This window comes from Parasteatoda tepidariorum, chromosome 2, assembly GCF_982258835.1.
Source record: "Parasteatoda tepidariorum strain Cologne lab strain chromosome 2, Ptep-v5.0, whole genome shotgun sequence".
In the NCBI taxonomy this organism is placed as follows: domain Eukaryota; kingdom Metazoa; phylum Arthropoda; class Arachnida; order Araneae; family Theridiidae; genus Parasteatoda; species Parasteatoda tepidariorum.
In genome coordinates, this window is record NC_141756.1 from 67,425,123 (window position 1) to 67,497,211 (window position 72,089).

At 27.9% G+C, this 72,089-nt stretch overlaps 1 protein-coding gene across 1 annotated transcript; it reads left to right on the top strand.

The window, feature by feature from the left end:
- Nucleotides 1-19,088: 19,088 nt before the first annotated feature.
- Nucleotides 19,089-49,904, top strand: LOC107456668 (protein Tob1). Its single transcript, XM_016074598.4, has 4 exons — nt 19,089-19,535; nt 39,484-40,039; nt 47,086-47,335; nt 47,989-49,904. The coding sequence occupies exons 2-4, from the start codon at nt 39,735-39,737 to the stop codon at nt 48,688-48,690; spliced, it is 1,257 nt and encodes a 418-aa protein (XP_015930084.1). The 5' UTR covers nt 19,089-19,535; nt 39,484-39,734; the 3' UTR covers nt 48,691-49,904.
- The last annotated feature ends 22,185 nt before the right edge of the window (nt 49,905-72,089 follow it).

A 72,089-nucleotide genomic window follows, 5' to 3' on the forward strand; every position in this document is an offset into this window, starting at 1 on the left:
GTTTTAACTCTAATAAGAAGATGCATATTTTTTTCTGTTCTTTTACATGCATATGCATATTCTTTAATATTTTTCAGATGTGTTTTGGATGTTTCTTCTTTAAAAAAGAGATACCATCTTGATTTCGGTTGTATAAGAAAGGATATCAAACATTTTTCTTTTTTAAATTTAATAAGCCACATTAAAGAAGGAACGTTACAATGCTACACGCTACATTAAAGACGTCTCCAGTGTAACTGAATAACGGTTCATATAGAAATCGCAGGTATGCGTCTCATACAAAAACGCCCCCTATAGTTCGTTGCGATCGCGAATAGAGATACTGTTGTCAATTTGTCACGTTTTTAAAATTTTCTTTTTCTTTTTGAAGTTTTACTTCTTATGCGACTTCCAACAAGGTTGCGCTAAACCTTTAACGCTACATTTTTATTGGCCGGGAAATCCCGTGGTAGGATCCAGTTTTCCCGCATTCATTTCCATATTGTTTTGGTTCTCACTAGCATAAAAATAATAAAAGTCATTAAAGTATTGTTTTTCTATATATTTTTTTTTTTAGTTTGTTTTGATACACATATAATTTAATAGGGTGGTATTTTTTATTTTCAAATTTAGTGGATAACAATTGTAAAAAATGAGTGAAAACAATCCCACGGACAATGCGACGGATTTAAGGTTATGTCAAGGTACGTCTCTTGTGAATATCAATTGATTGTTAGGTTTTCTCTTCTGAAATTACATTATGACGCATTCACATACATTATTAATACAAATACATTTTCCAGGGCGTGACGATGAGGCAACCACAAGCACTTCCACTGGTTCAAGAGGTCCACGAAGGAAAAATGCCCAATATTACCGTGATTACAGAGCGCGGAAGCGAGCGGAGCAGGAAAAAGAGTCGTTGAATAGAACTGTGATCCTTCTACGACTGCTGATTCTTCTACAATAAACGTCGCAGGTAGCGAAGTTTAACTTCTTCCGCGCGGAGGGACTCCACGCACTATTTTTTTTTCTTTTTATCCGCGCTAATATTAAATTGGAAACTCTGTATATATTTCGCGGTGATACGTTTTTTTCTAGGATACGAAAACCATTTAACCACTTGGATACAGAAATCAACAGGATATCAAATCAAGGATCACAGGATATCAATAAGGATATCAAATCAAGTTCTGTCATATCACGATGAATGGGTAAACGGCTACAATGGCCTGAGGAACACAGGCCAAACCTTACGACTGACTGACGCTGTTTAAATGCTTATTTAATTGCATGATTAAGTCGAAATAAAATAAAATAAAATAAACTATTTTAAATAATAAAATGAACTATTGCAAAAATGTTTATAAAGTAGACTAAAAAGGAGAACTGAATTTTATTTTTGTTTGACTTAAAATGAAAAACGTAGAGTGCATAAATTTTTCACAGAAGTTTATTACGTAAGTAATCCACATTATGTTTATCGTTCAAGATTTGTCAAAAGCGAAACTATTTCTTTCTTTCTTGTCTATTTGAAAAACACAGTTTTTAATATTTTCATTTTATTTCTTGACTTCAAGTCTGTTAATTTACAACAGAAAAGAGTTAAAATTCAATAAATAATCCATTTTACTTAATACCATTTATAAAAATAATATTCTAACTCAAACTTGTATTAGCTCCAGTTGCAGGTCTTCAATTTAAATTTGGAAAACTCTAGCTGAAATGTTGTATTTTGAAACTGGTCAAAATTCTGATTGACTACGAATTGACGGGTACACAATTTTTTTGTATCTATAAGAAAATTGTATTATCATCCAGCCTGATGCTCCAACTAAAATAGTTCGTTGGAAAGTGATCAGTGTTCTGATTAAAGATAAACTCCCTCCCGTTAAAATATGAAGAAACTCCATTTAAAATTTAAAGTATCTAGTTAGTCAAAAAGTTTTCAGAATTTTGATCCTCGATCAGTTCTTTTACACAAAGAAATCACGGTAAATTCATATTGTTGCATTCGAAAAATGAGTCACGTTTTCATGATTCGAACTTATTCAGGCACAAAGCTTCAGTTACGCGTGGATTTCTCTACCTAGTCAAAAATTGATTGGAATTTTGATTCGAATAAATTTTTAAGGCAAAAATTTGAGAGGCGGTCGTGGGTTTAATTTGGAGCTTAACAAAATATTCGAACAAGATATACGTACGTTTGAAGGTTGAATGGTTGAGTCCTAAAATTCTTCAGAAGACTCGTTGTGTATCTTATAACCCCTCGCACGACCCGGATTATATGCTTGAAATGCTATGCAGATAATATTAGTTACTTTATGAGCTATTTTTCATTTTTAATAAATAAATAAAATTATGGGTTATGAAAGAAACATCTTAGAAAATTCTTTTATAAACAATTAAAATTAATAACTATGAAAACACTAATATGAACAATTCTACAAATAAACGCCAATTAGGCGGCCAAAAAAAAATGTTTGGCCGCCTAATTGGCGTTTATTTGTAGAATTGCTCATATAGTGAACACATCGTTAAGTTAATTACAAACAATGCTTATTTTACCTCCGTGAACTTTGAACATTTTTTATCGATTATGTTGAAAATTTCAGGATACGTCCTTCAGGTAAAACTATTAAATGCGTGTGTTTTTTCACTTTTGGGAAAATATTTTTTTCAAGATTTTGAGTGTCAAAACTAAGGATCCTCTAAAATTTGAAAAAAGCCTGCTTATTTATATAGTGTAATACTTATTTATGAAATGAATGAACCATGGCGCTGACCTTAATTTCATGAATTACGACTTTTATATTAACTATTAAGACATAAATATTTCTAAAGTACCTTTGCATGGAAGGTAAAAAGATATTCAATAATCTTCAAAATAAATAAAGCTGATTTCTTAAATTTGTTATTTTCATAATCTACTGCCAGATATGAGCCATAAAGGTATATCAAATGAATTATCCCAAGAAACTGAAGAGGCTTTGAGAGGATATACTTGATGATTTAAACATTTTTTTAGCTTCAAAAATATCAAAATGGTAATAAAGATAGGATCTCATTTTATTTTACTTTATAACCGGCTTTGAACAGCCGATCCAATTTTAGGATTTACAACTACTGATGTTCAACCCGTAGCCTTGTAATTTTGAACCCAATCCAGAAGACAATGAAACTCCTGGATCAAGTATTGGGAGAAATTTACCTCTATGGAGGACTTTTTTATGGAACTGACCTGCAATTACGTTACATGGATAGGAAAACCACAAAAACCTCCCATAGTTAGACTGACGGCAAGGGGATTCCAACCCATTATCAGTCTACCACTGAGGATATTTCACGTCAGCACTGTGTTCGGTGTGATACAGGTGCGGAATTCGCATAAACCAGCCATTGCTGGGCTTGAACCCGGGTCACTTCATTTGGAGAGCGAGCTCTCTATCTATCTCTCTATCTCCAGTAGGCTCTCATTCTTAAGACTTGCCAGTCGTGACTGAGGAAAAATAAGGAATGTAAAATAGAAGAAATTTTCTGTCTGGGAAGTCTTGAGAATGAGCTCCTATTGAGCGTTCGAAATACATTGACATTTATTACTATTTGCTTGTTTTGAAGCAAATGAAGAATTTAAATTATCAAGTCCATAAAGGTATTTATTTATGTGACTATGTTCATGCTAATTAGTAGTACCATCTGCGTGGTGTACATTTGGCGAGACATTAAATTGAAATAAACCTGGAATTTTGAACAACTTTCAAGAACATTAACTGCCTTTGCCGAATTAGACAAGTATCGAAATTACTGGAAAAGAAGGTTTAAGTATAGCAGAAACAAAATCAATTCAAAGATCTAACTCTTATTATTTATATGGCTCTAAACTTTGAGATTCGCGTTATTCAATGCAGAAATAGTTATGAAAAAGCTGTAGTTTTTTTAAAAATGTGATTTAGAAAAATAATAATATAATTAGTTTTAGAAAAAAAAATTATAAGTCGATTGTATTGAAAGTGTTTAAAAACTAAACAAAGCATATTTAGGTTGGTAAAGAATGTTTTAAATTTCTAATGAATTAAGCAAATAAAGTTAGAGAATAAAGAAATCAATAAAAATTTCGGAAAATTGAATAATATTTTATTCTTTTTAAAGATCCTTATTCAAACCCTTCTTCATTTAATCCAAATGATTTCAAAAACCTCGTACTTAAATACTGATTTTAAAGCTTGGTAAAGGAGAAATTCTTCAATTCCCAAGCACACCTCAGCATTTTTTAAAATAATCCATCGTTTTGAAGCAGTTTGTGACTAAATTAATTTGCACAATTAGGGTAAGCGAAAAATAAATGCATACAATTTGCGAATTTTTCACCGATAAACAAATAAACGAAGCGAACATCAATTTATGTATATTTAAACGACATAAAAGTAGAAATAATCAATGCTACCATATTTTATAAATTATTTTGTCATAAAAAAGGACTTGTGTATAATATATAAGGTAAGGAGTTAAATGCAAATTGGAAAAGTGCAAAATTTCATATGGACATTTATAAGGAATGAAGAAAATATAGGACAAAACTAAGAAAATACATAGAAGCAGAAGCATTTTATCTGAATTTAAAATATAATTAATAAGAAACCATAGCCATAATTATATTAAAGTAAACAGCGTTGTCTGGACATCTTTAGCTACTCAAACTTTTGCTTTAATATAAACTACCCTTTTTAGCCTGTTTATTTCCAGTTTTCTCTCGTTAAGCCACTCAATTTCTTATGAATTCACAAGAGTGTGTTTAAAAAAGAGATTTTATAGTTTTCAGTTAGTGTTACAAATATTCGCGATCGCAACGAACTATAGGGGGCGTTGTTGTATGAGACGCAGACCTGCGATTTCTATATGAACCGTCATTCAGTTACACTGGAGACGTCTTTAATGTAGCGTGTAGCATTGTAACGTTCCTTCTTTAATGCGGCTTATTAAATTTAAAAAAGAAAAATGTTTGATATCCTTTCTTATACAACTGAAAACAAGATGGTATCTCCTTTTTTTTAAAGAAGGAACATCCAAAACACATCTGAAAAATATTTGTAAAAAAACAGAAAAAAATATGCATCTTATTAGAGTTAAAACCTAATGCCTGAGAAATAGTTTTACTAAATTTAATGATATAACCTGAAAGGCCTATTTAAACTTTACATTCCATAGTTTTAAGAATCATATTACTTCAAACATTAAAATAAGCAAAAATTATACATAAGCTTCATAATTTTATGTAATTTAATTTTGTAAATAAAGTTTTTGACAAGTAATTTTATCAAAAAATTTTAAGTTTTAATAAAAATCACTATTTAGGAACTGAAAAACGTAAAGTAAAGAATGCTTACGATACAAAACAAAAAAAAAAACAATTCTAAAAATTCCTTATATTAAAATAAACAACTTTCATGCTTTTTCTTTTTTGATTCATAATCGGACGTAGAAAACCATTCTATAGAAAACTATCATCAAGAAAAAAACTACTTAAAAGTAAAATTTTTTATTTTATAAAAATTAACACTTACCTGCTTTATAAATCAGAAGAATTCCAAAATGATTTGTTCTTCGATTTTTGTTACCATTTTTTAGTGCTACGAAAATGCGTCTTCGGGATTTGCCAAAAATAGAACAAGATGCAATTTTATTTTTTCTGGAGAGAAGTATTTCGCCCATTGTCCACCGAAATCCGATAAACTACTTTGATTTTAAATAAAATGTTTCGTTTTATGATTTGTCACAAAAATTTTAGGTGTAGATTGGCGGCACTTAAAAACAGCCAAATCTGTAGCTGCTGTGGCGTTAATAAATAAGTACTGAATTTTTATTCATACTTTTCTGAATCATATTACTTGAAACACTAGAATATGCAAGAAGTATAAATAAACACATAATGTTATACCATTCATGTTTTCAAAAAAAGTATTTTGATAACAATTTTTATCAAAAAATTATGAACTATAAAACGGAAAATAAAGAATTCTTAGGATAAAAAACGATTTTAAGAATTCTTTACATTGAAATAAAAACTTTCATATAGTTTCTTTTCTTATTATTCTTATAGTTCTTAATCAGACGTAAGAAACCATTCTGTAGAGAACTATCATCAAATAAGAAAAAAAAGTTTTACAAGCTAATTTTTTATTATAAAAATCATAACACTTACCTTCTTTATAAATCCGTAGAGTTCCAAATGAAATGTTCTTCGTTTGAAAGTTTTATTTTCAAATAATATGTGCATAGATTATCCCTTTATTACTTTTAGATAACCTACCACACATCAAAATTTTATAATTGTAAGATCTCGATATGAATTTGAATATGTAGCTTAAAAACAGAACAGCTGAATTCTAGTTGAAATTATCTATTCTTTCAAAACTAAGAAATACTTACCAAGAAAACTATAAAACATTTATTAATCATCAGCAGAAATGACACTATTTCAAGTAATTTGGTTGATTCTTTATTGTTGTTTTCCGAATTATATAGATACAGAAATATATACTGTTCTATAACAAAGAAGAATTCTATAACTATTGCAGTTCTTGACGTTCTGAATTCACATTTATTTATTGGAATGACGAAAGCAATGTTGACTTCATTTTAATTTGTAATGAATTGAAGACAGAAAAAATTATTTTACCGTAATACACACATCTGTAACAGCAAGTGATTATGAAATTGTTAGTTATGTTGTTGGTAATAGAAAGGTAAAAATTATTGAGAAATTGTTCCTCAAATGCTTGGCGTGTTCTGCTTCAATGTTTGGCATGTTCTGGTTAGTTTTTTCAAGTTCTTCAGCTGTTCCTTAGGGAAATTTTGATTTTTATTTGCTGCTAAGAAAATGGCGTCCGACATGGCCGATGTTTTTGATGGAACTAAATGAAAACGTGATAAATTAATGTCTGATATTTACAGGCTCCCGCTAGACGGCGTACTCGAGCGTTGCGATCGCGAATTGATTAGCGAAAAGATAGTTGAGAATAATATTGATATTGCAAGCGATTTTAAAAAGTGGATTTTTTAATTAAATTTAAGGAATAATTTAAGCATAATTTCACAAGTAATATGCGTACTATAAAACTAACTGATAACATTGAAATTCTTAGTTAAGATATACTAATTAATAATCCAGTTAATAAAAAAATCGAAGTTTAAAATATTTTAATAACCTTAAAATCAAACGATTTTTAAAAAAAGAAAATTGATTTCTTAAATGAAACTACTATTCTTCTTTTACAAGTGTAAAAAGAAACCTTATGGCTCATTCATAAAACACTTATGAATGGATCATAAGAGGAAAAATAGTAATTTGCAGAAATTTATTGAACTTCCCTCCCCCCCCCCTAAATCAAAGTAGAAAAATAATCGAATTTGACTATTTACATTGTTCTTTAATAAAACATTCAAGATTTTTTTGCATATTTCTGCTTGTATGTGAATATGAGTGATAGAAATACATTGTTTTAAGTGATCGAGTTTAGCCTAGACTATATTTTTTCTTCAAGTTCTAGTACCAAACGATGGCAATAGTAAGAATAGTACGAACAATAAATGAAGAGAAGAATTGTTGTAGATATTTCTACACAAAATAAAGAACTTTTTTGTGTTTACCTTTTCGAAGTATGAAACTTATCGTAAATAAGATATCCTATCTTATAAAATATTTTGTAAGTATGAAATTAATTTAATATTTTACTTGATCTCTTGCTATTATTTTACTCCCGATTTGCATTTCATATTTTATCATGTGTTTCAGAATATAGATTGCTTACATTGATATTTCGACATTGACACTAGAAATATTTAGAATAGTTTTAATATAATAATTCACAATCAAATTTATCACATTTTATTTACATTAATATTATGTGAATAAGAAGAAAAGAAAGGTTCACTATCAAAGTTATTGCATGCTATTTACTTTAATATTTATGTGAATAAGTAAAAAGGAAAAAATCAAAAAGTATTTTTCCTTAAACCATTAATTTAAAATCATTTTAAATTATGTAAATGTGTTCTAAGTATTTTTGTTTTTAAAAATAAACAAAGAAAAATATTTTTGAATGGATTTTTATAATAAATTAGATTTGTAATGAATTATATTTATAATACTGGGTAGCTTAAAAGCTTTTAAAAAAATTGCATCAATCAATTTCTTGGTGTTTTAGTGGTTTATTTTAAGACATCTTTTTTATTAATTTTGGGTCGAACCTTGCATATTATAAGAGGAAGTAATAAAAATGCTTCACTAATTTAAAAATAAGTATATATCATAGTTGTGCACAAAAGAAATAAAATCGAACATATTAAAAATATTTTGATCATGTAATCGAATTAATATTTTTAAATAACAAGTAGGAAAATTTTAGAAATATGGCAATGATGCTCGAATTAAGAGTGATCGATTTGGAAAAATTGATACAAATAAGGTTCATTTTGCTTTCTACTTGTATCTTCAGATATAATTTCACTAAACAAAATGTTTCCTCCTAAATTAATAAAAACAAATACTATTCACCTAAAGTCAATTTTTAGAAGATATAATTATGAGTTAGTATTTATTATTTATTAAAATTTTTAAAAAATCCTACAAGTTTTTTGTAATAAGACCCATATTCAAAAAATGATTAAATCTGAAAAAAATCATATCAAATCAATGTAAACATTTTCTATCGAAGAAGTACCTTTTTTTAATCATTTTCCTGGAACTAAAAAAAAATGAGTATCATTAATCATTATTGAGTACAATTATTACTGAGTATAATCATTATTGAGTACAATTATTACTGAGTATAATCATTATTGAGTATAATTTGAATGCGTATTTTTGACATCATTAATAATTAGTACGAATTAATTAGCATTTCTTTATATAGCTTTATGGTTTTTGGCGAATAAGGCTAATGGTAAAAAAATTCAAGACTTTTTTGAAACCGTTGAATCTTATTTACTTGAACATATAGGTGAAGAGAAGCACATTTTCAAATTTTAAATTTTCGCATAGGTTGTACTAATTTTTGAAAATAAAAATTGCCATTATTTACTTTTTTTTGTTGAAAAAAATGCGAAAATAAGGAGTTAAAGTAAGAAAAATAATTTTTTTTATTATTGACTCTAAGTGCATTTCGGGACAACACTTTTGGATATTTGAATTATAATATGATGAAACATTGTATTTCAACCATTTATTTAACAAATTATTCTTTTTTCCGCGAAAAAAAAATATTTGTCTCTCTTTTTATTTAGATAATTTTTATTATTGATTACTCAGTTTCATGTAATTTAAAATATTTTGTAAAGCCAGTACGTGTATTGTTCATTTGGCACGTTTTTGTAAATTGTCATTAAAAGTAATTATTTTTAATTTTTATACATTTTAAAAGTGTTTAGTCTTTCTTAATAATAAAAATGGTTTAGTTAAACACCACAGATTATTCATGGTGCAATCAGACATGGGATATTCTCTGGGTAGTGAATGGAACACGAGGAATGTTTCTTTACAATATTTTTGGAGTTAAGTCGTTGCTACCATTTATAGTGTTCTATAACAATAAGATTTCTACATAAGATATGATAACATATGATTGAGAAAGCTATTTTTACCATACAATTTAAAGTAAAAACAGTTTAATGCACTGACACTGATTTATACAATAAAATTAGTTATTATTACAAAAATATTTAATACAAATGACAGTTATGTAAAAATTGAAAGTAAGCTTATATCCTCGATACATATCTAAACACATGCCTACATTGTAAATCGGTGAACTTCTGTAGATAAATACCAGCGTGTATAGCAACATCAACAAGCTTAATCCATTTCGTACTCGATTGTAAGCAATCTACACTCGATATCCAATGCACACTAAAATTGGTGTTTTTAGAAACGAAAATAACTCACGTAAGATAAGAATACGCGTGTTTATGTGACAGTGATAAGTCTTCAAAAAGAAAAACATAAAACATTACAGAAGGAAAATGGCAACAAATTTGGGATAACTGTTATTGGATAATTCTTCGTCTTAACTTTTTTTCTCACAGTTTAGAAATTGTGAATATAAAATTGATTATATTGGACAATTAAAAATTATGAATTTTTTTTAATGTTTTGATTATTGATACGATGATTTCATTTAATTTTAAAGTCTAACGAGAATTACAAATTTTTCTAGATGAATTGTTCAGTTTCTTATTAGTGAAAAAAAATGCTATTCCAAAATTGACAGTTTTAACAAACCAGATTTATTGAGCAGATTATGTTTTTCTTTTTAATAGTTTTGTTTTCATTAGATTTGCTACATAAAACGTAAACAAATTATATTTGAAACTATGAATATTTCCCATTGAAAAAAATATTTTATCAGATATTTTAACGTGGAGAAAGTAAGTTTTACATAACGGTAATCGCTTCAGATATCGTGAAATGTTCTTAAATGATAACAGGAGGGGTAAAACACGTGAATATATGATTTTACATTCCTTTATACAAGTTCTTGGTTTCACCTTTAGAATTTTGATAAGTAAGTTATGGGACATAAATAATGCTGTTAAACAATAGGGAATTTCTCTAAACAATAGTAAAATTTTAGTTTTGAGTCGTAAATTTCTAACATTTCAAAACAGTTTTTACACGTGGTTAAATGATAGTTTGATATCTGTTTTTCAACTTTTGAAATGTTATATAATCACTGTGTGTTCCATAAAACGCACAAAATAATACATAAAATATGACGCAGTATTAACACTGCGCTGAAACTGATTCAATATTTGAACAGATTTCAAGGTTATGTATTTCAATGACACAATATTATTTTTTTAATTTAAATCCTGAAAATTTGCTACCTTTTTATGAGAGTATTTATTCTAAATGTGACAATTAATAAATCTTATTATTTGTGGGCAACTTTATTGGTAAGAGAATAAAAAAAATCAAAGAATATCATTATTCTTATTAAATGTAATCCGAAATGTCAGTGAATGTAAGAATCTTTTAAATGTGTGTCAATATGTGATAAAGCATTATTAATGTTTTCACCTGTTGTAAATGTGAACACCTGCTCAAAGTTAATGAGTTTGTAAAAATGAGAATCCTGGTACGTTATATGTTTTGCAATGACGTCGTGCAAGTATGAGAATTGCTTCACAATGTCGTTTGTCTATGACGTCTTATTATTACTATCTCAGCACTCTTGATAATGCGATAGGTGAAATAATTCGTATGCCAAAATGCTGTGGTGTTGCAACAAAGCGCATATTTCGAAAAGATATTGCAACATATCTGATTTTTGTTCCTTTAAATTCATTTTTTGAAAAAAAAAGCAACTTTGGAATGAAAGAAATTTAATTATGACCACAGATTAATAAAAAAATAAGCAATATTATTTTCGTATGTTTAATTATGAACATTATTAAAATTGTTCTGATACTTTACTATAAGGCTTTCATAAAATTTTAGTTTTATAGACACACCTTTTTAAAGCATAATGATGAAGAAAATAAACATGTGGTTACAGATAATTTTGGGAATACTATTTTGATAACGTATACCGCCTATGCTATCATGTTTACTTTGTTCATTGTGTTTATCTGTCCTATCAAATGGAAAATATTTAAATGTTAAAAACTTGCAATTAACTCATTTTTTTAATGAGAACTATAAGCAAAAAGCATTTGCTATCCTTAAAATATTTGTAAAAAAAAGACAAAATTGTCTGCAACCTTATTTATTTTAATGGGAAGCTCTAAACAAACAAACAAAAATTCCTTTTGTGATACGTCTCTCCCGAACAATCAAATAGAAATTTTTGGGCGATTGTACGAATCGGGGGCTAAAGTTACCCCTTTCGCAGTCTGTCTAAATTTTAGAACGTTAGCAGAAACGGTTCTAAATGTTATAAGAGACACACAAACAAACTCACACTGAAAAACTTTCCATAGACACCCTCGTTATTTTATTATTATAGATTATGGTAATAATAACAGTAAGAGTAAAAAAAAGAACAGAAAAAATGATTAATAACTTTTTTAAAAATTCATACGGAGAACTCAATAAAATTTTTTTGAAAATCATGCCTAGGTTTTAGTAAGATTTTCTGTAAGCACTATTGATGTTTAAAAAAATAATTTATTGTTTATTGAGCATTTCAATGACTCTTAGCAGAGCTGTATTATTAGAAAATGTTAATTTCTGTATTCAAAGGGGAAAAAAGTTATTTTTTTCCAGGTCGATTTCTTACAATCAATTTCTTATTTATTACATTTTTCAAATTAATTAATTTTATAATAATCATTACGGAATTCAGACTTTAATTAAGTCCTAAAAAGATTAATAATGAAGCTAATATGAACTACGTTACATTGCTACAATACTGTATGAAATATAAGTTATTTAGTTTATTTCTTAAGTGTTGTGGTTTTAAATGTATTTTATAATTTTATAGTTTGTGCTTCTTAATTAAGTTATCATTTCTCAATATTTCTGCTCATATATTGTCTAAATTAAGTTTAAAGTAGGAAATTTTGATTTATTTTTTATTGGATTTCCTCAAAAGAATGTTCATGTACGTATGAATTTATTGATCTTTCATGTGTAATTAATTACAGTAATTGTCGTCAATTAATATTTTAATGTTTTTGCTGTTCTTTAAGATCATTTTAATTGCTTTTAAGAACTTCTAAGTTAAAATAAACACAGTTTTTGGGTAAGAAAAAGGAATAAAAATATAATTATTGTAATTAGTAAAATTGATATGTTTATTTTTTTTCTAAAAAAAGTTAACAGAATTTAAACTTTTTAAAATTTTTTTACTGGAAAATAAAATATTTCAATCATTTTTAGATTGATGTGTTAGGAAAATACAATATCCGGATATATTTTCATAAAAACTCATGTTTCATGAGCTCTTTTTATGAAGAACTTCTTGATTTTCATACTAAAAAATTGCGCTGTTATCTTGTGAGAATTCAGTATTAATGTTACTATCTGGAAAGACAATTATAAGATACCGATAGTTGATAAAACACCACATACAGAAAAAAAACTGCCTGCTTTAGAAATACTGTTCCAAGAATTTTAACTAGAAAATTTAAATTTTATCGTGCACTATTTTGTTTTGTTTAACAATGTGCAAGATTTGACATAACTATTTCTATTAATTGTAAGAAACAATTGTACTATTATAAATAATTTCAGCATTTTTCTGCTCATGGACATCTAACGCATGCTTTCAGATATTACAATACTACATCATGCTATATTACATCCATTTTTCGAAGTTTGAGTATATTTGCAAGCAGGGTGAAAAAATGTAATTTGATGGAAGCAAATATAAAGACGAAACTAACATAAATAACTTAAAACGAAATGCGAGACTTCAATTCAGAAAGTGGTTTTGTTATTTTCTGTTTTTAGTGAGATTTTTCAGCATTTTTGTTGTAATTTCGGTATTTTCCTAAGCTTGGAGTAAAATTTCCTGGAATAAAACAAGTTTTAACTCGTTTTATCTCTTTCTTTGTTTTTACAAAAAAAATGAAAATTTTGTTCGAAAAGACCTCCAGACTGATCCCCTTAAAGCTGATCGGCTAAACAAGGGTAGACAATCAGCTTGAAAATGTTAAGATTAATTCTATATTATTTCTGATTGTGTGTTAACAATTCTATATACAAATATTTCGCTTGCTTAGAAGATTTAGCAAGAAGTTTTCATTTTGTCTCCGTATTTTTCATGCGCATAAATTTAGTGCGTACTAAATATTCTATCAAAATCAAACCAAATCTATCGAAATTGAAATATTCAATCAAAATCAATTATATAAATAATGAACTGTTATTTAAATGTTATATTTTCTTAAAATGTTTAGTATTTGCTTTCCTATAAAATTTGAAAAGTTTTTTTCGTTCAACAACACAAATTTTCAAAAATTGATACATAAAATGATTAAATCAAATATTAAATGATTTTCTTGTTTCAAAAATTCATTTGTGATGTTACTGGCATAAAATATGTACATCATAAATAGCACAAAGTTCTTTAAAAATTCAATACTTAAGTATTTAAAGTTAAATTCTACTTCAATAAGTTTTTCTTTTAGTTCGAAGCATTTGTAAGTAGTCAGAATTAAATTATCTATTTTGACATTGAGATCGAACTTATGTGCAATAAATTTGCCTATCGTGGTTTTTATTTCAAATAAAATTTTCATTTTCAGTGTCAAAGCATTTCAAATTACAGTGTCAAAGTTTCAAATTGAACTTACATTTAAACTGAATGGAAGGATTTTTTATTTGATTACAAATTAAGGTCTAATTATCTGACTAGTTCAAAAATATGATTTTAGGCAAAATTTTCAAAATTGAGTTTTTTATAAATTTAGAACTCCTGTACTCTTAGCTTTCTAAAAATACTTTTGTTTGTACTACATTTATTTGAAAAGTTATAGTAATTTTTGTGCAAGGTGATAACAGGGGAAAGACTAATTTTAACTCCTTAAAAGTGCTTATCTCAAAATCAGATTTTTTAACATTTTACACCACCTTAAATACATGTTGTTTTTAAAATATTTGTCAAAAATTTTCATGTGTGTTTATGATTACGGCACACATGTTTTGAACAACAGACTAAAAGAGGAAAGTAATATTTTTATTGGTATAGAAAATATTTCATTTTTATGCATCTTTTTTCACAAAAACACGCTTGGAATTGTTTAAAAAATTACTTTCTTAATTACATTGATTCTTAACTTAGTAGTAGTATATGCACTTGCTTTTAAAATAATAGCTCAAAGCATAGTTGGAAAATCTTTTGATGAATTAAATCATCAAAAGATTTTCTTTGTATTTAATGGAATTTATTTTACAGTGTTTACCGGATATACATAAAAATGCCTTATCGAAGAATGTTCACTTAAAATAATAATAATTTTCTATAAGACTCGCTTTATGAGTTTTATGAGCTTTTAAGCATAATAAAATAAAAAAAAACTGGTTTTTTGAAACTTTATATTAATATTTAAAAAAATGGTGTCGAAACTTGTCCGATACTTTAAACTAAATGTTTTTTTTATTTTTTATATGATTTGAAATCAATTATTAATTGCAATTTTGCCTGAATGCATTACAAGAGTGTTGCTATTCACTACAACCTATTAGTAATTTAATTAATCTTTGCTGGCGCGCAGTACAGTTGCTTCCCTGCTTTTAAAATCTTCCAATGTCACATTCTTTGTCAAACGGATAGCAGAATAGACGGAATAGATGGGAAAACTCTCAACAGGTTTGAGAGAGCATTTAGACATAACATATAGTGATATTTGAATTTCAAAAATTAATTTAATGAGACAACAAAGTTCGAGATTCATTTTTAATAATCGGTAAAAGAGTAAAAAAAAAATTAAAATTATTTTAATAAAGGATTTTTTTTAATTTTTTAAAGTTATATCTATTCCACGTTTTTATAATTATAAAATTACATGGCAGAATATCATCCCATTTAATATTTACAATTTCACAAACCACTTGAAATTAATTCAAAGTAACTTTATATAAAGACTGAATAATTATCGTAAATCCATTTAAAATATTTTTTGATTTATTTAGCTTATCAGCTGCATCCAAATCAAGCATTTTAAGCACTTTATACATTTCCGAAATTACATTTTTTACAAGACTATTCTCATTGCATGCGTTTGTAAACGAGCCCGAAATTTTTACCTATCAGGTTAGAAAGTTCACTTGCTTTTTCAAAACCGTTTGGTATAATTTGCGCATCGGTAAATGTAAATTAAAATTTCCGGAACCGGACAGAAATTTCAGTTTTACTTGGTAAAAAATAAATAAATAAACAAAGAACGTGAGAATGAAAAAAAAAACTGGTATGAAAACTTTTTTTAAATATTTTAATTTTTTTTTCACTACAGCAAACTAAATATTTCGGGCAACGGTATTTCCCCGGGTACCCTTCCCAACTACAGCACTGGTTAACCATGGAAAACTTAAAGAATGAATTTTATTGAAAAGAACTAAAATCTAATAATCCTTGTAAAAAAGTAAAAATATCTAATAAACAGCAAAATCTAATGCGCAGTTTAATCAATCACTTTCAAATGTACTAGATTATAATTTTGGTAAGGATTTTCAAAGTTTGTACATGTTTTAATGAACTATTTCATGTACATCATACATTTCATCCACTCATCGCTTTTAGTTGTGGTACTGCATTCTTCTCCACAGCTAGCACACTGACATTCATCAAACTCTGAGTGAGTAGAATCGGATGATATGCAGGATTCTATCGAGTATGTTATAGGGCAGGGTGGCCAAGCTCCTTGATAGTCGAGCCATTTTTCCAAATTTGAAACTTTTCGAAAGCCGCAATTAAATACGTATTTAAAAGGTATGCAAGAAAGGTATTATAGTTTTTTTTTACAGAAATTATATTTATTGAAAACATATAAATAAAAGTAAAAAAATATGTGCATTGAATTTTAAAATTAAACACATTTATTTTACTTCTCTTGATAATTCTTTAAAATTTGATGAATAATTAGTGACAGTACTTCGCAGTAATTATTTGAGATGCTGGTTAGTTAAGACTGATTCGGTGTTTGGATTTCACGAATTTTAAAGTGGAATAAAATGATTCACATAAGTACGCTGTTCCGAATATTGAGATAATTCGACAAGCACCCTTTTTTAGTTCAGGATACTTCGATTCTGGTACAAATTTCCAAAATTCGGAACATACGGAACGATAATAATTTTTTAAAATATAATGGCACAAAAATGAAAAGGGAACTAGGGTACATTTATCGAGAGCCACAAATAATCCTTCAAAGAGCCGCAGGTTGGCCACCCCTGTTATAGAGTTTCATTGGATAATATGTTTAATATGTAAAACCGTAGTGCAATATGCAAGATTCGTACGGTCATCAAAAACTTTTTAAAAAAAAAGGTAGTTTCAATATTGCTAGTGATTTCTTTTTATTAGTTAAGAAAACCATTAAGGAACCCTAATATTTTTTAACTAGATTTATTTATTTGCAAACACTATTTTACTAAACTGCATCCAATTTTAAATTTTTATAGGAACTCCAAGATCAATGATGTTAATGAAAAGTGGTCATCTCTCGTTAAATAGATGGTGAGAAGGCGAGCGAATTTGGAGAGTCACGGTACTATAATATTCCTCTGCTGTTTCACTAAGGAACAAAAAAATGGACTATATGTGTGCTTTAAAGGTTCAGCTAGTTGAAAAAAAAGCCGTACGCATTAAAAAACAGCAAAATACATAAGTCACGAAAACTATTTGACCTATTAAATAGAAGAAACATTAAAATTTTGCATTCGTATTGTCACGAAAATTAATGCTTAGTGCTAAGTAATAAACAAAATTAAAATGCTTTCACAAAATTTGCATCTGCTGCATCATATAAAAAATAGAGAAAATATTTTAAAAAAAGTCACCTCTCTTCTATAAACATCTGATTTAGACTCGTCCGATATATTATTCTGAAATTCAGTTGTAAATATATAACATGAATTTAGCACCCCTCTCTATTCCCTTCTTTGCTACGAACTGTTCATGTTTCCAAATTATGTAAAAAGAATCTTGTTTAGAATTTAGTTTCTTGTTATTTAATATAAGAGAGAAACAAATTATTCGTAAAAAAGTATTCTCGTAAAAATAAACATTCTTTTATATCTTAAAAAAATTGAATGTACAGAATAAAATATTTTTAGTTATGCATCGCTTGCATGATAGTTATATCTTTTATCAATTGTGATCATATATGGCAACGTTACTTTTAAAAAGTAACGAGTAAAAGTACAAGTATTTTTAAAAAAAGTAACGAGTAAAAAGTAAAAAGTTCTTATTTTAAAAAGTAACGAGTAAAAAGTACAAGTAAAAGTACAAGTACTAAACAAAAAAAGTAACGATTTTAAAGTACATTTTTAGGAAATCGAAAATTCAAAGTAACTTAAAATTTTATTGAATAATATTCTTATGTTCTTTAATGTTTTTGCAAAATTGTTGTTATTTATTTAATTATTTTTAATGTTGAAAGTTATGGAAATTAATTTATTTTTAAATTCGGAGGAATATTATAATATAGTTTTATAATATAATCGTATAATATAATTTTAAAATCAAATATAATTTTAATATCAAACTTTTTATGGATTTGCACGAAAAAGAAATTTTATCTATTGACTTTAATTTTTAGTTTATTATTTTTGTTTAATTAAATTACCATTGATTTAAAATTGTTTTACCCTTTAGAAACGCGTTTTAAAACCACAAACATAAAGAAAGCAAACACGGAGTTTCAGATAGCTTTGTGATCTTTGAGCTAGTAAAAAATAATTGAATGTGCAGTATAAGCTGAAACAGAAGGTATTTAAAAACGAAGTTAGCTGTGAATGCATATATATTGCATTCACAGCTTTTCTTTTTTTATTTATTTATTTATTTTTTTTAAGAAAGCTTACCGAGTTTTAGAAAAAAGTAACGATTTCATTCGATATTTCCGTTACAAATACTTTTACTTTTTCCCTAAAAAAGTAACGAAAGTACAAGTAAAAGTACTAAATTAAAAAAGTAACGAAGTACAAGTAAAAGTACGTACTTTTTACTTGTACCGGCGGTACAAGTAACGAAAGTAAAAGTACTGCCATGTATGATTGTGATCCACATGAAATTTGGTGCACCTGTTAATATATATATATATATATATATATATATATATATATATATATATATATGAAATTTTAGATAAGCTTGACAAAATAAATAAACTTCATGAAAAATCACTTATTCTATTTATTAATGTTAAAACAGCTGCACACGGCAATTATCATAGATGTAAACTTTGACTTTAGCGTACTTGTACGTCTACAACCACGAAAATCGAATTCAGCCGAAAGAATACCGAATTCTAATATCCCTGAGGATTATATACTTTATATTTCTGAGCTTTAAATAAAAACATTAGATCACGTCTGATTACGTTCTCATATCATTGCGTAACACCGCAAAAAACTGCAAATAAATAAAGGACTCTTTATCAGAAGCGGAAGGTTTCAGAGACCGAACTCCCAGCTGATGAACAGCTGTGCTCCGGCGGAGTCACACATCGGAAAGCGATCAGGTTTGGTATATCAGGAAGAGCTTCGCGATCCGCGAGCGCTCTTGCTTTGAGAAGTGCTCGTGTCACTGAGAGATTCTCAAGATCCGATATTGTGGGGGATAATATCTATTTTTGAAGAATTTAAGAGACGGAACCTTCCCATCTGGAAACTAAATAAAAAATCGGACTTATTTCTTCCCCTTTTCTTTGTTTTTTAATTTTTATACTTTTATAAAACGACGATTTTAGAAGAATCGACTTCATGCTAATATTTATATCTATCATCATTTGAAACATAAATATCTCGAAATATCTGCTTTAAAAGGAAATCTGGGATTTATTGGAAGAAGTGATAACTATTAAATCGATCAAATCGCACTGAATAATTACAGGTAAGCATTTGTTTATAAATAGATTATTTGTTGTAGTCTTAAGTTTGTAAACAGCTGTTCCACTCCTGAGAAGGGGGATGCGCAACTTTGACCTTGTGCATTAGAATATTAGATTACTGTCTAAAAATATTTTAAGATTTATCTTAAATATATTTTATTGTTTTATTCCATGGTTTATGGTTAGTGTTTTTTCCCTATGAAATAAATCTTTGATGAGAATTTTATATATTTGAATTATCTATTGGAGTTTTCGTTAATGATATTGATGTTCGACGATACACGATATTTTAAAATTATTTTTGGAAATAATAATAATTAAAACAGAGGTTTAATGAATTTTATTTAATTATTAATTAATTTATTTTTTTAAATAATTTCTAACAGTCTTAAGGATTTTTTATCATTTTTATTACCTATACTTGCATCTTAATTTTATATTGTACATTTGAAAATTACGTTCCTAAATGTATAATTGATTATTTATTAAGCAATTATGGAAATATTTTGAAATTTGAGGTTCCATGTTTTGCTAGTTTCAGTTTTTCGATCGGCATATTAAGGAAAACTTTTGCAGACATTATGTTTTGAAATATTTATTTATATTTTCGTAAATAAAATTTAAAATGAGTAACATTTAACGAATGCAATAGTTCATATTTGTTCTTTTTAATATAAGTATTTAATATGATACTCTTAACGTTTAATGTCGTAAGTATTTAATAAATATTTTTGCCAGAATTGGGTATTTTTAGATGCGTTTTAAATAAATTGAAGCATTTTAAATAAATGGAGGCATTTTAAAAAAATGGACGTATTTTATAAAAATGGATGCGTTTTATTTAAGTTTGACACAAGCAACGTATTAATTTAGAAGACCTTTTTAAGAAAGTCCATCTTTTCTTCATTTTTAACACAGTATGATTCTTTCAATTAATCATCTGTGTCACAATTCAACTAATTACCTATAGTAGAAATGCTTTGAACACATATTATACGCTAATTTAATAAAATTACAGTCTAATAACAAACACAATCATCAAAATAACTACTTTGTAATAATTTCGTTTTATTAAATTAAAAAGTTAAGATTACCTTTGTGATTTTTAAAATGCTTTTTTGAGTACACTGACGTGTTTTAATTGTATTAATTTCATTTGTATTAATTTTTTAAGCAAAATATTATCACAAAAATGTTCGCAAAATAAACATGCGTTACTCCACCTGAGGCTCGTGGTGAAATATAAGTTTGATTATCCGATTGCTTATCCGTAATTTTACAAACAATTAAAATATTTAACGTATTAATTTCGAAAAATATGATGTTTTTAAAAATCGTCATTTATAAATTATGTATTAATATGCTGAACATTTTTTTGTGAATAATTTTTATTTTCAACGCATATATCTATTGAAATATCTGTGAGAAAAGAAGTGGTTCATGTTGTCGATATTCTTTTATTAAAATTTCTATTTATTTATATTATTATTACAAATAGTTATTCATTCCGTCATTTTGGCGTTCAAGCCATTTTAATAATCAAATTATAAATATTTGAAAACTAGTGCCTTTTAAAAATGTTCGTTATATACTGGGTTACACAGATTAAAAATTATCGCATTTATTATTTGATATAAATAGTTAATTTATAATTAAACATTTTTACTTGACGAATTTTCTTTGGTAAAAACAGAAGAGTTATATTATGATAAAAGTTATATTCATGCTATGCTTATTTTTGCGCGGTACCTTTAACTTACATTTTAATAATTTCAATTAGGTATTTGAGCTTTTTAAAACAAGAATTTTTTTTAGAAAAATATGAATTTTATTGTGCTATAGGCATCCTTACGTCTTAAATAATTAAGTACCAGCTTGTAATAATCTTGTATATTGAAAAGTAATGTGGTGAATTTAGTTGATTAAATTGAAAACATTTATTATTTCTTAATTCCTAAGCGTTTCGTTCATTGAAAAATATAGTTCAACTATCTTTATATTTCTTTTTTATATTTCAAAATCTAAATATTTATTGTAGGTTGTATGTTACTTTTAAAAATACTTATTATAGTGTTTCATAAGTTTTAAATTTTGCCCAATTATATTTTGACTAGTTATGTTCCGATATATGTAACTGAAAAAAATCATTCTTATATGGTTAAAAAATTTGATATCTATCCAATGCAATAAAAATATTGAAATTTATTATTTTTTTCCAAATTATTTTCTGCATAATAATTGTTAATATGAACATGCAAGTTAATCAGAGCAAAATGAAATATGAAATTTAAATAATTGCAAGTATTTTAATTCAAAACAAATTTAATACTATAAATTAATCTCATTTATAAAAATGCTTTCTGTTATCTTTAACAGAAAAAAAAGTATAATAAATTTAATTTTTGTACTTCGCCTTTTATTAATAAAATAAAGTTATTAAAAAGAACAAAATTAAAGTAAAAGTATGCGACAGATAACAAATCTAAACATTTAATTCGATATTCGGAATTATTAGATTTTCATCACTTTCTGTTCTTAAAAGATGTATGTTTATTTTGAGTTCTGATTTAATATAGCTCAGACATTTCCGTTTTTTAGGTATTAAGATAAGAATACGGAAATGGGTATTATTGCCTCTTATCTTTTATAGTGTGTCTAAACAGGCTGTTAATTGACACTGATAAGGTGATTTGCACATCTTAAATGTATCTTTCAACATTTGGAATTTAATGCATAGTTTTTTCAACATCAAAAATTACTTCATCATCATTGTAGAGATTGAAAAATGAAGACAGATCAGCTGAATAAAATTTGATCGAATTATCACACACTGAATAAAATTTTGATCGAATTATCACACTCTGAATAATATGTAATACACGTTGAATAATATACACTAAATAATATATGATCGCATTGAATAATATGTGTTCTCGGTGGTTCGAAGAGATAATATCAAATATGCTAGTTAATTAATACAGACAATATTACAATATTACCAAGTTACGAAATCAGACACAAAAACGTATTTTCTCTGAATATTTTCTGAGCATTACTTTTTCAACCGATTTAGGTTTTTAGCCCTCATGAAGGATAACTACATTTTGAAAAATATGGATCCAATAACTTAGTTAGGGGAGAAATTGAATGTTCGTTCTCTTAAAGGTTAATTTTAATTTTACCTACTTCATCCTATCTATAAAATTATTTAAGTAAATAAAACATGCCCTACACGCAACTATGAAACTTAACACTGATTATAATTATTTAAAATTGTTATTTTTTGCGATTTAAATGAATAATTAATGACAAAAATTTTGAATTATAACACATAAAAAATTTAGATATGCAAGTTTGAAGGGCAAAATCCAAAATCTAAGAATTATCAGTTGAGTAATTTGTGAGAAATGAAAATTTAAAAAATAATAAAAATATCATTCATCAACCTTTTGGTTAATTCTTGCATTCAGAAAAAAACTATGACCAAAATATGATAAAATTTGTCGTGTTTTTGGCTCTATAAGAATACCTGAAAGCTCAGTAATTTGATATTTTCCGAAAAGCATTGGCAGTGATTTTGAAAAAACTAACAATAGTTTCATAATATGTGATAAAATTTTTCAAATTAGGTCAAATTTAATTAGTTGGTATGGCATAAACACCATTTAATCGGAGAAATTTACTTTCACATTTGTTTTTTGTTACTAAATGTGTCATTATATAAGCGATCTTATTTTTACGAAACGTGTGATAATAATTTTAAAAATCAGTATTTCCTATTAACCGTTACTACATAAATGAAAAAAATTATCAAAAACAGGTTCAAATACGGTATATTTTGCTTTTTTACACTCGAATTTTGATGGTTTTTTTTTTAGAATAACCATTACTTTTACGTTACTTTTTGCTAAATGGTATGGTAATTTTACCAGACTAATTTTCACCGTGTAAAGCGAGAAGATCCGTTAATAAAAATCAAAAAATGACGTATGTTCATTGTTTTTATTTTGTGCATTTTACTAACAGGTATGAAATTGAAAACAGCAAATGCAATGTTTCTTTCAATTTTATAATAATTAAAAAACTTGCATAGATAATTAACAATTATTTATTTATTTAAAAAAAACTGTAGACATTAATAAAAAAATGTGTATAGTAAAGACAGCTTTTTTTTAGTATCATTGTCTATTATTTTGAGTGCAAGGAACATACGTATTTTACTATTTACAAAACTTATTTATTTACTTCAAGTTGACTATTTGTTGAAAAATGTTAATTGATAAAATTATTGATTGTTTGTTAACTATATATCAAACTTAAATCTCTTAATTCCTTGTTTTAGTGCATTCATATTTATGAGTTATTTTTTATCATACTTAAAAGCTAAATATTTTATTTATTCATATTTATTTAAGGTGACAAAAGCAATTCACAATGATTGTTAATTGAACATCTTAATTCATACATGTACCTACGTATCTGGTAAAAATAGAATATTAACGAAAAAGGATTGGTGTACATATGTGAATGATATGAAAAGTATTGCATATAATTTTTAAAATTATGTTAAAAATGTAAGTAAATAATAAGTATAAATTAATAACCCTTAAAATCAATACTTCTTACGAAATAAATTTGTGTGCATATATTTAGGGAAAATTAAACTAAATAATTGCAGCCATTTCCTTTAATAAAAGAAAGGTATAATGTTTTTTAAATCAAAAAGTAAACAAACGGAGAAGATAAGAAGATGAACGAATGCCAAACTAAACTGGAGTTGACCCACATATGCCCTTGACTGGGTCGGTGAAGTAAAGGGTGGCTCTTGGTTCCGCCTTCTATGTAGATGATGGCTATTTTCGCCATCATCATCAGAGAAACATCAATAATGGGTAGAAAGATAGATTGAAGAGCCTTATGGAATATTTTTTTTTCTCTTTTTCGTTCCTTCTTTCAAGTTATACGTTTTTATTTATTCTTCTATTGTGTTATATTTCCTTATTAGCTTTCGCGATGTATTGTTTTATATTTTTAACAACGAACTGCAATCAACGAATACAATAGGTGAAAAGAAAAGTATAATGATTTTTTTCATTAACGTATTGATTTTGTTTTAAAAGAATAGTTAATAGTATATTTGAGGCCCGCCAGGTGATGAGTACTTTCTTTGATATGACGTAGAAAAGGAATTATTATTTTTTTCAATGGCATTATAATGCCGTTAAAAACAATAAGAAATATAGGTACAGTTTTAATAGGTATAATTAGTTCAATAAGCATAATTTTGATTTTGATTTTATTGATTCATCAAAGTTATTTTTGAGGGGGAAGATATAAATATTAACGTGGTAATAATTACTGTATTTCCTGAATTTCCAGAAAATTTCGGATAACTTTATTGTTTAAGATATAAATGAAACAATATTTAGTAAAGACGAATGAGATCTAAATAAATATTTTGGGATTTGTTATGCTTTCGGAATAAGTACTATGTGTAATGAATAATGTTTGAGTTTTTATTAAAAGAGTAATTAAAAAATCGATATTAAAATAATTTTTATTGTTGTGTTTTGTAATTTTTATGTGATTTTTGTTCTTGTTAAACTGTGTTATCGTTTGCGATTATATGTTTCTTACATGTAGAACAATCCAAGAACACAATAAGTGAGAAAATACGTCAACGATAGTAACCCACTACATATTAACGTTAATTTCAAAGAAATATTTATGGACGCGTCCCAGTTATGACAACATATGATTTTTTGTTAGAAGTGCGGTGTTGTTAAGTGTAGCTGAAGACCTTTTTTTCAAAAATTCTGCTAATATTATAAGCATTAAGATATTTTATTTTATTAACTATGTGTTTGCGAACCACTGGAGCCGGTAATACTCGATGCAAACTACTTTCGGAGACATTAATGGCCTACATCAGGCTGTAGAGCTAAAGAAGACGAAAAAGAATTTGCGATGCAGAGAAAACAGGTACCACTACAGAATAGGCTGAAGTAATTTGTAAATTACACAGTTTGGCTTTTGAATTTGTTAAGCTTTCTTCATTTATACCATAACAGAGATTGGTTGCAATGAAAAAGAAGTGTCTTGGCATTTTTTGAAACTTTATTTTAAACAAAATTAATCATAAACAGAGTTAGATAAAATATAAAACTTTCTGCTAACACGAAATCACAATTAAAAAACACGGCGCGCATTGATTGACTCTTGTAAAGATTCAATCCTTTCGTCAGAACATCATTTTGGCGAAATTCGTTTCGAAATCTTTGATTTTTTAAAATTGTTTTGCTCTTATACAACTCTGTATTGATTCACAGAACAAGGATGAGTTCCGTAAAAAACCAAAAAGGCTGAAAATAGAAATCCGAAATTGAAGTGTGCAAAACACTTTTTAACTAATTAAAAAAATATCAGAATTTAAGCGAAAAAGTGTACATAGTAAATATTTATCCATAGAATGTTATCAACGTTTTAATAAAAATAATGATGCGAAATTTTATTTGTTTATTTAAATTGTATGAATCTGAAGGTGTGATTTTTTAAATCATGTAAATACGAATCATCTAATTTAATTTTAAAATTGCGTAATTACGAACATCAATGTTTAATTTCAAAATTGCTTTAATACGAATCTCAATGGTCGATTTTAAAATTGCGTGTATAAGAATCTCGATGTTTCATTTTAAAATCGCTTGAATACTAGTTCCGTTGTATAATTCTTAAGTCATCTGAATCATTTTAAAGCCATCATAATAGTGGCTTTTAAATCACGTGAATACGACTAGCGATATTTGATATAAAATCGTGAAAATACGATGTGCGAAAAGTCTCATAAATACAGATCGCGATGTGTTATTTTAAATCACGTGAAGGTAATTTTAAATAGCGTTTGCATCGGTAGGAAAAAGTATAAAAACGAAACTTTTTTTCCCTCGGTAATTCTAAAAAGACAAAATTTCTTTGAAGAGGCAGATGATTATTTTTTTCTTTTTTATCACGATGAGGATCAATTTTCTCAGAACGGCATTCACGCGTTAGTATATATCATATTATACAGACCTGGTTATAATACATACATTTGATAAAACCAACATATTAGCAAAAGATCTCATAATTTTACGGATATATAAGTTCTTATTAGGATTTTTTAATTCTTGCAAGCCTAAAAGTGGAATTTAAGTTTGATGTGATATGTATATTAAGTGAAAGGGGGAAAAAAACCTGGTAAAATTACTTAATTATATGACAATGACATTTTCGGTAAAAAGAACTACGATTGTGGCTGATTAAAACAAAATGTAGTGTATTTAAACTATTCATTTAATATTTTTTCCATTCATAAGGTAACGGTTTACTGGAAATACAGATTTTCAAAATTATAGCTCTTATTACTGCGCTTTTACAAAAAAACACAAAACTGAAAAGAAAATTTAACCGAAATGAAATATAATGATAAAATTAGCAAATATTACCTCTGGTACCAAATTTTAGCACAAATTATAAAATCAAATTTTTTATTTAATTTTATAAAGTCTTTACCAAAGCTCTTCAAGAAAAATTGTCGAGCTTTTTGGTGTTCCCACACAGTCAGAAACAGAATTTTATTTTTAGGTAAAACAATTCCTTTAGGCTATATTTCATCTTTGAAAACTTTTTTCTCGGTGAGATGACTTCTTTTTTTCAGGACAAAAAGATTTTATATGCTTCAGAAATAGCTTAATATAACAAAAATAATATCAGTATTTACCCCGATCCATTATTTTTGAATCGGATTAAATGTTTTATGCATGCCTGTTAGCAATATGCAATAAATTGTTTTTATCTTTACACTGCTCTGCATATATGATAAAAGTTTATCTATGATAAAAGTTTATAAATGATAAACGTATGTGAATACTTGTATGTTTATCTATGATAAACTTCTAAATTTAAATATGAGCATTAAATTTACGATTTAGAATATTTGACTTACATAAAACTCTTCTAATAGTTTGAAATTATTTTCCTGACTAAGCTTTTCGTTTCATAATCTCTAACTTTTCAATGAATACTTTTCGATATCAATAAATAAATTAAATTCATAAGTTACTCTGTTAAAAATTCAGGATCAAATTACAGTATAAAGTACGATAACTTGGGGTGCATTATCCGTAGAAACCGTTTATTTTAAAACCATTTTTACCATAAAATATTATACCATAATTTTTAAAGTAATAATTAGTTAATTAAAATGATTCAGTGATTTTTAGACAATTATTACTATAAAAATTATAGTATATCAGATGTTTTGTTAATAAATTGTTCCGGTAAATATTACCGGAAAGTTTTTTAGCTAAAAAAAGTAAACTTTTTTCTCCCATTGCATAAATGTTAAGGCTTCGTTTCGAAGCACATTTTATTTTGCATCTTTAACTTTCAAGGGTATAACCGGTGCCAAATAATGTCTAGTTGGATGTGATGAAGGACGCATTATAAAACAAAGTAAAACGTGAATTGAATGGAGTGTATTTTAAGGATCTGCGTCTTTCTTGAGTTGTAAGGACAATATAAAGGACATCTTACTTTGTATCTCTAAATAGCGGATTCAGTTTCTATGTCAGAGCAGTAAGATTAGTCACTAGCATTATTGAGAGTTAAAAGGCATACGAAATTTTAAAATAATTGATTTATTATGCAAATATAAATTCGAAATGAGAAATTTGAAGAATTTTTATTCTACGTTGTCTTGAATATCTATCTTGTTTAAATAACAGTTAAATCTAAGTGCAATTAAAATTATTTGTTACTTAGATAAATAATAGTTTCCAAAGTAATTTTGCATTTCAAACTATTTTCTTTTTGTTGAATTTTCTTCTCTCTTTACTCTTGCTTAGTTTTGGATTTGGTAAATTTTTTAAATGCGAGTGCGTTTAAGAGAAAAATATGACTCAAGTTAACTCTTTTTCACCACCACTAAATACCAAAAATGTTTCTTCATCACGTGTGTGAATGTTTCTAGATGATTCTCTCTAGAGCTAATTTTGTTTTTGATATTAGTAAGCAATTCCATTAAAATCTATTTAAATCGTATGTTTCAAAGCTGATACTGCAAAGAATTTAAGTATCAGTAGATATTTGGTTATGTTATCCAACATATATTGTTTTGTGATAGAAGAAAATTATAAAATAGTTGACCGTTATTTCCGTTTGGGAAATCTATAATTTTTAATGGGTATTTTTAAAGTAAAATAAATGTTTTCATAGCTTCGGTGTTTTAAAAGGCCGCGTATTGTTTTTTTTATTTTATTCATAAATATAAAAAGTCACGAAGGTTTTTATATGTATTCAAGCTTTTCTTCTTACACGCAATGATTTACAAAGAGAAAAATACAATGACATTTTTTTGTCCTTGTCAAGTCAATAAATGTCTCCATAAAATAAATTGTAAACAAATTTTACGTTTACATTGTGTTTGGTCTGACCTTTTACTGCCTAGTACCGTATATTTTCTCTGATGTTAAAAATGAGATATGCATATCTAAATCATGTGTTATGACTATTCCCTTTCATAAGTATTTTAATTTAAATATTTGTAACGTGAAGATAAATATATAACCGATTTTTATATGATGTGACAAACATTGATATTGATTAGTATTTGTATTTAAGGGTAGTTATATTACTTTAATGATCACATTAAAAAAATTAAGCAAAGAAGATAAATTTGTCAAAAAACCTTAAATGATTGCAAAATTCTACTAATACTATTCTATTGTTAACAAGGAAATACTTCGACCAACTTGTCTGGTATTGTAACACCAACTAGACTGTAAAAATTTTTTACTTTTTGTAGACTATCTTTGTATATTCGACTGTTTAAAGGTGTCTTATTGACGAAAAGGTTTTTCTCTGCTTATCATAGAAATCATAAACAGATTAAAACCATAGCTCAAATTCTAGTTTTTGCCATGCAATTTTGCTTAACGAACGATAACTCTACCTTTTATCAAATCATGTTGCGAGTTTTCTCTATATTTGATCTTTTTTAGCAATTATTTTAAGGTTTTGAACATACACAATAACAACACAAAACTGTGATTCGCTTTTATTTCTTTAGATATAATTTTTTCGTAAATTATGTAGACAGGTATTTTTATAAAGGTTATGCATTTTCACCCTTAAATAATATTTGAATAAGTAAGATTTTTGGGATAAAAACAGTTAAAGTTTTTTTCTTCCTTTTTTGAGACAGTAGAGCTGCTCAGTGGATAGAGCGCTCGCCTCCCAATATGGTGATTCTAGCATCAACAGGTCGCACGGCTCGCACTGATCAAAATACTGACTTATTTATTTTATAGATTTTTTTTAAATTAAAATAACAGTTTGTTTGTTAAAATAACAACATCTGTCTGTTTAATCAAAGAACAAGCGTCTGTTATTAAATAACAAGAGGTTTTTTTTTTTTTTTTTTTTTTTTTTTGTAAAATAAATGGTTTTATGCTGACCTACCAATTGACAAGTTTCCCCCCCAAGTTTAACATATTGTTTTAAAGTGTAATTTATTCTGTTGAGGTTCACATTCACTCAATTTTTTCTTCTATTTTTTATTTTAACTCATAAAAAATACATGAAAATCTTGCTTTCTTAAAGTAACTTAGTCAAATTCAGTTAAAAAGAAGTTGAAAATTTTTGAAATTAATAATTTTACGATTTAAAAAAAGTTTAAGAACCAAACGGAAATAAAAATCTTTTTAATAAATTGATAAGCAAGGTTATATTTTTCAATAGGTTATTGATCAAATATATGCAATTTAATTTTCAGTTGGTTTTCATCATAAGGATGTAAGCTACTATGGATTTTCCGTAATTTTTTGAAATTTAAGTTCTGCACAGCGGAGTTACGGAAAGTATTTTCAAACAAAAAAAATAGTATTATCTTCTGATTTTATAATTGCTTCATATTTTTATAATTTATGAACAATCCTTTTTCTTTTTAAACTTTTTGCTGATGATTGGGGATGATTCTCATGTTTATCATATGAGCGAACTAATTTATTTTTTCATCGTGTGTAAAATTATTAATTTTGTTCCGTAATTATTTTCCATTTCATTTAAAACATTTATGAGATATATATTTAAAATAAGACCATTGCTATTCTGAAACTGTTACGATCATTACAGACATACGTAACTGTTACGATGATTGTTACGATCATTACAGACATAAACGTGGCTTTTATGAAACATTATAATAAAATATTGATTATTAAGCTAGGTTAGACAGGCGTGGGCTATGTACTAATGCCCACCAATGTGGGCCACATATGGTATATTCTTTAAAAATACCTTTTTGTCATTTTGTCTCTGTATTTGTTAGCACTAGAAGGACTGAAACTTAGTATATACCTATATTGCCCAAAAGCAGTCAAAATGACTGGATTTCAAAAGAATAAATAATGTGTAAAAAATTTGTATAAAATTAATTTTTAATATTTTTTATATTATTTACAGTTGTATAACAAGTTATTAGTGAATATTAACAATAAAACAATTATATGTCGTACAAAATTCTAACAAATTGTGTCATTATGTACATCATTGTTTTTCTAATTGAAATTAAAAGCAGTCAAAATGACTTCCTTTGGCAATCTAGTGTTAAATATATAGCTAATTTCTATCCTTGTGGATGTTATTAGCTTATCAAAAGCTCTAGAGCATGATCCGCTTCTAATTATTATATTCTAAAATTTAACTCTCCATTTTATCTTTGATGATAAAAAATAGATAATTATAAGTAAAAATCGACGAATTATTTTCTAAATATTTTGTTTATATTTTTGTAAAATGACAAATATATTTTAAATATTTTTATTATCTGATATAGATTGTTATATTGTGGGGTGCAAAATGTTTTTGTGCTTCTATACACTTGTTAAATATTTTAAAGGAAAGCACCTCTCAAGTATTAAAAAAAGAGATTTTGTTATTTAATTATTCATATATGTAACAAGAGCATTCGATTGTTTTCTTTAAAATGTGAAAATTAATGACCATAGTAATGAAACAGCTGTCATGAGCAATATTGCGGAAATAAATTCAACTAACCGCGTTTGGTGATTAGATCGAAGCTGCAAACTAACGTTAAAAAAGTTAAATGGAATTTTCCTGATAGTGTTTCATGCTTTCCCGTTTAATCGTATTTTTATAACTAAAAGTACGCAACGTCTAGCTTTTATTCATACACCATGTATGCTCTTATATTTCTATTTCAGTTTTTATTTCTATTTAATTAACCTAAAAATTAATTCTTATAACTATTACAAGATCTCTAAATGAGACTGATTTTCTTTGTTCTAGAAATTAGTTATGTAATTAAAGAATTATTAATTTATTTAGAATTTTTGTCATTTATTTTAGAAACATTAAACACTGCAATTTTTATTATATTTATTAAGCTTTTTAGCTTGTGAAAATACTAGTAATTTTATTTCCCTTTACTTATGAATTTCCATTATTCATTTCTATTGCGTCTTATTAATGTTAGTAATTTTTAAAAAAAGGAATTAAAAGGAATGATTCAGCGTTGTTCCAATCCACTGTATCATTTAATCTCGTTTGGCATTCAAAGAGTAAAAAGTTCTTGTTTAAAAAAAGAAAACAAAAAGTTGATTACGTCATTGAAACTAAGTTTTGTGTACTTACCTAACTTCCTCGCATGCCCGTGGAGCGTTGCCAAAATAGCTTACTCTATTTTGTTTTAGTTCTGTATTAAAAAAAGCGCCCTTCCACCATACAAGGAGTCGTACGAGGGATGTACGATCTTGTTTACAGACCATGCTTGAGAAGTCACAGGAGTATTTTTGGATGAAAAAATGATCACTTAAGAAAGAAAACGAATTCAAGTGTTGTTAAATAAAAATGCTGACACATAGCATTTTATGATTGCGTGAACAAATACGCCATATTGCGAGATTGTAGTTTTAGATTTTTTTTTAACCTGCCGAAACAGAATAGAATTGGAATTAGAAAAAAGCATTAGAATAGTGCTGCAATCGAGAAAAATAAGCTTTTTGAAATATCTGTAATTCATTTAACTTTGTCATACAAAATTGGATTTATGATGAACCTCTAACTTCTAAGTTTATGTAAATTGTATAAACTTCTGAGCGCATTTTTAGAATTTTTAGATCATGCAATCACATTTTGTTTTCAAAAATTCTCAGTCTGTTTTTAACGCTACTTTTCGAAACTCTGTCACAAGGAAAGTAAAAAAGGCATAGTTTAAGTGCCTTACACTTGGAGCGATGATTTTAAATATATGTAGAATTTTGAATTGAAAAACTATCTGGTCTCTAGGACAGATAAACTTAACTTATAAATTTTAAGAGTTATTTATAATTTTTAAAAATTGCCAATTTGACGACATTTTTCCACCTAGATAAAAATTATCAAAATCACTCTGTTTTATTTGCAGTTTTTGCAAATTTTTATGAGCCCAAGTAATGCAGCATTGGAATAAGCTTTTCAATATTAAAAAAATTAGACCGCAAACGCTTCCTTACAAAACTGTGACTTTTCTCTATATTGATGTTTTGCGCCATTTTTAAAATAAGCGTAGACATCACTGGCTTTAGATAGGCTAAACTTGACCTAACAGTTCGAAGAAACAGTGGCAAACTCACAGCAGTTATATAAATAGCATATTATTCGCAACAAATGATCATTTCATATTACGACGGAGCCTTCAAAAACGTGCCTTAACTGAGCAACAGGAGCTAAAAGAAAATTACGTTTTTATTATTGTTTAAGTTCTTTTCCAAGCTGATAATTGCTTGACTACTACACTAGTAATAGAAAAAAGCAGATTGAATCTTTAAAAATTTTGAAACTTTTACAAAAAAGGGATTTTTCCTTAGTTTTATTTCAGTTAAAAATATAGTTCGGGAAATTTCATGGTTAAATAAATTAAAGCAAGAAAAATTAAGGACATTAAAAATTTGAGAAGAACTATTTATTATATTTAAGAAGAAAATTGTGCTTTTTTTTCTTTTATATTTTTAATGACATGAAAATTAAATATAAGGAAATAAATAAAATAAAAAACTGAAGAAAAGTTGAATTTCTTTTCTCTCGACAAATCGAACAGTGCTGAAAAAACTTTAACGTGATAAAAAAAAATTCATGTTGTGAAAAGGTAGATAATCTCTTATTTTTTTCGCAACCATTTTTTCACAACCAATAACTTGGTGACTGAGCGAATTATTACTGTTCAAGAAAACTTTAATGCGTGGCACTGCCTTTAATATTGTTTGAAAAGCCAATATAGTTTAAAAATATAGTTCGTGATAGTTTTAATATGTGGTAATAATATTTTTATTTCTACTTTGTGAATTCATCATAGATAAAAACAAAACAAAAATGGTAATGTTTGCAAACATTAAATTATGTAGTTTACTTCCTCGGTCATTTTAGAATTATTATTATGCCTATAGCATTGTATGTTAACAACTTCAATGCTTTGAGCATAGAGCATTTATTGTAACAATTATAATTCAATTTAGAATTTTTCTTTTTGATTATGACATTAAATAATTGTGAATTAAGTAAATTTAATGTAGATTGTTTGTAAAAATATTGAAGAGCAAAATATGTGATATTTTCAATGATAGAATCTCTGAAATTTGATAAATATATCTTGGGAAATATTAGACGATATACACGAGGTTAATTGTGCAAGTGAACAAATATTTTTCTACATTTTAGTTTAGCATGATTTATAAGTGAAAGTTGCTTTTATATCAAATTGGGTATGATATATATTGCTCTAATAAATGATATTTTCTCTTAAGCTAAAATGGGTTATATGTGTCATACTTTACTGATATCTTCTTATAGAAATGAAATATGATTCATATTTGCATAACTTTTCTTATCTCATAAATGAGTTTAGTTTTTTTTTTTTGAACATCCGTCTCTTAGTGGATGAATACAAATATAATTCCTTTATTTTCGATTAACGATTTTATAAGCTTTATAACGATTTTTGTTTGTTTTATAAGTTACTTATAAAACTTATAAAATTTTACAGTAGCTTATAAAATTTTGTTAATCTACCTTTTTTTGTTTCGTGCTCTTTATTTTAATATACACAACTTGCAGGTGTGAGAAAATCAGTTTTTGAAGTCTTAAGGATTTATTCGGCTATTTGTTTTGTCTATAGGAATAAATTATGATGAACCTAAAAGTACCCAAAATATATTTTTTTCGCTAGTCTTAAATAAAATGCGGGTAAAAATATGATTTAAAAATAAAAGAAATATATAACCATTTAAGATTTCTTAGATTCAATATTAATATTTTTCAATACATATTTTGTACTGATTTTAAAATAATAGAATCGCCATATACGTGAAATGCAAATAATCATAACGGACGTATAATATATGTTCTATATTGCAATACCCATTATAATAGTTGCGCAGAATAGGCAAATTTTCATTTTTATGCTCATGAACAGTCAATAAATTTCACCAAGTTTTACTTTTATATGGCAGTTATGTTCACATTATATTGTCTGCTTTAAGCTTAAGTGTATTTCTGTATGTTCTCTTTTTTTTTGTTCTGGAATAATGCTTTGAGGTGTGACGCAATTGCTTTTTATTCCTTTCAGTAGTCTTCAGATTTCATGTTGGCTTGATTTACGAATTTTTCTCAAACACAATGAGAATGGTAAAAAAATCATAGACTTGGTTTTGATTGCGTCACTCATTGTTTCGTTTGAATAATGAATAATGAAGGTTCTTTTCCTATCCTTTTTTCTGAAATTCGCTTTTTTTTCTTCTTCATGTATGTATATGTATGTATATGCCTCTTGTTAAGCTTATTTTCATTCATTTAATTTTTCTGATAAGTTTGAAAATTTAATGTTGAAATAGATATTGGTTTTGTAATATCCTTACACTTTAAACTCAGATTTCAGCAAAGTTTAAAAATGTTAAATAATTCCATTAGTAATTAAGTTTTCCTCATACAAAAACTATTGTGAAATTAATTGGTAAGAACTCATTTTGAGCTTTTGAAATAAAATATTACACTTTTATTTTTATTGGGTGTATTAATCTAATATCTACTAACAAAAAATGTGCGTAGAATTATCTAAAGTAAAGGGATGTCATTGCTGCCTGTTGTTGGCTAAGGTGGTTTATGAAGATTAAAGTTCCATAATTTATTAGTAGGTTAATAAATGTAATCAACTGCTTAAATAAAAAAAATAATCATAAATGACTTTTACTCATTTAAACTGATGAAAAACTGATTTTTACTGTTAATGCCAATGACAATTATAATTCATTATCAAATTATTCAAAAAAGAACATTAATACATTATCATAGAGTCTTATAGATGGTACCTATATATTTATTATACACATATATACATTTAAATATTTATATTAGCGTTGCTCCAAGTAAATTATTTTATATAATACTGCATAGTATTTTTAATTTATATCTTATGGTTTTATGAATGATTCTACTCTAAACTAAGGGGTAACTATAAATTTATCATAAATTTAAATGTTTTCTTACCAATGATACAAAGTGTAATTTTTTTAACGGAATTACTCTTAACTCAAAAAATTTAAATATTTTTTTCCTTTATCATATTTTTTAAAATTAAAATTAAACTTCTTTTTTTCGCGTAATTCCAGTGTTTCGTGGTTTTTAAATGTTAGTGAAAGTTTCTTTTTTACTTGATTAACCTCAATGCAGAATAGAAAATTGTAAAATCTAAATTACATATCGAAGTAATTTACTAAAGTTCTCACTTGTTAAAATACTAAGCTTGTTTTGCTATTAGATGATTTTCAATTTCGTACTTCAGTGATACATTTTATGTGTTTCGGTTTCTTTTTTCTTTCATTTTATTATAAAGTTTGAAGCCTTGAATATGCATCTTGAGATATGGATTTTATAAAAATCATTCAAAAAATTCCAATCTACAACGAAAGCTTTAGTATTATGAACAGATGAAACAGTGAAAAACTAATTAAACTAGTATTATGCTAAAAAAGTGTAAGTCATCAGATATAATGTCAAAAAAAGATTTTCTCTTAAAATTTTCGAATTTAAAAATTAAATTTCTGTATTTAAATTTCATCAAAAATGAATAATTAAATTTCCGAAAGATTTTTATGATGATTTTGTGAATAATTTTTTTTTACGCGTCGTCCTACAAAAATATGTACTCCAACTTTTTTTATAAATAATATTTTAAAAACAGCAAAGAAAAAAGTAAATATTTTATCGTGATTGTTCTTGCATATTAAAATACCCAACTGACAATTATCATAACTTATAATAAACAAACAACAAAGTTCAAGCACGTGTAACGAATTATGTCCCATTAAATAAATAAAGCATAACCTACTTGGAGATTGTTAGAAATTTTTTAGTTCCTGAATTATAACACCAATTTAAGGAAGCTCGTAAAGAAATATTTTGGAAACCTGCCAAGCAATCTCGCGTGCCTTGATATCTCTTACTTTTCTTCCGACAAGTCTATTTTTCTAGAATATTATAAAAATAAACCATTTGTTTTTACCAGCTGTTTCTCTTTGTAACAGTTTAAAATTCCATTTCTGAAAGAAGATTTCCGTCATCAAATTTCTCTCTTTTTTGTAAAACAAAGTCAAAATTTGTTTTTAAGATTAGAAATTTACAATTCTTCAAGAACGGTATTTATTATATTATGTGCTATTTATATTATCTGGTATTAATATCATAAAGGTAATGCCCAGTTTACCAGATGTTTCTCTTTGTAACAGTTTAAAATTCCATTTCTGAAAGGAGATTTCCGTCATCAAATTTCTCTCTCGCTTTTTGTTTGTAAAACAAAGTCAAAATTTGTTTTTAAGATTAGAAATTTACAATTCCTCAAGATTAGTATTTATTATATTATATGGTATTTATATTATCTGGTATTAATACCATAAAGGTAATGCCCGAACCAATCCCATAAGTAAAGAACAGAGGTTGTTCTGTAGTAACTGTGTCTGGCAGAAATGATATACGTGAGCATACAAAATTCTAAGTGAAATTACATAATCTTTCGAAATATACAGATAATGAAAGAGGCAGAAATTACGGTAGGAATGCCGCATTCTTCATTTAAAAATAGAAATGTTTTCTAAATGAGTTTTAACATTCTATCACAAATGAATTCAACAAATGTCACAAACAATTGTAAGTAGTTTTAAAGCAATGTTTTCTGCTGCATCTCAGACTGGAATATTTTGCAAAAGAGAGAGTAAATTTCATACTCAGGCTGCGTCGTATTGTTATTGGAAATTATGATTATATTTAAAACTTAGATTTAAATAGTTAGAATTCGAAAAAAATTTTTTTTTGACAAATTTTGTGACTGATTTTTAAATTCTGCATGAAAAACAACTGATATTCTACGCACAACGTAACAAACCATATATTTCTAATTCCTGGTACTTCTATTAATACAACACTAAGGAAAAATGTAGGATCAAAATAACCTAAACATGGTAAAATTTACAGTATTTCTGTCTCTATTGGAACACAAGAGGGCTTGCTAATTTTGACTGAAGTGTTTTAGTATTGATTTTTCAAAAAATCATCCTCAAATAAATTAACTATAAAATTTGATTTTAAAATGTTTGATAAAATTTGTTCAATGTGGCATAATTTAGTGATTTTATCATGAAACCTTAGATCAGGACACAAAAACCATTTATTCGGTTAAATTTACTTTTCAGTCTTGTATGTTTTATTAATTGTGTGGCAAATATGAACCAGAATTTATTAAACTAGAATTACCGTTAAAGTGTGACTACACGAGCATGAAAATTACCAAATGAATGGTTTAAATACCGTACAATTTGGTTTTATTACCAGAATTATGTTGTTTGTTTTTTACCAGAAATGTCATTACCATACACTGTATGATGTGACGATCAGTTTATAATATGAATGAAAATATTTTACATAAAAAATTTTACACATTGTTTTTATGAAAAAAAATAAGTTAGTTTTCTTCGAGAACTAAGATTATTGTTAAGTCCTTTTCAATTTTCTACAAACTTACTTTTAAAAATTCTCAGCTCCCCTTTGTGCAAGCATTTACCTGCCGTTAATTTGTCAAATATAGTACATTTAAAAGAGTTGTTTTCAATTGTTCCTGTATTCTTACTCTTAACTGTTTGAGCATCCTTGTGTGAAATTGTTGTAAACATATCTTCTACTTAATAAATATTCAATCATTATTTATTTTGTCGCTTTTTAATGAATACTTTTGAAATTCGAACATGTATTCAAATTGTCATTTGCAAAGTTGTTCCATATTTATTAATGATCCATCTTTAGCAGAATACTTTCATTATTCTGGTAGAATCAATCTTCTATTAATAGATATTAAACCTTCTTATCGATCCAATCGGTCTTCGCCGTCTATTCACAGAGGACAAACTGCTTTTCCTCTTTTATCTTATATTTTCCTTTACCTAATGGATTTGGTCCAGTATTGATTTTGCAGCGGCACAGCATATTATTTGAAGATGATTACACTTCTATTTATCGAGCAGTACTTAAAACATATTTTCTGTTTTGTGGAAAAAATACTTATTTAGATATTTTCTTCCTTTATTTTATTTCAAATTAAAATGGAAGAGAAAAACGAAAAACTAAAATGAATTATTGATTAAATAAAATAGTAAATATATTCCATTTCATATTTTTTTTAAACTTTGGTTTCATAATTTAAATTTTTTGGTTATTTAAGTTTTAACTTATGACTCATTAACATTTCTTTCAATTCCAGTTTATCATATTAAGATATCATATAAAGAATTCTAAAAATAAAAATTAACATTGATTTGCTTATTTACTTATTTTTAGTGCAAGCTTTGTCAACATTTTCTTCTTTTTTTGCAGATTACCATCCTTTCTTCACTGGGAAAGCTCATTCAGGAGCAGTTACTGAAACAGCTTATTGTTTCTCAACTTCTGCATTTCCCTTCGGAATTTACTTTCCATGTTGAAATCTACCATTGTTTTATACAACTGATTTTGTAACGACATAAATGTGGCAGTTTCTGAATACGTTGTCATCGCGACACACAATCTTTCTTTAGCAAAGACACTCTGCATATTTAATTTGGATACATAGCTTCCTTCAGCAAATCATGCACGTGGAAATACAGGTGGCTTTGAACTTTTTCATATCTTTTCTTTACAACAAACTGCCAAGGCGTCGAGTGAACCAGTTCGGTGAAGAACTAGATAAGGCCTTGAAAAGGAAATTCCAAGGACATTGGTATCCAGAGAAGCCTTTCAAAGGATCAGCGTTCAGATGTTTGAAAACAGCACTTCCTCTGGATCCAGTGTTCGGTATTGCGGCCCATGAAAGTGGGATGGCAATGGAGGATCTCCAAAGAAATTTGCCAGAAGAACTTAGCATTTGGATAGATCCTGGAGAAGTTTCCTACAGGTAAATTACCACTCTTTTCATCAATTATAAAATTATTTAAAAAAATATTGTAAAATAGATATAATATTATTAGATTTACTTAAAAAATTGATCGGTTATTTATTTGGCGCCTTAATTTGGAGCATACTGAGAGGCATCGTATATCGTTCTATATTATCATATTTAGGGCATGATAATGTATTTAGTTTGAAAGAACTTTAACACATACAACACATATTAAGAAGACCAACTATGAAAATTAGACTTCAATTGACGTGCAAAGTAATATAAAAACTGTATCAAACTGGCTTGGAGACAGCAGAAAATAAAGAGAGTTATCCTTATTATGCGTAATAATATTAAAATGTAATGGTGTATTTAATTTGGTACTGTAAATTTATGCATTTAGGGCATATATTAACCGATACTGCGTAGAGGAGCGATCTGATCTGGCCACATAATACTGTGCAAATCGTGCAAAAATGCCAATCTAAACATTTATATACCTATAAACCAGTCTAAAATTGCTGCGATCAGACTTGGACCGGTTATAGTCCAGGGAAAAAAAGGCGATGTTTAAAATTGTTATGAAGATGAATGAAGATGAAACACTTCTAGTTTATTTTCTAATCATGTTCTCTACGCTGAGCCAGTTAAGTAAGACTAATGATAGATCCCACTAGAGTTCCTTTAGCCAAGACAAACAAAGAAAAGAAAAGGATCTGTCCATAACTAATTTGGTGACATATGGTGACAAGTAGGCATCTTTTTGAATGACCCAGGAAATGACACTCAAGTGTGATACTTGACTGAAGGAGGTGGCATGTCAAACAGGTCAATTTAAACTGAAGATTATGTCTTTAAGTACGTCTTCTCATTTTCAGTCAGAAAATTTGCATGTCATAGCAGTTAGTCGAGTAATTTGAATTAACCCATTAGTCTGTTAAGACTGTTCATTTAAATTAAAGCATGCGTCCAATGAAGAAAAACGCAATTGGTATTTTTTATTTTAGCATATTTACGAGTATCATACTGTGGCGTATTTAGTCACTTATTGTCCCTGAAAGCTGATACTCGAAGATACGAACACTAGTTTTTCTTCTGTACCGAATGCGTTAATTAAATTTTACTACTTTTTTCAGCATTTAATGTTAAACAAAACGAAATAAATTTTTTTAATAAGTTTTTAAATACCAGCTGTTAGTTCTGAAACTTATGTTCTATTCAATTGAGTGATGATTTTCGATGAAATTTGTGACTCATTTTTATTTCGAAAATCATATTGTTCCCACTTCATTTGTCGGTATTTATCATTCGATAACAAGAGAAAGCTGCCTTGATTTTAGTAGGGTAGAAACATATTTATGATAATTATTTATAACAGTTTTCTAAACGGCAATTAATATGGAATTGTATATATATATATATATATATATATATATATATATACTGTAAAAATTTTCGTGTATCTGGTCAACGAAAAATGATGAGAACTACTTCATAACAAAATGGTGTTTTCCTAAGTGTTTCCACTACACCAAAACCAACAATAGTTCCTGGTTTAAAAAAACAGCTTAGATCTTGTAGAGGAAATTTTTTCGTTAAAGGAAATACACATATAATTAGAATTGTCGTCTGAACAGGAGAAAAATTTTGCCAATTTACAGTGTCACTTCTTCATCATGACATTTATCGTTTGCACTTCAAAATAGAAACTAAACATTCTATGTATAGGTGAAAGAGAAAAAGAATGCCATATTTTAGTATAGTATTCATGTGAATGCGTTTGGAGAAGACAGTATAGATCTATGAAGTAGTGTTTTGCACGTCACATAACCCCTAATTCATAAAATTCAGTCTCTGAAATAAAAGGAAAATGCCTTTTACCATTGCAAGAAACATATTAAAGCCTCTGATAGCTATGAGTTATGTTAGAAACCAATTAAGTGATATTTTGTTGTCACTTTCACGTCACATGGATGTACTCTTCTATGCTTACTCTAATGTTTAACTAATGCTGGAACTTCCACATTTTAAAACATGTATGCTAATGCGTAGTGTTTATATTCGTGTATTTCATTTATTTTCATATAACTTGTGCTCTAGCCAAAAAATTAGCACCGTTATATTGTCATTGTGAAAATAAAAACATTTAAAAATGTTCTTAATCGCAGAAAACCCTTATTTATAGCATTTTAAGCAATATCCATTAATTAAAAAATCATTTACTTTGAAATAACATCAATTTCTCATGATTGTCAAATTGACTCCAAACGGCGTTTTTAGGTAAGTCCTGTTGTTCTAGTGTTAAATTTAATAGAAACTACTTGGTTTATGTTTTCAAAAACTCTAGTTCCATTCAATTGTTTGATAGCCGTGTAAATCTAAAAAAAAAAAGAAAATGTCTACGCAATAAATATTTCGCATTTCTACACTCTGTCACTATATTCTATACTAAAATATATTTATCTTTATTTGTTTGATTTCGCTTAACAAATTGCTATAGTTTTGCTCCACTCAAATTTTAAGAAAAATGAAGGCAGCTTATAGTCTCTATGTTGGAAATTGAATTTTGATTTGCGAGACAATTGAAGACCTTTAGAATATACTTACTTTTCTAAAGAATTCGTTGATTAAATTGAAGATAAAAAGGAGTTGTTTAAATTGAATTCGGATATTGAGATCTTTTAACTTCTGTTTTGAAATATATATCGTACTTTAGAATATGATTACTTATATATTAAAATCATGGAATTCTTAAAACTAAATTCAAGTATTAAGATCCTTTTTCTTATTTTTTGAAATAAAATATGTTAACAAAGTAGTTCATTTTTGTATACATAGTTCTTGTATTAAAAAAAAACTAGTTTAATGAGTTTTTTACACCAAAGACAACCTTTTCCGCCTAACTAATTGTTACGACATTTGCATTACAGATGTCAGTATTTCGTACATCTATAATACAGTTTTATATTAATTAATGGCACATGTGTTTTTCATATTTCTTTTCGCAATCATTATATGTTTCGATTCATCATCTGAATGGACATGCAATATTAATAAAAGGTAGACCAGTGGTTCGCAATTTTTTTTTCGGCTATGGAACCCTAAAAAATCGATATTATTTTGACGGTACATTGAAACTTATTAAATAAACTTCATTAACATTTGTGAACTTGCTAATCAATGAAATATTTAATGATTGAAATTCAATTATTATTTTGAAAATATTTAATGATCATGGGCATTAATATAAATCACAGGTCTGGACCGTTCTTAATTTGATTTAAATGCAGTCATAAAATGAAAATCAATGGGCTGAATACGGTTTTCATAGAAGTAAAAACAAAAATTAGTGTGTAGATCAGAAAAAACATTTAACTTAGGTAATTTGTTTTGATGGAATTATTTTGATGGAATAAATGCTTATCCTTCTCATTATTGTTACATAGCTTGTTACTGAAAAAAAACGTGTGTTTTTTAAAATTTTGCTTTTCTATCCTCAAAAGCATTTAACTTGAAGTGCTTCATAAAAATGACAGAAATATATTGATTGTAACTTTCATATTTATTGTGCATACGTGGGTGAAAAGCACGTTTAATAATTGACCATAACTTTTAACTTTTATTGATTTTTTACCATGCTTTGCAAACCATGATTAAGATTTGCTATGCTTTAATAAAATCTACGCACCATAACATGCTTTCAAAAAAAAAACGTAAGATTAATGGTCACAGATAATGGACACATGTTTCTATGCGTGGCTGTGAAATTGGCATGTGCGAAATCGATTCAAAAAACCAAATCTTCAGGCTGTTATATCTCTACGTGAGTGATGCTCGATGTTAAATATATTGCTAGGGAATAAATTGTTTGTGTACAAATGTAAATTCGAGGAATCATTAACATAACATGATGTCGACGTTGAACGTCGCCACATGACTACCACTAATAATATTAAATACCAATTCAGTGATATAAAAGACATGTTTGCTCAATTCTATAACTTCTGATAGATGAATGTTGATATGGTCGTAAGTATATTTTGTTCCTTAAAGGCACCGCCATTGCATCACGGGATAATCGTATAACGTTTCCTTATAGACTAAATTAATGTCGATACATAATTAGGAGTATGATTTTGGCACTTTTCTATCTACGATCGCTGCGTCAAAGCGTGAATACAAGCTTTAATTTTTCTTTCTAGTGTATAAGTGGTACGATTCGCAATTATTACCAATTGTGGACTGAGTGTCAAAACTTGGAATGAATAAGTAAGACAATGTGCTATAAAAGTTTTACGGTAATAAGTCACTGAGCTATTTGAGACATAATTAAGATCAATTTTTGCTGTGTGTGTTGTTAAATCCATAAAGTTTGCTTTTATGTTCTTTAATACTTTGTATGTCTAATTTACGCATAATTTTATTTGTGAGTAATAGAACTTTATTTCGACAAAACAGTGCTAAAAATAAAATGTTATAACAAATTTATAGTAATCATTTTTATCATTTAGATCCCTAATATACAAAATAAATTTAATTAAGATGTAATCGAAAAACTATTTTTTGCCTGCTTCAAAAAATAAGTACTTTAAATAGGGTTGATTTTATTAAAAACAGTTACTTTCTGACTGATAAAGCCACGACTTTGCTCAATCAATTGCCACATTCTTTAAAAACTGCAGTTAAGACATTCATATTATGATTTGGTATTTGCTAATTTTAGTTTTAATCTTGTGAATTCTATACTTTACGTTAAACATATTCGATAAAATCCAATATCATAATTTCAAATCCTTTTTCGCTTCATTTCTTAAGTTAAATGACTGAGGCTATGCGTGTTAAATTGGTAATGACCTAGTGCTCTTGGCAGTGAAACTAGGGCAAGTTTTAACAGTACTCTTTCAGGTAATTAAAGTGTGTAGTGCGTGATAAGTAGTAGAACTGAGTTTTGTTGGCATGGAGATAGAGTTAATGGAAATGACACAATGGCTGATTACTCTAAAATAGTTTTACTATGTTTTACACCAGCTGAAGGCTCGTTATTCATACAATGGGAAAAAAAGTAAATGATAAATACAATCATTATTAATCAGCACTACGAAATAATGCATAGAACTGGAAGATGCATACCAACACAATTAATTGAACTAAAAAACTATTTCATTTTTTTCTTTTTAATATTTTTTGCCCTTCCCGGTTGTTTTATGTTAACAGATTTAGCAAAACATGCTTATCGAAGCTCGTCGATTCAAAATAAAGATTAATTTTATTCAGTATCATTTGGCATAATGCTGTTGCTAAAATCAACTCCCCCTAGCGATAAATTACCAAAATCTACAACTTACTGATTTACGATTTTCTTTTTCACATACTTATGCCCTACCAGGAGGCCTTTTTCAAGTTAAATAAATCACGTGTGGCGTAACTACCACTATAAATATTAAATATCGAATTACTAGTATATAAGACATGTTAACTTGATTCTATCTTGAGGTACCTTTTGATAGATGAAGGTTGACATAGCCGATAATTAAATCCCCACACAAGTTTTTATAATTTCAAAAATGTTATTTTCTTAGCTGTTTCAACCCGCAATTAAACAGTATCAATATAAGAAATACGTGGTTGCATATGCTTTTAGATTAGAGCCCTTGAATTAGAGTGGTCGACTCATCCTCCATTTTGGAACAAAAACGTTCAGCTAAGCGGAAGAGCTACAAGATTTGGAAAACTTGTCGCTACAAGCGACACAGACATCAACTAGGATAGTTCAAACTCTCATGCAAATGTTAACACTACGTAACTAGCGAACTTGTTTGCTCCATAATAGCTGATAGTTCAGCACCCACTGAAGAGGAGCCTTAACTATAGATACATGATTGCTGTGATGTCATTCTCATAAGTTACCAAATTATTAAGTTGATTTTACTTGTTATTATAACCTAAGTTATTATCAAGTTACTAAGTGAAGTTACTAAGTTATTATAACCTAATATAGAAAACCTAAGATAAATAATTCATTAGAACGTGTGATAAAACTAAATATTGAAAGCTAGTAAATCACTCATATATATTATAATATATATATAATTCTAATGAAAATTATTTCTTCCGAATGCAAAACGTGTATCGGTAATTTGGGTAAGCGGAAAGAGTTTTAATGTAAATAGTTAGGTCAGCTGTGTCTTTAAACGTATACCTATATACCAAATTTGGTGCGGATTGATTCAGAATCGCTGTTTTCTTTAAGGTACATGTATACACACATACATCTATAAACATTCTGATTTTTTTTATATGAATAGACAGCCCCATTTAACTGTTTTTAAAACATTACCATTTCTTACATATAGTACCATTTGAAATTTACGAATGGATTTTAAATTATTCAGGTAGTAAAATTTTATTAGATAATAAAACTAAAAAAAAAATAAGTAAGAAGAAAAAAGGTTAAGGTTAAGTTATAGAACATTTGGAGTAACTTAAGACGAATAACTCCTGAATTCAAAAGTTTGATTCGTCCTTGACATTTAAATGCACATTTTAATCCAACCCTTCCACACTATAATAAAGAAATATTTTTTATTTTAAATTTTAAAAAAAATCATTAAAATGCCTATTTTTTTTCTATTTTCTATATGACATACGCAGTTACTTGCAACTAATCATGCTCATACTCATACACATATTGCTAATATTTAATATACTTTGCAAGAAATTTTAACATTGGTAATTTGGGGAAGGCTCATTAAAGTAATATAAGTTCTTCAATTATAGAAAATTTGTATTTCTAGCATTACTTTATGACATAGGTGAGTATTATTGTTAATAGTAGATATAGTTAATATAGATAACTAAACTGCAATTTCATAATGACCGCTGAAAAATGCAATTTAAAAATGAGAAGAATGGGATTATCTAACCATATGTTTGCTCGATTATACGAGAATATATCTCTAAACTTTTCCTTTTAGAAATTCCCGTGTCATATATTGTTTATGTGAAAGTTAAAATATTCTGAAATATATTTGAGATTTGATGACTATTTTTTACTTACGCAGGTTAGGCGAAAAGGGATGCGTCAAGATTTTGTACTCTGAATCAGAAAGTTCCGAAGACCGCGCTGATCGTGAAATCTATCGTACTTTCAATCCAGAAGCCCAATGTTTCAAACCCATCGACTCTGTTGCATCTCAGCTGGGATCGATGTCTCTTTCATCCGGCTCTTCCTCTTCCAGCAGTCCTTTCGGGAATTCACCCTCACCAACATACAAGTCATCATCCAGCCCCATCACTGGCTTCCTGCCAAAGGTACAATACTCAAATCATAAACATCACTTAAATACATTTTCTATAAAAATATACAATGCAAATTGAAAAGTTTGGTTTGAAAAGTAACTTGATTTGATATTAACTTTAAGGCCAATTTGTAAAAGAAATAGTTTTAGCCCTATATCTATTGTTGGTTCTATGTGAAACAGTTCCCTAGAAACGATTTTATTTTATCAAATCCATTTTTTTGGGGTGGATATTTAAACCAATTAAACTATTTGATCAAATAAATGTAAATTCAAAAGAGAAAAAAAAATACAATTCTAGAAAAGGAATTTTTTATGGTTTTTTATTGAAAAAATACTACAGAATTAAAATATTAAAAGCTTCAGAAATTGCAAAAAAAGAAACTGATCAATCATTTCAAAATCAACTAGTATGAAAAAAAAGTTTACTTTTAGAATTAAAATATTTTATAGCAATCAGGGACTGCTGTTTCGTCCAAAAATATTTATACCCATGTCTGGAAGAATTTTATTTTATCTCGTGCAACTTATAAAGACTATCAAACTTCAATAAGAAATATATCATATGAGATTAAACTATTGCTATACTGTTATTACAGTAAATCAGAATATTTATTAAAGAAGTTATAACTGAATTGTATTTCAACATGCACTTTTGCTTTACAGGTTACTACTCCGCTCACTTTCACAACAGCGACATTCGCTCAGACAAAATTTGGTTCCACAAAGCTAAAGAGCAACGGCAAGAGGTCTCAACGCATGTCACCCACAGAATTCAGTAGCTACATCAAGCAACGTGCCATCATTCAGCAACAGCAGACACAGCTTTCTCAAATGTTTGCTCCCATTACCTCTCAGCAAAGGCCGAGATCCTTATCTCCTAGCCCACCCAACAGTGGGAGTCAACAGTCGCCACAGATAGATGCTAACAGCTTTTTGCTTTTGGCTAATCTCCAACAGCAGTCACCATTCCAACCAACACCACTAATGTCACCCAATCAGAGACACAGTCTCTATGATGGTAATTATCTAAACGATATATTTACCAATGCGTCGTCCACTGGATTGGGAAGCCAACAGAGCTGCAATTCTGGTCTTCTGACTCCAAACAGCAACCCCAGCACGGCCACAAAATCAACATCAAATCCACGAATGGGTCAAGCTGTTTCAAATGCCAATGCCCTGTCCTTGTTTTTGGACAAGGGTTCATTCAGCAATGCTACTTCTCCTGTGAATGGGCTGCCAAGTGGCTCGGTCAATTTCAAAAGCACCGCTGAGAGCGGCAACAAGAGCTATGGTGGAAATATTGATAATTTCAACGTTGGTGGAATGTCCTATCCAAACCAACATCTCCTGATGGCCAACTAAATTATTTTTAAAATTTTTCTCGATTACTATGAAAATCCTCTGATGGTATAAATTCAGCCTGGTTCTAAATCACGCGCTTATCCAATTAAATTGTTCGATAATTATAATTAAACTCAAATCAGAGGTTATTCAGAGTTTATTATTCAATATCGAGTTTATTCCAAGCTCTATTAAAATTTAGCATTACTTTTTTTAAGCTTCATTTAACTTATATTTTTAAATACTATCTGCGAGAGCAATTTTTACTTTTAAAATTTAATTTTAAACTATTGTTTAAGTATCTAAATTCTGCATACATTTTCATTTTAAAACAATTTAAATTCAAGCTTTTTAAATAGATTTAAATTAAGAAGGTTATACTTTCTAAGACAAATGTAACAGAAATAAATAAATATTACAAGTAACGCCACAACTTTCAATCTTAAATTATATATCCCGAAAAATCAGTGTTACTCCAAAACTAAAATATCTTAAATAATTCTCTGACTTGTTCATGAGGAAGATTTTTTTTCAGTGAGTCAGCAAAACTTTCATAATAAGTTCAAAGTAAAACTAGTTTACTTGGATGCTTTTTCATGCCATTTTCAAATAAAATTAAAATGAAATAGTAATTTTTCTCAAATAAAAAACAAGATTTATTTTCTTAATTGTACTGATAAATTACTGAAATTTAAAATTATATTTTTACCTCAATGCTCGATTATTTTAGAACAAATTTATTTCAGATCTTAATGTTGCGTATAAAAAAAGTTAATTTCGCAAAAACAAGAAAAGTTATCTAGTGAATGTTTTTATGAGAAGAGTTATTACGTTAAAATTACGTTAACTTGCGATAAGTGTAAAGTTGACTTAAAACCAGACTGTTTGCGATCAATTCGATGATCAGTCTCCCTTGCTATGTTGAGATATTTCTTTGGCCTTGAGTGGAACGTTAGTCTGTGATTGAAAAAAAAAATTCTTTTTTAACGCTTATTAAAGACACAAAGTCTTTCAAGAATTTGTTCGGGTAGGTAAATGGATCAGAAAGCAAATGAAGTCCCTCCTAGGGAAATTTTAATTGTCTGCAATCATTCTACACTTATGATAAATAATCATCAGGCTGCACAAATCATCGATCACTTCCTCAAAATAATAGCTTTCTTTCTCTGGGTAGGCAACCACATAATTTATTACAAATGTCGCACACAGTGGACGATGGACTCGCAAAAACAAAATTGGTGCACTCCATGCATTAAGACAAAGTTTCAAGGAAAGAACTTTTCAAATCTTCATGTGATCCACCTTAACTAAAAAAAAAAACGCCATGCCCTCAAGCATTTGGCAGCTAACAATACTTTTATCATAATGTTAAAGGAATAATTATTTTCTGAAAAAAATGATATGTGGGAACTTTTTTAAGTTTTTAAAAAAAATAATCGCTCAGAACTCTGTATAAACTGAAATGTTTGATACGGTTATGGATTGAAATGTTGCTGCGGTTTAAGTTATTTGTGATTTCAATGTTGGCAACACACCGATTCATCGTTGTCTAGTGAGATTAGAGAAAGTAAGTTGTGTGAATTAGTACAAAAGTGCATTTTTGTTGAATAGTGATCTTTTCCTTGTTAAAATGTAGGTCCGTTTTTATTGATATCTCTTGTGTTATTTTATTACTATTATGTTCATGAGGAAAGGAAGACTATTTTCTGTGACAAATAATTATCTGATTGTTGTTAAATTTCTTTTTTTATTTTTATAGTTTGTTGATATGTGTGTAAAGAATATTTTAAATTATTTATGTTTCGTATTAAGTTTTAACATTTTGCTCATTTTGTTTCTTTTTTTTTGTGAAATGTGATTTATAAAGGTTTGTGGAAAAAAATATTTTTCTGTACTTTTACTACATAATTTAGAGCTATTTAAATATCAGCTTTTCAATTGGAAGTTAAAGTTTGTGAGTGGTGCTAAATTGCTCGAGTTTTCACCTTGTTCCAAAATTGTTATAACTGCATTAAGACATAACAGACAATAATATTACATAAAATTGATTGTTCACATATTATAAAATATTAAAAAAATACTCAAGCTTCTAATAGAAATCTCTATATATACTTCAATTTTCTGACAATAATGGCTATTACTGAAACTTTTTTTAAATTTTTAAGCATTTAAAAAAGTTGACTGCAACATTTTTGACCACTGCCTTTAAGCTTTTATTAATTGCAATTCACACTTGTTGAGATAAAAAAGTCGTCATCATTTTATTTCCCATGTTATGTTTGCCGTCTGAAATGTGAACTATTTTTTTTAATTAATGATTTTAAAATATTAAGAATGTAAGCAATATGCAGAATCCTATATGTTTTTATAAATATCTAAATTATTATATGTTTAATGATCACTTAAAGTAATGAATAAGTTTCATAAAATACAATGATTTTATATATACTGGTCAAACTGAAAAAAATTATAGATAGTGTAATTTCAATGAAAACGGCTTTCTATTTTTTTAGCAAATAAGCAGCTAGTAAAATTCATTTATTTAAAAATTTAAACAAACAAAATTAAATATTAGTTTTGAATAAAGGTAAGTAAATTTTTTTCAAGAGAAATACTAGTTACTTATAGCGTTGTGGATTTGTTTTTAAGCAAGGGTTAAGTTCTTGAATCCCTAATTTATATAGTGAACTGTGTAATTTTCAATCAATTATTTTATTTACTTATAACTAAGTAAAAATGACTCACTTCGTCTAAAGATGAATTTTCTTACTCAATTAAAATTCTTTAAATAAATAAAAAAACAACCGAATCATTAAGAAGAAACATCATTTAGTTATTTATATTCTTGCGCCTTTTTATAAATTTTAATAGCCTTTGTGACTTAAGATAATTCTCATATGATTCAAGACATTTTCCAGAGCTCAAATCGAGTTTCTTGAATGTTAGATAACTGATAATTTTTCATAATAGTTTTTTTTTACATTTAAAGAAAAATGTTTCAGCTTGATTGTGCTCATTGTGTGTAAAAACAACTGCTCAGATGTAAACTTTGTCCAATTATCTTTCAACGATTTTGATGTTCATATGCATGTACAATTCTTTGCATTGCTTGCTATTTTGAATATACTTTAACAAATCAAAACTGAATTCAAGTTCTTCCTATAAATATTTTTAAATAAACCGTAGTCAAAGTTGAATTTAAATTCTTTTAAGCCTAGAAAATTGTTCTCCAATCCTGTGTCAATTAGCTGCCTTTGAGTTGGAAGTTTTAGAGCTTCCAATATCTACATTACGCAATAAAAAAAAACTACCGAACAATTATAGTTGTTAATGAGAATATTAGAGAACCTGTGTGCAAAAATATGTTAAATAGTAAATGCAACCGGCGTCTTAGTGTGAGTATTTCCCAATGTGAAAATTATTCTAACTATACGGCATAATACGAGCACGACTAATAAATTACAATTAATCTTCGAAAATTTTACATTCATAATTTAATGAGTGAACGGCCCCTTATTTTTTTCAGAAATAAATGGGGTCGTTAACATATTAAAAATTACAGTTTTTCCCCCTTTTTTTCCAACTTTCGGACAATGTTTTTTTTTCTTTCTTTTTTTTCTTCAGAAAAGTGGAAAATTAAATTAAGTACGTTCATTTGCTAAATAATTAAATCCCAATTCTTGCTTAACTTTAATTTTTGATCATTAAAACTTATATATTAACTTATAGTTTGATCATTAAACTTATCTTTTATTGTCAATAAAAATAATTCTTGAAAATTTTGTTCATGATTTCGTAGATTTTACTCTAAAAATAGCTCCGTGACTGTGAGAAAACCTTTTAGCAGGCTACTTTATAGGAACAAAGATGTCAACTTCTACAGACTCTAGTTACAACTGAAGAATTAAGTACATTTTCTGAAAACTCTGCAACATTCAATTTTTTTAAGTGTTTTTCTGGTAAATTTGTATAGTTTATGAACTTTTTTTGTCGATTCAATCTTAAAAAATATTCGATGAACTCTGATTCTTATCTCTACCAGTTTAATGTATTAAAACTTATTTAATTATTTAGGGAGAATTAACGTTTAAAATATCAAATATGTTTATTTTGATTTCGGGATTACAGTAAAGCATTTCTAGAGATCGGAATTCCTCAAAACAACTGAATGATAGAAATTGAATTGATATTGATTGAGAAGCTCACAATATTTGAAGGTGGAAGCCATTAAAAAGCGAAGTAATCGATTGATTGCTCATTGCAATGAAGAATATCGCTTTCAAAAGATTTTAAGTTTGAAAATTTTTATCACCATGTTGGTTGCATTCGTTATTTATCATATAGTTGTTGTTGTTTATCATAAATTTTAATACAGTTGGCTATAAATTATTTTATCTATAAATTATTTTAAATCCCATTTTCTATAATGCGGTGTTATGAGAAATCCATAAAACTGAAAGCGACATTTTAAATTTTAATCATTTTGCACTCAAACTCGAATAGTAAAGCCGAAAGTTTTACAATTCTGAATCATAAAATGGGTTAATAAGGCCAATCTAAGAAGAAAAAAGAAAAAAAAAACGTTTTGAGAGAACATAAGCAACATCAATTTGAATTGGTAATGCACGGACAGTTTAAAACTGTGATAGAAAATGATCTCCAAATCTTAAATGTTACAGTGTGCTGTGAGAGAACACACATTCGATTTTAAGATAGCTGCAAAAAAATATTTTTATTATGTACTTACTATAGGAAAAAAAAAGTCGCACGGTTAAACTAACTTTGCAACCTGCTCTTTAAACTTTGAAAGGCCAACTCTGTTATTCTGTAGATTAATTATAGATACAGTCTCTTCTATAGATAAATATTTATCTGGTTAAGTACTTAATAATATAAATGCACGTTTAAATTCGTGTGTTTAATGTATTTATCGATTTTCTCATATTGTAAACTTGCGGCGGGTATATTTTCTTACTCAATCTGGATGTATGTTGTGTTAGTATATATAAATATATATATTATATATCATTGTATGTAAAAAAAAATGGTTGAAAAATGTTACCATAAATAAATAAATAAAATTATATATTTGAATATTCTTTCTAAGTAATATAAATCTGTGAGAAATTTGGAGAGAAAAGATGGAGTTTTATATTTTCTACTTGCAAGTTGTGCTGTAATTAGCTTACTTTTATATGTAAAGGTACAAAAACTGAAGTACAATGGAAGAAATGAATGGTATGAAGTACTCATGACGAAAGAGGTTTTAAACTCAAAATGATTTGTATGTAAAATAGATATTTCATTCAATGTAATCGTATTTTTTCGAAAACGTGTGATACTACTTTGTCCGAAAAAATCCGGATTAGATAACTTAGATGTGAAAGAAATAAATGCTTTTCAAAGAGATTAGAAATACTGACGAATCTCTTGATAAATTATGAACTGATATTTATATATCCCTACGCAAGCTATGCAGTCCTAAATATTTGGTTGTTTTTATATATTTTTTCAGTGTTATGTGTTATTGTTTTGTGAAATTTTTTTCATTACAAGTAAACAATAAAAACATTTTAAAATTGTTTAAACAATAGGATGGATGCTAAATATTAGGTGATCATTTGCTTTCGTAGTAATTTAAAGTAGAAATATGTGTGCTTCGAATTATTTGTATAATTAAAATAAAGAATACAAGTAAAGTATTGAAATTATTTCTGATATTCGGGTGTGGAGTTTCTAAACCATATCGTTCCAATGATTTTTTTTTCGAAACTTGTTTTTTTAATTTCTTTTAGCAAAAAAATTTTCATTATTTATTTTAACACTCACTTTAATATTTTTGAACTATTAAAAAAAGCATATCTTTACGTTTTTTTTATTTAATGGTTTTACCATTATAAAATTTTTCTATTTCTAACCGAAAAAAATTTTTGTTGCATTTTTTTAAATGGAATTCAAAGCATTTTATTAATTTCCTAATTAAATTTTTTATACTTTATAGATTTTTTAAAAAAGAAAGACAGCTTTATTACTATCAATGCTATTTACAGTGAAAATTATTGTGAGCAAGTAAAGAATTGAAATTAGCTTTATTGGTATTTTTTTAAATAACTAAATAATTTTTAACTATAAAAATAACGATATTTTTGCAATGAAATTATCGAGGCCAATAATTTTCTATTCTGCAAAATTCTAAAATTAAATCGATATGGTTTTTAAACAAAACTCCTTATTAAATAAAAGCATTTAAAGACAATTTCCAATATTATTTATCTCATTTAGTTTTCGATAGTAAGTGGTAGTTTTCCTCTTTAAAAAGCCTGTAATGGGTATTTACTGTTAAATATTAATATAATTCAACTTTTGGGTATGTACTTACCTTTAATTTTGAATGTTTTTGCTGTTCTTGTATGACATACATTTGAGTCTTAGTATTTTTCACTATAATGTTCTACTTTTCATGCAAATACTAAATGTAATTGCTCGTAAAAGGAAAAAAAAACATTTTTCGATAATTTGTTACTTTCTAATTTTATAGAATTGTTCATTCGTGAAAAAAAACATTTTCTAGGTATTTTTACTAGACATTTAAATATATTTTTAATTTTTGTAAGACGGATGAAATAAACCTCTCTCTAAATACTTGGAATTTTTTAAACTCTTCATATTCTTCTGATGTTGTGATCATGGACTCGATTTAGTTTTTAAGTTAAGCAAATATCACTTTCATCCGTGTCTTTTGTAGCAATTTGTTGTTGCTGCTATATACAGATGAGTATGATAATCTTTGTAGCATTTTTGCCAATGCAGATTTATAATTCTTGTTCCACGTGTGTTCGTTCCTCTAATGTGATGTGCACATATAATATCTTATAGTTGTCAGATTTTTCATACGTTCTTATATTTTTAAGTTTGTAATAAACGTTTGAGCATTATTTCTATAAAAAAAATGATGTCTGTGTTTATTTCACATTTTACAACACTCACTGCCACACCTATACAAATCAAATGAATGCTGGATAATAAGTAATTTTAGTAAGTATTTGGAATGTGTGGTTAGACCTATACGATTATTTCTAAGACTTGTGATAAATATATTGGAATGATATATGACTTCTAAGACGGTTAATATTTTTTGTAAACATATAAATGTTAAAATATTATTAAAGTGCAATGTAAATTGAAATGATGTTTTTTCAGAGCAAAAAGAAAGTTTTCCTAATTTTTTTTCTCGCAATTTTTAGTTTTTTTAATATTTCAGAAAAATTAATCCATTATTTAATTATTTTTATTTTACTAAACATATATGAAAATTATTATTATTAGATGTATTATGAATATTCCACTTTATTTTAAATCACTTTAAATTTAAATTGTAATTTTCTTAAAATGTTGCCCTTCCTTAATCGAGAAACTGCGAAATTCTTTTACTCTCGAAAGTAATTTTCTTTTAGACAATCATTTCTTTTGGAAGTGTGGTTTTTAAAATTTTTTAATAATTAAAATGGGTTTTTACCATTTTAATTATTAAAAAATTAAAGTGGAAAAAATAATTAAATAATGGATTAATTTTTTTAAGTTAATCCACTAATCTTAAATTTTTTTGTTTACCCCTGCAAATGTTTAGCTATTAATCGAGTCTAATGTAAAAAATAACTGATAAAATGTAAGTCTCGTCTTACATCGCAAAAAGAACCAAAGAATGAGATTCAAGAATATTAATACGGAGGAAAAGAATATTTCCATTTTCTACGCTTTTTTCTTCTGTTATCAATATTAGGAAAAAAGAATTAAAACTTAAATGCTTAAAGAATAATTATCCTTATTTTCCAATGAAGCGGCAATTAATGTAATTCACGTGATAAAATAGGGAAATACAAGGAAACACATGAACATTACACACTTCTTATTTCTAACACTCAATTCGTAACTGATTTTTGAGTTTCAGAAAATAAACTTAAATGAAAATATTTGAACCCAATAACGTAAAATATGAATAAGTCTATAAATTTAACGCGTAAAGTTCACAAAAATATTCTAACGTCGTAATTCACAAAAAGACCAAACGTCGTAAGTACCGATCACCAATGTCAAATTGCTATTTTCCCATTCATTGACATCCATATTCATTTCTTTTTTTTTCATCGCACTAAAGCTACACCGTGTAATATTGGCGATGGTCAGGGAAACATCACTGAGGATGATCCGGAGACAACATACATACGATATAGTATCTCAGGCCTTTCATGCACCATCTATCCTTAGGCAGATGGTAAGTTCGACCCGAAGCAGAGGGTGATCAATCTCCGATCTAGTACCTCCAAAGGTATTGATTTATTATGGGAACTTGGAGGAGTTTGTGACCCCGACAGATTTAGAGTGCACCTGTCACCATTTTGCAGACAGAGATCGTATTAACGACCTCTGGGACACGGGCCCAACGTTCCATCAGCCTGGTTATCCAAGCCAAATTTTATTTCCCAAAATTTATCGAGACGTCGTGAGTTGGATAAATGGGAACCATCAGTATTATGCTATTTTCAGTTGTTGTAAGCTTTCTTTAAAATGAATTCAATTTGAAAAAAATATTTTTTTTATTTGATGATTTCAGAATATATTTCATGAAAAATATATTTTTTTTACTATATCTATTGTTCGCAAACTACTGCTTTCAACTGTTTATAACTTATAAGATTACACATTGCTTAAACACGAATACTTTGTATGAAATACTATCGGTTGAGCAAGATAAGACACGAATCGATCTTAGAAGAAGTGCGAAAGTTGTTATGGGGCAAGGCGAATGATAAACCGCTTGTTGTTCGATTACTTTTATACGTAGATGCTAACAAAGTAATAGAAAGGTTAAACACAATTAAATGTTCTAAATATTAATTAATATTTAAAATCATTTTCTACGTAACTAATATTACTATTCACTCCATATTATATTATATCATATTCTATATATTGCAGTTGTTATTATTATGCAATAAATAAATAAATGTATTATTATTATATATTTGCAAAAACTAATTAAACGTATATTATTATATAAATAAACGTATTATTATTATTACAATTTAAACAACACAAGTGCAACAATTAAATTAACATTGATGGACTATCTAGTTTGATAGCGTAAGAAAGTATGATAAACAAATTTATTTTTAATTGTAAACAATATTTTTAACTTTCCTTTAAAAAAAAGGTAATTTCAATCCATTTATTTTTCAACAACAATTTTATAGGGGAAACCCGGGCAAGATGAACAGCTTAAGGAAACTTGGTTTAAGAAATAGTAAACTAGAGCAATTTTATATCTTTTATATTGTAAACATATAGTGGGAACATTGCTCTTACATATCTCATACGGAAAATAAATAAATAATAAAGTTCAATAATAATAACTTAACATAAACAAAAATAGAACATTGTCCCATCTTGCCCGGGCTACCAGGGCAAGATGGAACACATAATTATGTTTCAAAAATCACAGAAATTAATGTCAGAATAAAAGAATAATTGACAAAAAAACGTTCCTAAACATCACAGTTACTGCATAAGAAGCAGCCAAAATCGGAATAAGCATTGCACGCTTCATGAGCCCATTCTAAGTAATCTGAACATTGAATCCAGTCTTCAGTAACAGGTTCAACGTATTTTTCATCAGTTAAGTTATATTTGCTAGTTTATATTTTTTGTTGTTAATATTACCTTATTTTTTATGCACTTTGCCAAATCCGGAGAGTTTAATTTTTATTTTACACTTTACGTGATAGAATATTACATTATATTGTAATATTGTCATTGGTTGATCTCCAAAAATTCGTGCATATTGTATTTTCAACAATATTCATCATTTAAAAAATCATTTACTTTGAAAAACATCAATTTCTTATGAGGGTCAATGTTAAGAGCTCCAAGAATTGCAAAATATACAGATTTGCGAAATTATACACAATAAGTAGATATACAAAATGTACAGATTACCGATTCTAACCACTCTAGGATATCAAGAAAAAAATTGACAATACATGATTGTTTCACAAGTCTCACGAAATGTAATTTAAGTACATCATCATCAAAAAGTGAATAAAAAAATGGAAATGAATTGATGTTTATCGAAAACGCATAATTGATGAAAAATAAATTAACAAATTAAAAATAAAATACAAATTTCAAAACGGGAAAAGCATTTGTATTCGTTGCTTAAAATAAAATAAAGAAGTTAATATGTTTCACCAACTGTTACATGTAAGAAAAAGATTTAACGTACTCTAAAATCCTATCTATCACTTTTTATTAATAAAAATTTTAAATTACATTGTATCTTTAAATGAATCCACATTATTATTATAAATTATATTTCTAAGAAAAAATGCAATACTGCTATTACAAAGTGAAAAAAATTTACTCTTTCTTTTTAATAAAGATGTTTTCATAAAGAGGTTTTAAAAAATTTGAATTAAACTAAATCTTTAATAAATAGAAGGAGAAACAATTTGCATTTTCTTTTCCAAAACAGCAGCACATTTTTTCATATTCTAATTTAAATACTAAAAAGAAACAAATTACATTCAAGATAAGTAATAAACACATTCATAGAAAAACGAAGCGTATAATCTAAATTAATAAAACTTCGTGAAAATGTTAACGAAATATAATGACACTAATAAAATGCATTAGATAATTCCTCTTAAAAATATACATTGTCACAAATTTCATTTCAACATTTAATACTGATGAATTAATAAATGTAATAAAACTTTCCCTTTTGAAGGATCATGCACCATTAGTGAAATATATTTTCTTTATTTTGATTTCAGAAAAATTAGACTAATGGTTTCTCACTTAATGTGAAGGTTTTATAAGAATAAAAGCGATTCAACTCAGAAGTTAAAATAAAAATAACAAAGAAACTATTATTTTTACTAAGCCGTTGAGACATCATTCCTCTATTACTTATAGCAATTCTGAATTAATAAAAACGCTACTTAAAAAAAAATTATCAAAAATTATTTTAAGGATAAGAAATCAATAAACGTTTCGAAAAAACATTCTAAAATAAAGAAAAAAAGTATGCACAAACTACTAGAATATGGTAAAATTTACCGTGCTTCTGGCTGAATGGTAACACTAAAATGCCCAGTATTTTTAACAAAGTGCTTTGGTAATGATTTTGGTAAAAAAATATAATTTTACTAGCTGACCCGTTGCCATATGAATGTTTTGCCATATGAATTATTTCTAGAGTATGAAAATATATCTTATTTATTGTAAATGTGTGCGTATGTGGTATATGAGTGGAAGAGGCATGGAGCGCTGTGAACGATGACGGAATGTGAAAGTAACAACACACCAAATAATATTTTTTTTTTAATTTATTGCAACTTTTTCTTATAAATTATATATACAACGAATTCTGAAAATATTAGTCAACAATATTAATCTCTTAGTGCAATGGAGTGTACAATATTTTTTGTCATTCCATCTTCAGCTAACACAAATAAACTGGATGGTTTGCCCACTCGAGAGTATGCCACGTATCTGCGCGAAAAACATGGTGTGTTCAAATCTAAGACGCAAACAGACATTGTTTGGCCTTATCATTGCGAATGCCAATCGAATGGGGAACTGAATGCGTTTAAATTGAATTGGCACATCTGTGGGGGCATAATAGGCATAATAGGGATTGGCACATAATAGGGATTCGTGGAAGTAATATACTTTCATCCCGGAATTTGTCATTTAAAATAATGACTTCGATGACGTTGTTCATTAATTTTTCAATGACTAATCGCGTGCCGTTGCACAGCCAAGGTGGGTTTAAATTACGAAGCAAAATAACCGGAGATCCAACTTTGAGTACTAAATTATGCGGCGATATGCCAGGTAAATCCAATGAGTTTAATAACTCTGTTGGAAAATTTGCAGCTTCAATGGGATCGCAAACTGCATCAACGGATTTGCATGTCACCAAGTTACCCGGCAATAACTGTTGCATCTACAGATTCAATTCTTTGACGTCCACATTTTTTTGCTGCTAAAATCACCCTTTCTGCCAGCCACTCATGATGAATGCATTGCGTGTGTACATCGGGAAATATTAGGCTAATGAGAGCATCTTGTGAATCAATGATTGTGCAGAAATCGTCCGGTAATTTAAGCATCCAGTCTCATCCTTAGTAACCTTTCCATCACCGATATCTAACAATTGTTTGGAGAATGTTTCAGCAGATGGATCTTGAAGCATTTGGACGCGCATATTTACTTTTAGTAGAACTTTTTCAACATTACGCCAAAGTGGTGATGATCTCAAGAAAGCATTGATCTCATCAGCGTACATTAAACGTGGAATGACGAAGTGCTTGTCTGAAATCACCTGAAAGGAGTAACAGAGTGCCGCCAAATAATTTGTCATTATTTTTTTATATCTTTCAATGTCCTGTTCAACGCCTCGAACGATTTTTGTGTTCCATAGTGCAATCATCCCAGATGATAATTTTACTGTGTTTTAACACTGTGGCCATAGAAGAAATATTTTTTATGTTGCACACTGCATCTGGGTTGTTTTGAATATTTAGTGGCAGCTTAAATACTGAATGAGCTGTTCTGCCTCCGTCCAATAAAATTGCCGCAATGCCAGATGATGCAACGGCCAACGCGATGCCATTATTTGATCGTATTTCACCGAGAATTAGCGAAGTAATTAATGTTTTGCCATTTCCACCTGGAGTATCAGGGAAAAAATCCACACTGTCCTGCTGAAACTGCGAACATAATGCGGTCATAAATGCTCCTTTGTTTCTCATTCATTAGTGGAACATTGCGAGAAACAATCGCTGCCATTTTTATCGTATTGTATTGAAGTTCACGATTCATGTCAGTGTTTAATAAATCAGATGCACTTCGATTTGGCGAAAGCATACCGAAATGACTGAGTGGCAATTTGGCAATAATAATGCAAAGATCCTCAATAACAATCAGTGTTTAATTGTACATAGCATCGCTGAGTACTATCGTTAGATCGTTGCAACGTGTGCGATATTGATACCGTATATCATCAGTCATCGAATCTTTGTGATATTCTCATAACGTTTCTATACGGGCCGGGAAGCATGTAGCTAATACTATAGCAAATAGTAGACGATTTTGCTTTGCAGTACAGTTCAATGCTGCTTCAGGAAGCATACATTCCCACTGGTTGTCGCCTTCCAGCAAGCCGAGTGCAAAGCATGCATCTTTATACGTTGGATGCTGATTTCCATCGACTTTACATATATCTTGAAATGACAATGAGCCGGTGTAATTAACCAACAACAGTCGAAAATAAAAGCACTCAGTCTGCCTTGGATTGACTGTAAATATTCTCCCCAAGGCGTTTGATTTGAATAAACCGGGACATGCATCAACCGGTGTGCCTTGCTTGTGGGGTGTCCATTTTTTTGAAACCATGTGAAATAGGGTGGTACTTCTGAGTAGAGTAATGTCCGTATAAAGACGCCAAAAGCATCCGTACGATTACCCAATTCAAAAAATTTGGCGAGTGTAGTTTTTGGTGGATTTATAGCTCGGTCAATCGCTGTCTCGTTCGTGAAATATACGCTCTGACCGTTTTTAAGATGGACGGCTAAATGAATAACGGTTGGATCCCGTTCATTAATTGGGAAACCAAAGATACGCCAAACAGCTTCATTGGAGCTGATGTACTGGCCTATTTGGTACAGCGTTATTTCGTCGTTGTTATTCACTGGAAGAGCAGTCACATTGGTATTTTCAACTCGAAATACTACTATATCATTGCCTTTATTCACATACTTGCAAATATATTTGATGCTCTTCTTTTAAGGGCATGCATAAGTATTAGAGTTTAATATGACTTGTTGCAACGTGCGTGAATATTATTTTTGATTTATTATGTTTCTATGTCTAGTTTGGATCCGAATACGATTAAATAAAGATAAATTTAAAATATACGTTAAATCTGTCCAAAAAATGAAAAAAATTAGATACAAACCATTCTCGAATCCTTCTGAAGGTACACAGAAAATTTCATTTAAATCGGTTCATCCGTTTAGGAGGAGTTCAGTGACATACACACGAACAGACGAAATATATATATAAAGATAATACGCGATACAATTTTGTTAATGTGATAAAATTTGATAATCTAATCATTATATCTTAGAACATGTCATAGAAACCGGTTGAAATTACTTTAAGATTTCGCATTTCTTGCAAAATGTGTAGCAATAAGAACTATAATTTTGAAAACCACAATTTCTGAAAATAAAATTCGTTACTACATGAACGGGAAAATTACCAAATGAATGTTTAAAATATATAATATTTTGCTTTTATTAACCAGACTTATGAATTTTTTTATCCGATACCATACAGAACGGTAATTTTATCAAACTTTTTTCTCTGAGTAAGTATTATTGTTTTTTTTTTAAATAAAATTTCGCTATTAAGACTTATTATAGGTTATAATGACTATTCTATACAGCGCAAAAAACATTTCGGTATTTAAAGTAATTTTAAAGCAATTCAATAGAAAGTCTGACTAAATAAGGTATCTAAGTTCATTTGGTCATACTTTAGATTCATTACTTATTCAATTACACAAATAATTTATATATTTGTTTATATAAGTCATAAATATAAGTCGAAATGAAAATGTTTTTCTTCGATCTGCCGTTATTTCTTTATTTCAATCAAAAAGAACGTGTGTAAATAACAGAACATATGAGTAAACCTGGTAAACTGAATGCAAAAGATTGAGAACTACATAGTATCTATTAAAAATTAATGAATGTTTGGTATTTGTAATCTTGATTATCTTTTATCAATTAGATTTTAAATTAAAATACATTATCATTGTGGGTAAATTTTTTAACGTTAAATCATTTAATCGATAAAATGAACAATAATATCGAAAAAATTTCCAGAAACCCCAATAAACGGTTAAATTAAACCATATTTTATGTCAAGTTGAATCTTGATACCATGTAACTTAATTTAAGAAGGATTGACTTTCAGAGATACATGCTCCAACCGGAATCCATGTTAATAATTTAGCAAATTTGAACAATATTAATTTTAATGGATTTCAAAATTTCGAACAGTGTACGTGATGGACGTTATACAAATCCAATTCCAAAAGTAAAATATTAATGATAATTTAAAGTATTAATGCAGTTGTGAGTTCAAATTACATATTAAAAAATATTTTGAGCATGTGTTTTTTTAATTACTTAAAATAGGAATTAATTTAATGTAATATTTTACGTAAAATAACTTTTGATGCTTAAATGCACGAGCTAAAATTATTCTTGAATACCAGTACATAATGAAGAAGAAATTGAGTTCCATTTAACATGGTTTTTACGACTCCTATACTCTATGATTCAAAGTACTAATATTTTTGTACTAACTAAAGCTTATTTTTCCAAATGTGTGCTGGCTGCTTTTTAACAACTTTGACTTAAAACGTGATTTCTCTACAAATATTCAGCAATTAATTTTAACCTTCTCAATTACTATGTTCTTAAAATATTATTTAGGGACAGTCCTCATTTTTTTGCTGCAGTGTAGAGTTTAAGTCTCTTAATTCTTTTGTGCTATTTTTTAAGTTCTCCTCAATACCATTCATCCATCTTCTTCTTTATCTTCTAAAATTAATTCATAAGTTGGAGTGATTAACTTGTGAATCAAAGACAAAATTCACTTTCCTATTCATTCATCCGCAGGATGATATAAGAACTATAAGGCAGAATTAAGAAATTTCGCTGTTAATCAGTGGACGATTGTTGAACTTTTGAAACAAAATGAAAATTTTAAATTATTAAGAAAACTGTTGATACTTATAATGTAAGACCTTACTTTTGCAGCATTTCTCAAAATATGGTAAACATCACAAGGTTTATTTATGAAATGTAGAAAAATATAAAGAAAAAAGTGTGAAATAAAACGAAATTCCAAATATTATAAAATACCCATAAAAATTTTATATTTATTAAAAAAATAATAAAATGCACATGGGATGCATTTCCCATGAAGAAAGTGGCAATCAAGTGGCAACTGGCAAACAATTTTAATCGTCGTTTGTTGATTTTATCACGCTGTGGCCATTAGAGACCGTTAATTTTGTGATATAAAACAAACCGCTTCAATTTCTTCATCCTCATATCAGTGTTAAAATTAACGAACTAATTTTCCTTATTTTCCAAATTGTTTCTATCCTCCAGCTTACATAATACTGACAAGTTCATATTATTGAACCCACTTGCCTTTCTTACCTGTTTTACCTTTTCGTACCTGTTTTATTTGCTTTTTTGTACCTATTTTATTTGTACCTGTTTTATTCCCTGTGTCGTGTTGCCCTGTTTCTAAACTTTTATTAATTCGCTACCATACAAAGTCAGAGTCTTTAAAAAACCTTAAGCAATAATATCTTTCTTTTAAAGGAAATTAAAGTAGATTTTTAGAAGGTTGTCATAACCGCAGTGTGTGGAAATGACATTTCTGTTAAAACAAAACAATAACTTTGGTTAATAAAACTAAAATATACTGCATTTAGAACATTCATTTGGTAATTTTTAGTTGATATTTTAATGGTTTCTAGGAAATTCTGTTCTTCAAAATTATAATTTGTATTACCACATATTTAGCAAGAAATAGAAAACTTAATAGTAAATTTAACAGAATAAATTATTTTTATACCTGCTCTTAGGTATCACGATAAAATTGCAAAATTTTTACCACATTTACCAAATTTATCGAACAATAAAACTATATTTTTTGTTAATTTTACCAAAATCATTACCAAAGAGCCTCGGTAAAAATTTCCAGAAATCTTGGTGTTCCCATAGAGTCAAAGACACGGTAAATTTTACCATATTGAGGTAGTTTTGACCATACTTGTTATCTCAATGCACCAATAAGCCATACTTGACATAGTTAAATTGTTTATTATCTCAACTAACTTTGATTCAAGTAATTATGATATTTATAGTAAATAAAAGATCTTTGTTAAAGCACTTATATAAGTTTAAAGTAAAACCAGTAATTAGTTAGTATAAATATCGAAATTCACGAGTTTTAGTAATTAAGTAATTATTAGTATTAAGTAATTAAGTATTAAGTAGCTAGTTAGTTTACGTAATTATTAGTATTAACTTTTCAGGAATTAAGCAATTAGTTAGTTTAAGAGATTAAGTAATTATGTAGCTCATTTAAAATTTTCCTCACATTTTACTTTTAAAGTTATATTCAAGCTTAGTTGTGAGTAGGTATGTTATACTTTGTTTTTTTATACTTATTATATTATACTCGGATACTAAAATACTTTGTTTTTTCTATCTTAGATTTTGTTTTATATTTTATGCTTAAGAGATTAGCTTTTGTTTTAAATTTTTGTTATTTCAAAATAATGCTATAGTTTGTTTTAAACATAGCTTATTATAACATAAACAAAGCTTATTATTTATTACAACTTATTTTTTTCAACATTTACTCATAAACATAGGTTTTTTTTGCTTGTACTATAGCAGAAGCTCTCAGATATTCAGAAAATGCTCGCTTTAAGGAATTGACAAAATGCTTTTTCAAAAACAAAACTTATAAAATTATTGAAAATTATTTTTGCTCTCATTTAAAAAAAAAAAAAGAAAAAAAAGAAACCTTGCGTTGCTTCCAAAATGATTTTTTTTTAACATTCCAACCAGTTCACCTTTTTTTTAAAAAGATTTTTCTTCTAAAGTCTTTCTATATAACATGCGTGGGTGGTATATAAAGTCCATCAAAATTGAGAATATGCCTAAGAAGTACAATTTTCATTTTAAAAATAACAGGCAGAAAAAAATGTTAGCCTCTAGTCGTTAAATGTAAGGAAAAAAAATATCGACATAAAACGTTAAAAATTTTTTACCTTCAAAAACTCTTTTCATGGTTGCTTGCTCAAAATATCTGAATTAAAAAGAACAGGATTGAACTTTGGCATTTTGAAAATCTTCATCGGTTGTGTAGAGGATCAGAAAAGATCTCGTACGTTGCTATAGCAACGGAGGAGAGTTAGAAATGCTTTCCCCTAATAAAAATCGCCCAATAGAGTAGGTGAATTTTGATACTGTGTTTTCTTTTTTTCTCATATTTTCTTTTATTTGTACATAGTTTACCAACTCAAATCTCAATGTTCGTAGAATGCAATCTTCTTTTCACATCATTTCTTTTCCAAATTCTTGCTTTGATTTTTCATTTCATCGCATCAAAATTTATTCTTTTACTACTCTAGTTTTAATATTTCTTTTTCTAGAGTTGCTGTGGAAACTATTGTTGTGTGTGTTAAACTTTATTCAAATCTTTGAATATATAACGATAAATAAAAAATTAAGAAATGGCTGGTTTTCAAAGTCAATTCATTATATCAAGATGCATATAGAGCAAGTTGAATTTAAATGGGGGAATAGATTTTTAGTAATTCTATACCAGCAAGTGACGTCATCGTAGGTAAATTGTGGCATTTGTCGATTTAGAAACCAATCAGGATCAACACACATGCGTGACGTCGCTTATTGGTGCATTTTACCACTACTTGATCCAATTTTTTTTTTTACAGTTTAAAAATGAATCGCCTTTAAAGAAAGCGTGAAAAGTACATTTTTAATATTAAGATTCCATTTTTAACCTTGATGGTCAGTTGGATTTGGCAATAAAAAGGTTTTGTCGGTACGTCACAATCAATTAAGCTATTTGCTGAAGATGTGATTGCGTAAATTCACCGAGAATTCTGGGAAATAAGATTTCTGCTTAGGTTTTATCCGAAGTTTCAATTTGTTCACATATTCCAATTGTTCAATTTGTTCCCGAAGTCCAATTTGTTCTCATGTTTTCTCTGTTGGTTAATATCAGGCATTTCAGGCCAATCGGATTTTAATAACAAGGCCGGTTCAACCATTAAACAAACCTAGGCGACCATCTAGGAGCGCCAGAGAAAAAGAGTAGAGGTAGAATATTCGAAAATTATTTGAAAATGTTAACATTTATTTTAATTTATTTAACCCGTTCCACATGTTCTTCAATTGTTTTATTTTAAACTTGTACTGTTTCCCATGACAAGAAAATTTCTTTTCTAATTATTTTCTAAAATCCATCGGATAATAACTATAGCAAAGAAAACTTCCCAATTTAATTCTTAAAATTTAATAATTCATTCACTTTGTGAGATTTATAAATATTTGTTGAAAATTCCCTTGTGTAATTTTCTTTCCAAATACATTAAATTGTGATTAAATGAAGTTGTTCTTTTCTTAAAAATATTTTACATAAAAAAAGTTTTGTTAGGGGTACCGAGGGTAAGACCAGTGCTGTTCAATAGGGTGTGCATAAGTTTTCAATAAAATTAATCAAATATTAATTCGAGTCCGATTCTCTTTAAAATTTTGAAAAATATAGGTATTAAGAGCATATACAATATGAAGATGTTGAGTGGACGACAACACCTGATCATTCAGAATGTTGAAATAAAAAATCTAGTGGTTGACGGTAATGATGACTTCAGGGAGAGGACCCAATCCATAATAAGGAAACTACCCCAAAACATCACAGGCCCACCTCTGACTTGAACTAACCTTACATAATTTCTCTAGGAATCACTTATTATTCTTTGTCTGGTAAGTTAAAATATTAACTATTTGTGTGAAACTGTTGAAAAAAATTTTCGTAATTAAGTACTTAACTTTGTTTTGCAAAATTGTTTAGGAACATTTCTTTTAAAAATTTTCATTTCAAATTTAAATTTTAAAAAAATTGAATCCAAATGTAAATAAAAATTAAACGGTTGAAAATTTAAAAATTTGTTTCGAAATTTTATCATCAAAAGAGCAGAAAACAAAAATTGAAAACTATTACATATTAAGATGCTATAAAATTTAATTTACATGCAAATAAAAAACAACTGGAACAAAACTAAAGAAGGTTGTTGGAAATAAATAATTTACAAGTAATATAAAAGTCGACCATTCTTATTTGAATCATCAAAATAATCATAATAGTAGATACAATTACTTTTCTAAGCATAGTTTTAGATGATGTGCAATTTCAGATGATGTGCAGCACATGTTTCTTCAAATAATGTGTTTTTTTTTCAGTGTTCGTAAAGTTTTCAAATTCCTGAATTCTCAAGGGGTGATTTTTAAAAGAAATACCTCATGATTGTGAAATGCTTTGGGATTTTAGGTAAAAATGAACTCACCTAAAATATTTTTGTAATTCTATGAAAAATTTATTTATAAATTATGAAAAAATAATAAAAGTAGCATCTTAATAGCTTTTAATTAAAACTGAATTCGGGATATTCTTTACTTAGTTGACATAAATTTTTTTTAAAGAAATATAACGAATTTTTAGTTTTGTACATTATCTAAAATGTAACGTTTTTAATTCTTAGAAGCTTCGAACGGAGAAATGAAAAATAAATTTCTACATAAAATATTCTCATAATTTACTTTGATTATTCCCTTTATCCACATTTAGAAAAATGAAAGAGAGGCACTCAACGCAGCCATTACTTAACAAAGAATAAAGGAAATATATCAACACATAAAGAAGCGTTTCTAAACAATTCTTTATTTTTTACATCATGTTCGCTAGAATTTTATCATTTTTAAGATTTAAAGCCTATTTTGTCAATATGCACTTAAAATTAATTTATAATGGCCTAATTTCTAAAGTACTTATTTGCGGAAAAATAGGAATTTTTGTTTAGTATATTTAAGTTATGAACGCAGAAAATATAAATTTTGAAAATCAAAATATGCATGTTGTTTTACATTTTTTCGTATGAATTAAATTTCAACCTAGTGTGATTGCATACTTCCGGAAGGATATCAATTAATTCAATCAAATGAGCAAAGTAACAAATTCATAACACATTTATGTAGAAAAAATACTTGCATATTTAATTAAAGAAAAGTAGAACTAAAGAAAAGTAGTAGTAAAAAGAGTATTAAAGTAATAAGTATAATATAATAATGTCTTATAATATAAAGTATTATAATGTAATAATGTATTATAATGTAATAATGTATTATAATATAATAATGCATTATAATGTAATAATGTATTATGATATAATAATGTATTATAATTTAATAACGTACAAACAATTCTTAATCTTTATAAAAGAAGAAAATTTTTAATTGAGTTCTTGTAACTCGAGAAGAAGTGAAGTTTTTATCCCGAACCATGAGATTTAAATCAGACTTAATTGGATGCCTGTAAGCGACGTCACGCATGTGCGAAGAAGCTGATTGGTTTCTGAATCAACAAATGCCATGATTCACTTATGACGCCATTTGAAGGTGTCCGATTATTAGGTAGGTAGGTATCTTATTTATGCCATACTAGAGCTGCACAATGGGCTATTGACGACGGTCTGGGAAGCATACCTGAGAATGATCCGAAAAGAAACCATCGCAATTTTGATCCTTTGCAGAGGGGATGGCTCCCCAGTTCTGGTAGCCCAACGACCTGCGCGCGAAGTCGAGCACTTAACAGTTTAACGAGGACCGATACCACGAACCCTCGGTCCCTACACAGGCTGATCAAAGAGGTCACCCACTAGCTTACTGACCGCAGTCAGTGATATTTGACTTCGGTGTTCCACTGTGAACCGTGTCTTTACGATCAGTCCATTGCGGGACGTCCGATTATCAAATTAGTTTCAATTTTCCAAGATAACTGAAACATAATTTAGCAAATTTGATCACAGTTAAGGACTTTTAAACAAACAGTAAAATCACTGATTTATTGACTCAATGACCGGCTAAATAACTGACTAAAGTATTAAGTGATTCTTCACTAATATCAATAAGCATTTAGCGGAATCCGTAAGATAATAACAAATGCCGAAATCACTAACTGAATCATGAAATCGTAAACTGAATTACTAGAAAAATAACCGAAGTATCAAATCAAAACGAAACCCTATATCTTTTACTTAAAAACTGAATCCTTAAATAGCCAAATCGCACATTCACGTTAGTGCCGACCTGGTGGTCGAGTGGTTAGCGTGCCTGACTGTGGAGCAGATGGTTGCGGGTTCGAATGTTTCTTTCGCTCTCTTTGTGATCTGTGACCTTCCTTCTGTGTGATTGTGACCCGCCCTACAAACTGGTTTGTGGTTGTGTGACGTGGGCGACGCTGCTCCACCACCGTGGCTTGGCCATAGGTGCTCACTGGGCAACGAGAAGAGAGTAGCAGTTTTGGCATTTCTGAGGTCAATGGGAATTAGACCCAAGTTCCCGCCATTAACCAATATTATACTTATAAAATATCTAAGTTATGTCGCTTTTAAAACTAATCCTGCTGGATAAAGGCATTATTTCTAATAGTCATAAATAAAACTATTTATTTGATCATTCTATATAAATAAAGCCGAATGTTTAAATTTATGTACCATTGACAAATTTGCAATTCAGAAGCTATCCATGCATAATTTGGTCTAAATACATTTGAAGATGCGGCTGATCTAACTATTGACTTGGAAAGTATCGCTACCTCCCAAAGAATGAGTTTTTCATAAGATTTGATGAATATTTTATTATAAGACGCTTTGCCAGCTTGTTGCTCTGATCAGTTAAAAATTAGTTTTACCTCACTTTCTTATAAAATACTTTTCTTTGGCATATTTTAGGTTAATCGCAAGAAAAATCAGCGTTAATAAGTTTATGACAGTCGTCGGAAAAACTACATTATTTATTTTAGTTTACTTAAACTACAACTACTTTGTTAGAAATGTAGTTAACCACAAAACAATAACTTTTTTTAAATGCAGTGACTAGAAACTACTTTAGAATTAGTAACTACTTCACTACCTTAAGAAGACGAACTTATATTAAATGCAAGGGAATAATTAAGAAATATTTATTCATGTTTACATAAGAAAGTTATTTCAAAGCATTTGTTTTTATCGAATTTATTTACTTAACCTTCAACTTTTCATTCCCTTCTCAACAGCGAATATTCAATTTAAGAAATGCAAAAAAAAATCGAATACTTGAAATTTATTAATTGTTTTATGTTCTTTTATTTCGTCTAAGAAGTTAAGTATGTCGAAAATACGCACTCTTCTTTTGAGATAACATCAGTGCTTCAAGAGTGTGCATGCAAAAATGTGAGTAATTATCTATTTTTCGTAATGTATTATAATTATGTTCGTATTTCGTAGTTTAAATATTAGTGATATGGATTTTAAATAAGTAATTTCATTTAATGTTCAGCTGCAGTCACAGGATCATTTTCACTGCATTGAACCCGTGAGGATTTCTACCCATCAAATTCGAAAAATTAGTTACATTAGAACCGTCTTTCTTTTCTAAACTAACTTTAAAAGTAGTTTCCAGGAAACGCTACAA

Excerpts from the sequence above, each read along its gene's own strand:
- LOC107456668 (XM_016074598.4), top strand. The coding sequence starts at position 39,735 with ATGCACGTGGAAATACAGGTGGCTTTGAACTTTTTCATATCTTTTCTT. Across the intron at positions 40,040-47,085 it reads CCTGGAGAAGTTTCCTACAG|GTTAGGCGAAAAGGGATGCG; the intron begins GTAAATTACCAC and ends TTACTTACGCAG. Across the intron at positions 47,336-47,988 it reads TCACTGGCTTCCTGCCAAAG|GTTACTACTCCGCTCACTTT; the intron begins GTACAATACTCA and ends TTTGCTTTACAG.